The following is a 70953-nucleotide window of genomic DNA, read 5'->3' on the forward strand; positions in this document are numbered from 1 at the left end:
GCTACTTCGACGTGTATCGTCTACACGTCCTCCAGGGCTGGTGCCATCGACGTTCAATGTCGAAGTAGTGACGGGGAACATCGAAAGGAGCCGCCCCGGAAGGAAATGCGGAGTGTCCACACACACAAGTGCTCCCCCTCGAAATAAGGGGCCAGCAAAGCCCCAAGCTGCTCCCTTAAAGGGCCCCTCCCAGACACACTTGCCCTGCACAGCACCAGATCCACAGAGCCGACAATGGGTTGCAGACCCCGTGCATGCAGCATGGACCCCCAGCTGCAGCAGCAGCAGCCAGAAGCCCTGGGCTAAGGGCTGCTGTACGCAGTGACCATAGAGCCCCGCAGGGGCTGGGCAGAGCGTCTCTCAACCCTGTAGCTGATGGCTGCCATGGAGGACTGCACTATTTCGAAGTAGCAGGATGCGGATTGTCTACACATGCCCTACTTCGACGTTCAATGTCGAAGTAGGGTGCTATTCCTGATGGGAATAGTGATTTTGACGTCTCGCCGCTTAACGTCGATTTGAACGTCACAATAGCACATGATGCGTGTAGATGCGATGTGTGCTATTTTGACGTTGTGCCGGCTACTTCAAAGTAGCCGAGTAGTGTAGACGTAGCCTGAGTCTGTGCTGAGAGATCCAGCTGTGAGTAGATTTCTTTCCATGGCTAGTTGTCCATGGTTTTAGGACCTTACGTCTCAGTTCAGCTCGCCCTTAGTGGAAGGGCAGCAAGGCCCGCTTCTGGTTAATCAGGGAAGGTAGCGGCTTCACCATGTTCAGAAGGAAAAAATCTATCAAAAATGAGCCTTGAACATGCTGTTCTTCAGGAAAATGGTCAAGAAACCAACCAAATGAAATCCTACTAGGTCAGCATGGAGTTAAGATTGGTGGGAACTGTAAGTCCCTGACATCCCAAGACAGAAGTTGTCATTTTCACAAAGCTAGGACTAGGTGACATTTTTCAACAGAATATTTTTTCCCAGCGTTTGCACCAAAATAAAATATTTGGCCAAATCACTTGGATTTTAATAAAATTTTTGATTAAAACAAACACACAAAATCTTCATTTTGTTTTCTTTTGAGTGTACACTTTGTTTTTATTTCACTTTGAATATTTTTTGTCAACCCTCACATTTCCTTTGAAAATCTTGGGACTTCTGACAAAAAAAAAAAAAAAATTCAAAGTGAAATTCCATTTCTGTGAAAATGTTGAACAAAATATTTTATCTGAATTTTTTCACACAAGTACAACTGGATTTTTGGCCTGGGTCTTCTCACATTGTGGAAAGGCTGAATGTTCATTGTTAAGGCTTGACTTTAACGTCTTTGCACAGTGTAAATATGCAGTTTGAGAGCCCCACTTCTAAGCCAGTGAGCTAATGATGTCGCACATCCTACAAGGGCAGGGAAGTGGGGCCGACACTGGTCATATAGGAGGAGGAAGGAGGGAAGGAATGCGTGGGGAGAGGCAGCTACAGAGGAGCCCCACGGGTGCAGGTACAGGTGTCAGGCAGGGAACATCCACAGCTCGGGCTTTTCAAAAGCTGCTCCAAAACAAACAAATCAAAACCCCCCATAACAGGAGAGCTGAGCTCTGCTTGGACTCTGGAGCAGCAGCCGGACCTTCCGTAAGACAGAGGGAAGGAACCTTGAAAGGATATGAGATGGGAATAATCTCCTCCTACCTTTGGTCCCTTCGAGATGAAAGTGGAACCCAGGGAGACAGAGTCATTGGAGGCACGGCCACGTTTCCTTGTGGGCAGAGAGAGAGTGGGATGGAAAATGAATGACATGACCCAGCTCAGTGGTCTCTTCCACCTGCCAGACCTGCACCTTTCATCTCTCCCTGGGAGCGGTAAAGCCAAGTCTGACAACGTTATTTCTAGTCTCAGTGCATTTGTTGTCCTATGTAAAGCCCCAGGTTGAAAGTCACTGAGAATCTTGGTGTTTACTAATAAAAATTAATTTATAACCCTCACCCTGGGGGACACAAATCTAAAAAAATTGACCAGAAACCTCCCCAGGATCACAGTCCCCAGACCGATACAAAGACCCCACGCTGGTGATTTGCTGGAAATCCCATGAGTTTTAAGACAATCTCGATATGCCGGGGATGACTCAAGGCTTCGAAAGCTTGGGGCTGGAGGCTCTGTCTGAGGAAAGGCTGGCAGAGCAGAGTTGTATCCAGCACTCTATTTTCAGAGTTGTTAGATCTGGATTCAGGAAGGCTCTTACACACAGACACATGCTTAGGGGCTCTTCCTGACAAGGGGCTGCCTTCCTGATCTGCAGCCTTAGTGGTCTGTGTGTTGATCTTCCATCTGTACATGTGCCCTTGGCTGAGTCATGTTTGAGAGCTGAGGGGGGGAAGGGGGAGGGATGAACCGTCCCCTTCATTTGTGATCTGTGCAGCATGAGGCACACTTAAACCGTGATCCCGCTGGGGCTCCACATAACCATCTCTTTGATCTTCCTCCCAGCCAGCCTCCCAAAAATAAATTATGTCCTTGCTCATCGGTCTCCCCCATCCCAGGCACACTGCGGACAGGGGAGCTAAGGAGTTGTCTCTGCCACATGTCTGCATATTTGCTAACACAACTTGGCCTCACGCTCATACCCACCTTTCTTTCTCAGCAGATAAAGCACCACAGCCAGAACCAGTAGGGCAGGGATTGTAATTCCCAATGGGAGCGTTAGATCCGACCCTAGGAAAGATCCTCAGTAAGAATGGCCTCTCCAAGCAGCCACCAGCCAGTTCCCACTGACAGGAGCTGGCTGAATTCAAAGGTAACTGACTCCTCATAGAATCATAGGATCCTAGGGCTGGAAGGGACCTCAGGAGGTCATCTAGTCCAGCCCCCTGCCCAAAGCAGGATCAACCCCCACTAAGTCATCCCAGCCCGGACCTTAAAAACCTCTAGGGCTGGAGAAACCACCCACCTCTCCTGGCAACGCATTCGAGTGCTTCACCACCCTCCTGGTGAAGAAGTTTTTCCTCATATCCAACCTACTTCTCTCCCTCTGTAACTTCAGACCATTGCTCCTTGTTCTGCCATCTGTCACCACTGAGAACAATTTCTCGCCATCCTCTTTAGAGCTCCCCTTCAGGAAGTTGAAGGCTGCTATTAACTCACCCCTCAGTCTTCTCTTCCATAAACTAAATAAGCCCAAATTCCTCAGCCTCTCCTCATAGGTCACGTGCTCCCTATGAACATACCCAGGGAGAGCACCCTGGAGGTCTCTGCAGGGTGACATTAATGGATGCTCTTTGTAATTAAGTTGGTAGAAGTTTTTCCACAGGCTTTTGGCCCAACATTTTTTAAATCCCAAATCAGTTTAATTTTAATAAAATCTTTTCTCTGAAGATTTCCCGTGCAAAGCTATGCTTCATCTTTCTACAAAAATAATTTTAAAATGAATGACCGTATTTTGTTTAATGTTAAGTGAAATTTTTGTTTCATTTTGGTTTTCAAAATCCATTAATGGAAAGAAAATGGCCATTTCCAAGGAAATCAAGAAAAACTCTATGCTATTAACTGACAGTTTTGTCTCTTTTCCCTGTGAGAAAACAAAGGAAAATATCTGTTCAAGATGAGGCCAAATGTTTTTCAGCAAAACACAGAAAGTTCCCATAACAAGATTGAATGAAATAGTTTTGTTTACAATTTTTGTGGCAATAAACCTGGGTTCTCCACAGCTCATAGGTGCTGTCCTGGGTAGGGTTGGGCTAGAGCACATGTTCAGAGGTTTCCTGAGTTAGGGCCAAAGACCTGTTGGGATTCAGTGAAATTTTTCCGTCAGAAATGCTGTTTCCTTAAAACCAGAAGCTTGTCAGAAGGCTCTTTGTTTATGAACTGAAATGTTGCTGACTTTCTGTTCCGTGAAAAATCTGAAATGTTACCTTTGTCTCCTGACTGAGAATGAATTTAAAATGCAAAAGGTCAGAATGTATCATGGGACAGAAATGCTGTGTTCCCAGGAGCTCTTGAGGTGCGTACAACAGCAAAATCACTGTGGCAGGAGACACTAGATGGTGATGTTACACACAGTCTGACTCCATCTTTGTCTTGTCCTCCTTGTGCAGCTGCTTTGTGGGGAAGCTGGAGAAAACAACCAGATTTGGGGTCTGCTAAGATCCGTGCCTGGCACACGGTTGCTGCCTGGGAACCAGTGTTTCTCGCCTGAGATTCCTGAGAGGGGTTTTCCCATCTACTGTGTATGACACGTCTGTGCCAGGATTGGAGCACAGAGCACACATAATTTTTTACACGGAGACAGAACCTGTGAGCCCAGGTGTGGTGATGCATCTGGTGTTTCCTGCCAGAGCAACAACACACACAGTGAGTGCAGAGGGAGGAAACAATTCACTTACTGCCAGGTTAGCTGAGGGGCTAAGGAATCTCCAGATGAAAATTTTGCCCTTCAAAAGGGGTTACGATTCCAGCTTTGAAAGAGCCATTTGCCGGCCCTGCAAAGATGCAGCCTGGCTCAGCACTGCTGGGTAAAGCGTGGAAGAGCTGCAGGAAGGGACGTGCTGCAGTTATTGAACCTCTCACCCTGGGTGCATCTACACTCGCATTCCTCTTTCAAAAAAGGCATGCAAATGAGGTTAATCGGAAATGCAAATGAGTTATAAATTTGCATGCTTGGTACCTCATTTGCATATTCTAATTTCAAGAGAGCTTCTTTCGAAAGAAGAAAGCCAGTGTAGACGCTGCTCTTTCGAAAGTAAACCCCATCTTCGAAAGAATCCTTCTTCCCATTAAATAAAGGGAAGAAGGATTCTTTTGAAGCTGGGTTTACTTTCGAAAGAGCAGCGTCTACCCTGGCTTTCTTCTTTTGAAAGAAGCTCTTTCAAAATTAGAATATGCAAATGAGGTATCAAGCATGCAAATTTAACTCATTTGCATTTCCAATTAACCTCATTTGCATAGCTTTTTCGAAAGAGGAATGCAAGTGTAGACGCACCCCCTGTTATGTTTCCAGTGATCACACTTGCCTTTCATTGGGTAAAGTCCCACGAATAAAGAAATGCTTCAGAATACTGTATCAGCCCGATACTGCCATTGGTAGAGTAACTCCCTCGGCAATAAATGCATAAAAGAGACCACAGCCCCACTCCTGGTTCCATAAAGACAACGGAGAATAGTGGTTCTCCCTGTCCCCTGAAGGTAGGACAAGAAGCTATAGGCTTAATCTGCAGAATGGGAACATTGTGAGTTGTTGGGAATATCTTCTAGTGAGAAGGGTCATTAACCACTGGAACAGCTTCAAAGGGAGGCCATGGAATCCTTGTCTGGGGAGCTTATTGAGAGTTGGACAAACCCCTGTCAGGGGCAGTTTCGTTTTACTCCACCCTGCCTCTGTCCAGGTGGTTGGACATAATGAGGTCTGTTCCAGTGAGATCAATGATGTGCCCCACCTGCCTGGGTCTGGGCTATCTGAGCTGAGCCGGGTGGAAAATGCGGGGCGGAGGGTTCCCTGGGACAGATTCTGAACACAGACACTTTATTAGAAATGTTTCATTTCAGATTTTGAATACTGATGAATTTCAGCGCATGCGCACACACACACCCCTTACCAGTGACACTGAGGTGCTGGGCAGGGCTGAGCCGGGATCTGGTCACCCGGTTGTGGCTGTCCTTGATCTCGTACCCGCAGGAGTAGTTCCCAGAGCTGCTCCTGGACACCACGTGGTCATAATCATAGGTGACCTTCTCCTCCAAAGCCGTCTGGGATGAAATCTCTGCCTCATTCTTGTAGAAGATGATGCGAGTGGCCTGGGCCCAGGAGATCACAGAGCACTGGAGCTGTACTGAGTCTGCCAGGTGGGCTGATGTCTGACTCAAGCTGAGGATGGGGGCAGGGAGAGCAGCTGGGAAGAGAATGGGTCACAGCTATCAGTGTGATGTTGATGGCAGCTACTGATCTGGCTGGGAGTGGTTCAGCTGGGAGAGGCAGGCTTTCTGCAAGGCTGTTTGGGGCTCAGCCGACGTCTCGGCTGGCTCCCACAGTTCATGCAGTGAAGGACCGTCTTGCTGTCCCAGGGGACTCACCAGCTGACAGTCAGGGATCTGTGTCCAGTCCTTTGCCCTTCCAGGGTTTGCTCTCACATCCCCATCTCACAGGGGTAATTCCAAGGCCAGGCTAAGAGAAGGCCCTGGACCAGTGGCAGGTAGGGGATCCTCCTTTCCCAGGAATCACCAGGGTGATGGGACCCAGCTCTGATCTTGCAGGAAAATTTCTGCCTGTCACCCTCCCCACCTCGGGGTGCCCCTGCTGGTGCCTCTCCCAGCAGCATCCCCTCCCCTGGCTGCCCAGGCAGCCAACAAAGAAATGTGGCTGTGACCAAAAAGGCACGTCTCAGCGCCACCACCCCCTGTGGTGCTGGACACAGGGTTGCTGGGCATGGCTCCCTGGCCTGGGTCACATGGGAGCTCAGCCTGGGAGAGCTAACAGTCCCTTTTGGCTGTAGCCTCTTGAAACACCTCTTCTTTGCTCTGCTCTTCACCACCAGTCACCTTCCGGGGATGCTTGGCAGGGCTGAGCTGATATGGTTACCCACGCTGGCCTTACCAGAGATGCTGAGATGCTGGGCAGGGCTGAGCTGGGATCTCTTCACCTGTTTGTTGCTGTCCTCAGCCTCGTAGGCACAGGTGTAATTCCCAAAGCTGCGCCTGGACACCACATGGTCGTAGTCGTAGGTGACTGTCCCCACAGAGCCCTTCTGGGACGAAACCTGCTCCCCGTCCTTGCAGAAGATGACGCGAGTGGCTGGGGCCCGTGAGAACACAGAGCACTGGAGCAGCGCCGAGTCCCCCAGCTGGGTTGGCAGCCGTCTCAGGTAGAGGATGGGGGCCGGAAGAGCACCTGGGAAGGGGAATGGATCAGAGCTGTCAGTGGGGCGTAGGCGGTGCCTGCTGCTGTCAAGGGGGCAGGAGGTAAATGGCGGGTGGGGCTGTGCCGTGTCTCTGATGGAGGCTGGGCAGATGAGCTCCCTCCATGCCCAGGAGCTTCATTCTCTGGGATCTCTGGGTTTATGGAAGACCCTGAAGAGCTTGGTGCTGTGCATTGTCCTAGAACAAAGGGCCCTGGTGTGGGCACCCACTGACCCAGCTGTGGCACTACAGCCTGGAGGGAGGTGACCTCCACAGCCAGGATAGCCGCTGGCATCTGGGGGCTATCTGGGGCCTGGTCAACACCTTGAGCTCCCTGTGCAGCCCATGCAGTGAAGGGCAGTCGCTGCCCCAGGGAGCTCACCAGCTGCCAGTCCAGGAGCTGTGCCAGGCTCTAGGCCATCCGGCGTCTGCTCTAACCTTTTCCCTGTCCTTGTGTCCTTCCCGCTCCCCAACCCACAGTGGCACAGGGGTCGCTGGTGGCAATTCCAAGCCCAGGCTAAGGAAGGGCCTGGGGGGAGGGAGTGGACCCCCCTTTCATGGCTATCACCCGGGTGAAGGGACCCCAGGGTGAAGTTGTGGGGGAAACCATAGCTGCAGACACCACACTGAGCAGGGCACAGTCGGGCTGGAAGTGAAGGGGTAAAGTCCCTGGACAGATTGGGGATAGACAGGCAGACGGACTCACCGGGAGCTGAGCAGATCTCCTGGCTGCTGGGGCTCAGTGCTGGGAACAGAAAGGTGACGAGTGATCAGTGCTGGGCGGGAAGCTCCCTGACTGAGTGATGCCCTGAACAGCTGACGGGGTCTTTGCTCACCCCATGGCCCTGCTCTGTAGCTGACAGTGCAGACACAGCTGGGCTCGGGGTCTGTAATAGGCCCTATCACCCTCCCCAGCCCCCAAGCACTGAATGGGATCCCCACACCGGCGTGTGGGAGCCAGGGAGCTAGGGGCTCTCCCCCTTCAACAAAGAGGAGCATGAGGGTCCGGTTCCAGCTCCACCTGTCCCAGCAGGCCAGTGACTCCCCCGGGTGTGGCCTGGAGGGTTGCCGTGGCTCGGGACTCTGCCACCAGCCCGGCCACAGCTACATTCATCCCCGGCCCTGTCAGCTGAATTCAGCCCCTCAGTGCCCCAGTGGGCATGTGGCAGGGAACACGCTGCAGACAAACGGAGGGACAGGGTCCAGTTCTGTTGTGGACATTTGAAAGAGAAGCCCAGAGCAGAGCCTTCAATCCCATTTCCTTCACATTGGCAACAGGGAACCCTGGAGCTGAGCCCTGATAATTCCCCACCCTCCAATGGCAATGGCCCTCCCTGCTCTTGGCCTCCAGGCTGAGCTGACATCCCGTGAACTTCCCCCGAGCCCAGCCCGGCCTGACTCCATGGGCCTGGCACAGGGAGCCGGGCTCAGTGACACACCAGGGGTTTGAATCCAGCTTAACGTCAGCTCCCAGCAAGGAACGCCGGCTGTCCTGGGGCCTGGGCCAGCGCAGCAGGGACCTGGGGAAGGATATAGGGGCCATGTTGAGAAAGCAACTCAACCTGAGCTCCCAGAGCATGGTGGAGGCAACGGGGCGGATGAGTCCCTGGGCTGTGTAACGAAGGGAGCAGGAGCCTGGAGTGGATCCTGCTCCTGGTCGTGGGGCCCCCAGAGCGCTGGGATCTCCCTGCCAGCGGGTGCAGGGCAGAGCCAGAAAAGGCTGTGTGGGCTGGAGAAGAGACCTCACCGGGGAGGCTGGGGGAGCACCCTGTGTGGGGCTGGTCACCCAGCCGGGCTGGTTACAGTGTCTCAGCTCCTTCCTGGGAAGAACCCCCGGTGCTGACAGACCCGGCAGTGCAGCTGAGACAGGCAGAGCCCGGCCCCAGGTTGAGTCTGGGCAAATTCCAGTGAGAAAGGAGGCAGCAGTTTCTCCCCGTGCAGGGGTTAACCCCCGGCCCAGCTCCCCAGGGCAGTGAGGGAGTCACAGCCAGGCCAGAAGCCTTTCTGTGAGGCTTTAGCCACATGCAAGTGACTGGGCTCAGCGCAGGGGGCTGGCAGAAGGGGGTCAGACTGGACAGGCGAACGGTCCCTCCTCAAACTCTGTGAAGCTGTGACTGTTACCCAGCCTGGGCCAACTGAGTGCTGGCCCTGGGCTGGCTTGGCACAGTCTCACTCCCTCCAACAGCACCACAGCGCAGCCCTGTCTGCCCTTAGAAGGGATTTTCTGACTACCTGGGCCAGGGGCTGCTCTTGGTCTGTTTCCTCCCAACACCCTGCAAGTTAGCCCAGTGTCCCGCACACTCACCCAGCAGCAAGAGGAACAGAGACGGGAGCATCAGGGCTGTGGCAGGAACCGAGAAGGGTGGAAATAGCTCAGTGACATCTGCTTCTGACAGGGTTAGTAAGAGACAAGCTGCAGTCACTGTCTGCTCTCAGCTGCCCACTCTGGGCTCATGGCAGACAGACCCTCTCCCAGCTTGGGGAATCTGCCAGAGCCTCAGGGCTGGGCTGTGAACCCAGATACTGTCACTGCTCCGTGTCCCATCCAGGGCCCTATGGCTGAGCCAGCAGGAACGCCACGGCCACCTCAGTTCTGCCCCATCCTGTCCTTGTGTCTGATCATCATCTCTCATTATTTCCTGTCCCAGACTCACCCCCAGCCACCGTGTCTTTATTTAGAGCTGGACGCCTGTGCCTCAAACACGCATCGAATCTATTGATGAAAACCCCTCTCTTCGTTTAGAAACAGGACTCAACCAAGCCCATCCTGTCAGACACAGGCCTGAGTGTTTACTAGTAACCACAGCCAGCTCATCCACAGAGCTCAAAGTGCTTCACACAGGAGAGAAACCAGTGGGGAAACTGAGTCACAGGAAGGCAGGGACCTCAGTGGCCCCAGGTCACCCAGCAGGGCAAAGTCAGGGACACGTCTCCTGATTGCTTGGCTGATGCTCTGCCCAGTAGGCCGTGCTGCTACAGCTCATTGCATTGGGGCCAGGGTGACAAAGGTATTTAGGCACTTCGTGCTGTAGCCAGGTGCCTGGTGAGATTCACTCGAGCGCCAAAGCAAGCCGGGTGCCGGGCTCCTGTTGGCAGGCAATGAGATTTGGGCACACCCGTCAGCCACACGCGGTGCCCGTCTGCAGTGCCGGGCTCCTGTTGGCAGGCAATGAGATTTGGGCCCACCCGTCAGCCACACGCGGTGCCCGTCTGCAGTGCCGGACTCCTGTTGGCAGGCAATGAGATTTGGGCACACCCGTCAGCCACACGCGGTGCCCGTCTGCAGTGCTGGACTCCTGTTGGCAGGCAATGAGATCTGGGCCCACCCGTCAGCCACACGCGGTGCCCGTCTGCAGTGCCGGGCTCCTGTTGGCAGGCAATGAGATTTGGGCACACCCGTCAGCCACACGCGGTGCCCGTCTGCAGTGCCGGGCTCCTGTTGGCAGGCAATGAGATTTGGGCACACCCGTCAGCCACACGCGGTGCCCGTCTGCAGTGCCGGGCTCCTGTTGGCAGGCAATGAGATTTGGGCCCACCCGTCAGCCACACGCGGTGCCCGTCTGCAGTGCCGGGCTCCTGTTGGCAGGCAATGAGATTTGGGCACACCCGTCAGCCACACGCGGTGCCCGTCTGCAGTGCCGGGCTCCTGTTGGCAGGCAATGAGATCTGGGCACACCCGTCAGCCACACGCGGTGCCCGTCTGCAGTGCCGGGCTCCTGTTGGCAGGCAATGAGATTTGGGCACACCCATCAGCCACACGCGGTGCCCGTCTGCAGTGCCGGGCTCCTGTTGGCAGGCAATGAGATTTGGGCACACCCGTCAGCCACACGCGGTGCCCGTCTGCAGTGCCGGGCTCCTGTTGGCAGGCAATGAGATTTGGGCCCACCCGTCAGCCACACGCGGTGCCCGTCTGCAGTGCCGGGCTCCTGTTGGCAGGCAATGAGATTTGGGCACACCCATCAGCCACACGCGGTGCCCGTCTGCAGTGCCGGGCTCCTGTTGGCAGGCAATGAGATTTGGGCCCACCCGTCAGCCACACGCGGTGCCCATCTGTAGTGCCGGGCTCCTGTTGGCAGGCAATGAGATTTGGGCACACCCGTCAGCCACACGCGGTGCCCGTCTGCAGTGCCGGGCTCCTGTTGGCAGGCAATGAGATTTGGGCACACCCGTCAGCCACACGCGGTGCCCGTCTGCAGTGCCGGGCTCCTGAATCTGGTTCCAAGTGCTGAAGGGCTCAGAGCAGTTAGGGAATGGCAGCTCCTGCTCCATGCCTAGCACAGCCAGGCAACCCCATGTCCCTTACCCGGCTGTGTGATCCGGGCCCTGCCCAAGCGCTGGGTGGGCACAGCTGGGGCAGTGGCTGCGCGTCGCCCGAGGAGCTCTCAGCTGTCCCCTCGGGTCCATAGGCTGTTCATTCCAGGGGGGCAGCGCTGTCCAACCCCCGGGCATCAGGAGAGCTCCCTCCCTGTCTGCTGCTCTCTCCCAGAGGCACTTGATACAGCCAGTCCCCACCTGTAGAGCCCCCTCCCCAGGTGATGGGCGCTGAGCTCTAGCGCTAACAATGCTGCCTCAGAGCTTACAAAACACAAACTCTGTCACGGATGGTGATAGGGCTTGGTGTGAGAGACGACGACTGGACTTGATGACCTCTTGAGGTCCCTTCCAGTTCTAGGATATCATGTGAAGTCTCCAGTTCTGTGCCACCCTCCTACCCCAGTATAGAAAGGATATGGATGCATTGGAGAGGCTCCAGCACAGGGCAACAAAATGATTAGGGGACTGGAGCACACGACCTGGGAGGAGAGGCTGAGGGATTTGGGTTTATATAGTCTACAGAAGAGAAAAATGAGGGGGATTTGATAGCAGCCTTCAAATACCCGAAGGGGGGTTACAAAGAGGATGGAGAGAAACTCTTCTCAGTGGTGACAGATGGCAGAACAAGGAGCAATGGTTTGGAGTTACAGAGGGAGAGGTGTAGGTTGGATATCAGGAAAAACTACTTCCCCAGGAGGGTGGTGAAGCACTGGAAAGAGTTACCAAGAGAAGTGGTGGAATCTCTATCCCTGGAGGTTGTTAAGTTCTGGCTTGGCAAAGTCCTGGCTGGGATGGTTTAGTTAGGTTTGGTCCTGCTTTGGGCAGGGGGCTGGATGCGATGAGCTCCTGAGGTCCCTTCCAGCCATAGGATTCTCTGATGTGAACCATTTGATCCAGGTCACAGCAAAAGAGCTTCTAACAAGGGAGGAGAAGATATAAAAGCGTGAGAATGAACATCTGAGGGACAAGGACTGAATTGTGCGAAGTGAAGGTCCCAGTCTGGAAGTCTGCATATAAAAACCTGCTGAAGCCAAGGCAGCTTGAGCCAAAATTAACTGTTACCCATGAAGGAGAACTCAGATTCATTTGCAGTCCTCTGGAAGCCCTCAGCTTGCAGAGTATTGCAGATTTACAGAAATCCTTCTCACTGTACCTGTATCATCCTTAATTCATACTCCAGCTTTGGAAATTTTAAAAATGATCTCCAGTCACCCTTGGGACAGACACAACTGAATAATACGGCTGTTCTCAATGTGTATTAGAACTATACCAGGGAAAGAGATGTGAATAAGGTTGCTGTCTGACAGTCTCATCCAGAAAGTCACATCAGACACAATGTCTTTAAACTGGAATTTTACTGGAGACAGTTTATAGGTGATTGCAATCATTGAAATACACTGTAATTCATGGTAATGTAAGTATATCGTTAGTAACTATGGAATCACTATTGAAATGGTAAAGATACAATGATAGGTGCAGTCAATAACTAGAATATGAGAGAAGTGTACAAATGTGCTGAAAACAGCCTCCCCACCACTCTGGCCAAGTGCCCCCCTCTCGCCGATCACACAGTCCTTTCCAAAAGCACCTGTGGGCAAAACCAAGTCAGAGCCTAGAGCAAACAGTCTGTTCCTCCCTCAGTACTCCAGCCTCCTTAAGACAATTTCCAGCAGCGTCTGAACTTCCCCATGCCCTCCTCCCACAAGAAGCTTCTGCAGCTTCATTTCTGCTCCCTGTGACCCCTGCCAGCCCTGCACGAGTCCAGAGGAGGCTGGGCAAGGCAGCAGGTTCAGCCTGAGTGTGAGACTATCACAACCCAGTCTGACACACGGAGGGCCCAGTCCTGTCACCCTCTCACACGGCCTGAGGCTGGCAGGCACATTGTGTGCATGTCTGCAATGGGAGTGCTGCAGTGAGGTCTTTCCCCTCTGCATCCCCTGACCATTGTGTATGGAATTTCCTACACGTAACGGTCATGCTAATGCAGTTTCCTCCAGTCAGCATAGTCAACCATAAATGGAGTCTGGTCGAAGTGCAATCATGAATCGCTGGTGTTTTACTTCGGGTTCGAGGGGAGGAAACATCAGCTTGTTCCCCAAGTAGAAGCAGAGACATAACACAGAGCAGGAGCAGCCACAGCTGGACTCTCAAAAACGAGAAGTCCTGTGGCATCTTGTAGACTTGAAAAATTATCTGGAACTTGTCTCTCCTCCCACTCCCACAGACGGAAGAAGAAAAGCAAACACCAAAACCCAAGATCTGAAATACTGCCCATTGAATCCTCTTCCTTAAGGCAAAAAGAATCATGAGATGCTCAGAACTCGACTCCTGAGGGGCTTTTGGAGGCTGACTTGGGTTACAGGGATCCCAGGGCCAGGAAATACAATGAGGGAAACATTTCCCCACTTTCCCTGGGGGTCAAGGATCTTTGTGGGCACGGCATTTCAAGGGGGTCCAGAGGTGTCACTCTGAACACTTTGAACTGCTGCAGCAGCACTGCTGTGGCTGTGTGTCGGTTGGGGAGGAGCGGAGGAGATGTGGCACTGTGATCTGAACAGTGCTGTGAGCCAAGTGCTATAAGTTCAACTGCTTCCTCCCTAGGCTCCGCTCCTTCTAAAGTCTAGAGCCAGAACTTCTTCCCACCTTGCCCTATGGCCTGCAGCTCCTCTTGCTGCTGCTGGGTTCCCTCATTATATTTCCTGGCCCTGGGATCCCCATAACAAAAGTCAGCTCCAAAATCCCCTCGGGAGTCAAGTTCTGAGCGTTTTTCTCTCTACACGCGCCGGGCGCTATTTCGAAGTTAACTTCGACGTTAGGCGGCGAGACGTCGAAGTCGCTAACCCCATGAGGGGATCGGAATAGCGCCCTACTTCGACGTTCAACGTCGAAGTAGGGACCGTGTAGACGATCCGCGTCCCGCAACGTCGAAATTGTGGGGTCCGCCATGGCAGCCATCAGCTGGGGGGTTGAGAGACGCTGTCTCTCCAGCCCGTGCGGGGCTCTATGGTCACCGTGTGCAGGAGCCCTTAGCCCAGGGCTTCTGGCTGCTGCTGCTGCAGCTGGGGATTCATGCTGCATGCACAGGGTCTGCAACTCCTTGTCGGCTCTGTGTATCTTGTGCTGTTTAGTGCAAGTGTGTCTGGGAGGGGCCCTTTAAGGGAGCGGCTGGCTGTTGAGTCCGCCCTGTGACCCTGTCTGCAGCTGTGCCTGGCACCCTTATTTCGATGTGTGCTACTGTGGCGTGTAGATGTTCCCTTGCTGCGCCTATTTCGATGTGGTGCTGCGCAACGTCGATGTTGAACATCGACGTTGCCAGCCCTGGAGGACGTGTAGACGTTATTCATCGAAATAGCCTATTTCGATGTCGCCACATCGAAATAGGCTACTTCGATGTAGGCTTCACGTGTAGATGTAGCCAGGAGGTGCTGTGCTATTTCCTTTCGCTTCCTTGTCCCCTTGTATTGTTGTTTTCTGCCCTACACTAACAGTCCCACTCTTCATTAATTTCTGGGGGAAATCCCAGTCGCTGGGGGGACAGATGCTGAGGGGTTCCCCCTGAGCCCCTTCTGCAGCACGACCAGGGCAGAGGAATGGGAACAATCTCTCAGAATTTCCCACAGGAATCTCCAGGATAAGGGCCATGGAACCGACACTATAAAACAAGAGATTCCTCGCTTCTAGGTCCAGATACAGCCCAATCACTGTCGGCTTCACAGCCCAGCTCTGGATCACAGTGTCAGCTTCCCTAGGGTGATACTGCCCCTCAGATCTCCCCAGAGCCCAGCACCCCTGCTCAAGGGGTCTTGTCAGTCGATTATATTTCAGTTTGTCCCTCACAGTCTCACTCACTACCCCCAACTCCCAGTCTGGGCTGTGCCCCACCTCCACCTCCCAGTACCACCTGCACACCCCACCCTCCCCACCAGGATCCCTCCTGGCCACAAACCCCTCCCTCCCCACAGCGATCAGGAAGTCAGTGGGGGGATCTCGCCCCATGGAAGGAGGGTCATGCCAGACTCTTCTGCCAACCACACATACGGTGATTTCACGGTGTTTACAGTTCCGATCCAAGGTGACGCGAACTAGGGAGAGAAACCAGAACAGCCCCATTAGCTACAGGTCAGCCCAGGACCCCATGATCACACAAGAGCCTGTGGGAGGGCTCGGCTCATCCAGTCACTCCCTGCCATAAATGCTGCCTGGGCATCTTGGCACCGGCCCCTCATCTCTGCCCTGTTGTGTGATGTGTAGGGGTGGGGGTGGGGATTTGAGCTGCCCATGTCCTTGGCATATCCACCCAAATCCCAGTGCGGTGAGAAGGGCAGATGGCCGCCCAACTCAGCCCCGGGTGTCTGCACTGGCTGTGGGGGAGCTGGAGCAGGCATGAATTTGGCTGCCTGTGTCTCACTCCAGACACAGCCCTGTGTCCAGTTGCTCCTGAGTCCCCTGCTCTGTGGGGCTGTGACCCACAGGGCTGATCCCCTGGGGGCTGGAGGAGGCAGAAGTGTCAGCGCAGGATGGAGCGGCAGGCAGGTGGTGGCTGCTCAGGCCTGTGCCTTGGCAGGACCGGTCGGTAAATAGCTCGGGGTGTGGTGGGACTCCAGTGTTACACACTGCGGGGACTAATGAAACTGGCCCCAATGGCATAAATCTGGCCATGGGCTCCAAGGATCTCCAAGGTTGTGGCTGGTGCTGGAGCTGGTGGAGAGAGGGGAGGAGGTGGAGATGGGGACTGGGTTTGCAGCCTCTCATTGCTGCTGTTGAGGGTCTGATCCTGAGAGGTGTTCAGCTCCCAGTGTGGGTGCGTAGGGAGCTCAGGGGACTGAAGACTCTGCAGGCCTGAGTGGGGCCATTAGGGGAGCTGATGGGGTGGGGATGGGCCATTGCAGAAGGGCCAGTGGGAGATGGGGTAAGGGACCAGGACTCACGGAGGGATGGATTGTGAGGGAGTTCCTGGGGAAGAGACTTACAGCTCGGGACAGCCTGTCAGGGGCCATTTCTTACATTCAGCCCCACTGCTCTGCAGCCAACACCTGCCCTGCCCTGCCAGCCCCAGGGGGACCCTACACCTCTGACAGCTCAGCTACATACACCAATACCACTAATCCCACTGCGGTGTCTGCCCAGGCCCTCATGGCCCGACTCACCCATGTAGCTCCGAGCCCGCCTGAAAGCTGCAAGGGAAGAGAAATAAACGTGGTCAGAGCCAGCAAACATAACAGGGAACTTGTTCCCGCAGGCGCTGCCGTGCTGGGCGAGGGGGTGACTGGCAGCTAGAAAGGAACCGAACAACATGAAAAATGGCGTAAAAATCCATCCTCTTACCTAGCTGTTCAAATGCCTTGTCTGAAAAGGAAGGAGACAGAGTTATTCCCTGTTGTTTAGGCAGAGGGCTCAGGTCCGAGGGCTGCTCGGTGATTGTGTGATTTCTTTACCTAGAGTTCATGTGCTCACACTGCTGCAGAAGAAATGTCTTTCTTTCATGATGTGAGACACAGGCCCTTTCACCCCCGAGACTTGAAATCTCTCTTAATACAGGTTGATCCTCTCTTGGCCGGCACCCTCAGAACCTGACCAGTGCCGGATGAGAGAATTTGCCAGACCATGGGAGGTCAGTATCATCTATCAGCACAACCAACACTTCTGCTGCTTACTGGGCTCTTAGAAGGCATTTGGGGTAAATTACAGTTAAGGAACAGCACAGAACACTGAGAGCCAGGACTGGTGGCTGGAAACAAACTTTATGGGACCACAGGAAACTTGGCCACAGCCATGATAAGTGGTCACCCATCTAACTAAAATCATGCCGGATTATGGATGTTGCCAGATGAGAGAGTTCTGGATTAGAGAGGTTCAACCAGCTCTCAGGTATATCTTTATTCTCTCTGTTAGGATCAGGGACTGGAGGAAATGCTGCACTCAGTGATACTGTGACTCCACAATAACTTCATGTCCCTCACTAGGGCACATCTGGATTTACACAAGCATCACCCAGACTAGAATTCACCCCTGTGAGAAGCTGCTCTTTGGCTGTGATGGCTCCAAACAGATCGGGGAATTTCTGAAGGACACGGGTGGCGTACAAATCAGGCTGGGATTTGCAAAGCATCAAACCTTGATGGAAGATGTGTGACTAGATCCGTACAGCTCTGACATTCTCAACTCTTATGCCCAAACAGAATTACTAATCACCCTTCGGAGGATCAAAGTTACACACTCCTGCTGGAACCAGAGGATAGCTGGACCTGCAGATGATTGGAACTCAGAGCTGGGTTCTGGTTTTGACTTGGAAAAATGAGCCTGCATTTGTTCTCTTGCTCATCTCCATGTTCTAGGGAGTGGCCCAGCAGAGCCTGCAGTCGTCTATAGACTGTGGCAGGCTCCCTCCTGAGCATCAGAGCATTGTGAGTAGCACTGGATTGTCAAAGGCTGGGAGACGCCTGTCTGCCTAGCCAGTCATGAGAGCATGGAGCCCTGTGTCAGCAAAGAGATCATGGTGCTGCCATGGAATGGGGATGACTCTAATGTGACTCAGATTTTGGGCTGAACTGTTCACTCAGCTCTGCCCAGTGGTGTTGGTGCTTCTGGGTCCACACAGCACCCTGTGTGGCTGGGATTCACTATGGGAAGGTGAGAGTCTTACCACGGCTGTCGCGAAGATCCTGGGACGCTAGGGAGAGAGGAAAAAGAGACCATTGTGAATTCAGCATGGTTGTTCCAGACACAGAGACATGGGGCCCTTCTAAACTTTGTGCTCATCTGCTGTACAGGTGGGAATGAATTTCCCAGTTTGGGCAGGAAGATGAGCAATAGCTCTGCCCAAGTCTGTGCACTAAAAGTAGCGCTGGAGCCCACGGTAGAAGCACAGACTCCTATGGCTGGAAGAGACCTCAGGAGGTCACACTTGGAGTACTGTGTCCAGTTCTGGGCCCTCCAATAGAGAAAGGATGCGGACACATTGGAGAAGGTGCAGTGAAGGGCAACCAAGATGATTAGGAGGCTGAAGCGCATGACCTATGAGGAGAGGCTGAGGGATCTGGGCTTATTTAGTTTGCAGAAGAGAAGAGTGAGGGGCGATTTAATAGCAGCCTTCAACTTCCTGAAAGGGGCCTCTGAAGAGGAGAGGGAGACACTGTTTGCAGTAGTGACCCATGGCAGAACAAGGAGCAATGGTCTCAAGTTACAGTGTGGAGGTCCAGGTTGGATATTAGGAAAGATTATTTCACTGGGGGCGGTGAAGCACTGGAATGCATTCCCAAGAGAGGTGGAACCTCCATCCCTAGAGGTTTTTAAGTCCTGGCTTGACATAGTCCTGGCTGGGATGATTTAGTTGGGGTTGGTCCTGCTTTGAGCAGGGAGCTGTACTGGATGCCCTGCTGAGGTCCCTTCCAGCCCCAGGATTCTGTGGTTCCATGGTCCTGCCAGGCCATGCTGAAATGTGAGCTGCAAACGCTGCCAGGTATGTTTATTTCCAGGGCAGAGGGAGATGATGAATGTGACTACGTTCCACACAGCGCACGTACTGACTGTTCTATCTCGTTAGCACTGGCACACACTGACCAGGGCTTTAGCCAAGTACCTGTTTCCAAGACCTTCTTCTCATTCTCTGCAATGGGAAAGAGAAAAGCGTTAGGCCCCAGAGAGAGACACTGTGCGGTGCTGCACACTCCCTAACGACCGAGGTCACCCACAGCCCCGCGTGCAGGAAACAGCAGGTGTGTTAGGTGGTTAGTGACACGCACCAACTTTCAGGGGACCTGGGGAATTTCTCACTCAGCCCTTTTCTACATGCACACTCGCAGCAGTAGTGGCTGGAGCCCTGGGCTCTCTAAATGGCCTCTGGAGCACGGTGCGGCACGTTCTGAGCAGTTCTCACAGCTGGCTGGAGGGTGGTGGGTCCTGCATGGTGGGCTCCAGGCCAGTTATCCCCCGCTTCACCCTGTCCATCCGAGCCTCTGCCCCTTCTGGGAACATGAAGCGCCAGCACCACCTCTTCCCCCTGCCACTTTGCTCTGTGTCTGTCAGCTTTCCTGGTCCTGGGCATTCAACAGCCACAGGAACGGAGTCACTTCCCAGAGCGGCATTGACCTGGCCCTGTCATTTCCTTTCAGAAGAAAGAGCCACTGAGCAATGGCCCAGAGTTAGAGGCACCAAATCTGACCCAGAGCTGTCAATGCAAACCCATCTCCCCACCACACCCACCCGCAGGGAATCTCACAAGTCTGGAGCCTTTGGTAGCCACTGCAAAATACAGATTTGCCAACTTCCTATGATCAGGGTGTGCAAGAACACGGTGGAGGTGCGGAATTGCTAGGCAGAGACTTCCTGGCTCCATCCCCTTCACTCCAAGGGGCTCACAGGTAACACTGAGCAGTCACAGAGCTCACACATCTCAACAGACAGAGTAAGCAACACAACAGGAGACCTACCAAGTAAGCGCTGAGCTTCCTCTTTAGCGCGTTTCTTCTCAGAGGCCTTTCGCTTCGCTGTGGGGCAGAGAATCAGACCTTGCCGTGAGATAGGGAAGAAGAGGAACCACTGAGCAATTCACTAATACAGGCGCAGCCGGGAACACCAGCGTTTTTGTGTTTGTTCATTTCCTTAAGCAAGCCCGAGGGAAATATCCAATCAATAAGACACTCCCGTATCCCAGCCTCAGTGCCCGCTAGGACCAGGGTCTACACATGCCAATAACACAGTCCCATTACCTGTGTATCCAAGATACGCACAAGCCCCAGCAGCAACGAGAACCAGAGTGAACAACACCCAGAATGCAGCCAGCCAGCGAGACGCATGGGGGAAGACGTCACCTGGCAAACAGTGCAACGTGTATGGGTTGTGAGTTGTAATTGTTACACGTTCCTAACTTGGGATACAGAAACATTACACGCATACCAATTGGACAACCACATTCAGTAAATCATAACCAAGAGCATCCATGGAGGTTCTACAGCGGCACCACTGGCGGCAGCGACAACTTAGCCGCCTTGAAGCCAGACAGCCCTAATAACACGTCACACACAGGGGGCAGGAAGGGAACTCACTGGAGAGGTGAATGGCCGATTGTCGCTCGGTCTGCAGCAGGGCATTCCGCACTACACAGCTGATGTCTCTGTTGTCGTCTTCTGTGACTGTGATATGACTCACAACACTGTACAGTTTCTCTCTGTCCTGAGCCCTGTTGGTCACGCTCTTCATTTTCAGGTTCTGCCCATTCTTCCCAACCCACTGGAGCTGGGGTTCAGGGAACCAGCCTGAGGATCTACAGGTCAGACCGATCCCCTGTTCCCGGGGGCCCAGCACGTCAATGAACACTGGAGCTACAGCTGCAGGCAGAGACAGAGAGTAGGTGTGTCAGGGAATCGTGTCTTGGACAGCACCGTGTGATTGACTGGAAAGCTCCATTCTCTTGTGTGCAGCCTCCCTGGGATTCCACCAACTGGGGAAATTAAATAATACCATCTTGCATTGCCACAGACGGGAAGGACAGGGAATGCTCAGGGGAGGGGATGGACTAACATCCAGAGCCATGGGGCCCATGGATGAAGGCCTCTCCCTCCCTCCCTCCCTGCCTCCCACTGCCTCCTGCATATTGCAAAGCAGCTGTTCTCCAATGTGCAGAAGGTGCTGGGAGGAACGGGGAGAAGCAGGAGGTGGCACATTAAGGGGACAGGGTGGAAAGAGTTGGGGCAGGAAGGGACACTGAGGAAGGGCAGAATTATGAGGCAGGGTCTGCACCTGAGCAGGAAGGGGCTGGGGGGGTCTGCAAATATTTTAAACCCAAAAGGTGATCCTCGAGTCCCTAAGCTTAGAGAACTGCTGAGCTAGTGTGTCTGCAACTACAGAGCCAGGTGCTAGGACTGTGCCTTGCGGGTAAATGAGCCTGGCTAGGTGCCTTTGCCATGAAACCCTGCTTTGGTCTCTCTTTATGAGTACTGCTGAGGTCTGATGAATGAGCAGGCTGCACTGTCTCCTGGTAATGGTGACACTGGAGCTCCAAGAACAGAATCACTCGGCAGCTGGCACTGCCCCAGCAGCCTGGCCAGTTACTGAGTCAATGACATCCCAGCTTTGGATGCCTGTGAGCGCTGTGCCTCACCTGACACCCGTAGCTCAGTGGCGGCTTCCAGGCTCCACTCCAGGTTCCTCGCAAAGCACCGGTATTGCCCATCATCCACCACTCGGAGCTGTTTCAGCTTCAGGGAGACGTTCCCGCTGTGGAACTCCTGCGGGAACAGCTCTGTTCTGGTCTGGTAACCGTCCCCTGGCAGGTTCTGGGCACCCTCGTTCATGTACTCATGAACCACAATAAATTCTGGGTCTGTTTTCCTCCACTGCACGTCCATGCTGGGCAGCCCGGCCGGGGGCGAGAGCTGGCAGGGTAACACCACGTCCTGGCCAACAATCCCCACCACGGGGTCTGGAGAGCCAGAGAGTGAGAACGTCTCTGAGGGGGATAAAAACAAAAAGAGGAGCACCGTGAATGAGAGGAAAGGAGGGAGGTTGGTGCTGAGCCGGGGCCCAGCCGTTACATACGCACAGAGCAGGGCATTGCTGAGGGCAGCAAAATTCCCTCAGTCGTGCAGAGCAGAAGGTTCCCAAGCCTAAGTCATGCAGCTCAATTGAGTTACTCTCAGTGTGGGTACAGCCCTGTTCATCCTAATGGGAACTGCCCCCTGCCCTATCCCTCAGGAGGTGGGTGACTTGCTGTGAAATCTGACAGTCCTGCCAGCCAGAGCCTGGAAACATCCCAGTCACCTCATGTCATCCCCACCCCACAGACTCCTGGGCCTGGACTTTTTTCTCTGAAGAGCTGAAGAGGTCGGGGTTGCGGGGGTGTCACTGGACCTCAGATGCCCCTACCCCACCTCCGCAGGGGGCAGCGCACATGGGAACAGGGAGGGAAATAATTGGGATTCAAATGTTACCAGCGAGAGAACACGGCGCCAGGAGGAGGATCCCCAGGCTGCACACACAGAGCCACCATTGTATCGCCATGGGGACATCTCGAGCAGGGACCTGTAAGAAGAGAGCAGGGAGGGTTCACACCTCCTCAGACAGCATGAGGGGCTGGCACTGCAGGGAACGTGCCCCATCCATGCTCTGACCTGACCCAGTCTGCTCCCAGGCAGAGCGTCTCCTCAGAGGCAGGAGGGGATTTCACCCCTTCCAGGCTGCTCTGTCCCCCGCCTGGAGCTTACACCACTGGGCATGAATCCATCCTCCATTTTCTTCCCTTGAAAGTTCTCTCAAAGCTTCCGTTTCCCATAGCCATCTCCACCTCAGTTCAAGTGTGCACATTTTTAATATACAAGACAGCGCCTTCTCCCTGTTTACCTTGTCTATCCTTCCTGGATAAGCTGTACCCTTCTATTCCTGCAATGAGAATGGCAATACTGCAACCTCCGTACAATAACCTCGTGCCCCCCCCTAATCTGAAAGAAAACAAAGAGTTGGGCTTGTTTAGTTTAGAAAAGAGAAGACTTACAGGGGACACGATAGCGGTTTTCAAGTACCTAAGGAGGGAGAAAAATTGTTCTCCTTGGCCTCTGAGGACAGGACAAGGAGTAATGGGCTTTAAACTGCAGCAAGGAAGGTTTAGGTTGGACATTAGGAATAACTTCCTAATTGTCAGGGGGTTAAACACTGGAATAAATTGCCTAGGGAGGTTGTGGACTCTCCATCACTGGAGATATTCAGGAGCAGGTTAGATAGACACCTATCAGGGATGGTCTAGAAAGTACTTGGTCCTGCCGGGAGGGCAGGGGACTGGACTCGATGACCTGTCGAGGTCCCTTCCAGTTCTAGTGTTCTATGATTCTATGTCCTCTTTTGTGTCAGGGCCCCTCCAGTTACACCACCATGAAATTTCAGATTCACATAGCTGAGATTATGACATTTACAATTTTTAAAATGTGATGACCATGAAATTGATCATAATGGACTGTCGATTTGCTTAGGGTCCTGATTATTTCACTTTATCTTTTTCCTCCTCTGCCTCTATGGCTGCTCTGTACAATTCAAACCGGTGCTGGAATTTCTTGCAGTTCTCTGCGATATTAACAATGAAGACGACTATTAAAAAAATCCAGACATTTATCAATAACTGCCTCTGTAAACTCCTCCAGATCCACTGGCCACACACCACCAACAACCAAGGCCTGTGGCAACTGACTCACCAACTTCCCCTCGAAGAAGAAATCAGGAAGAGAAAATGGCGATGGATTGGACTTAACCTCAGAAAAGCAGCCACCACCATCACAAAACAAGACTTCAGTTGGAACGCACATGGGAAAAGGAAAAGAGGGAGCCCAAGAAACACCTGGTGTAGCAACCTGAAGGCAGACACTAAAAAGACAGAATACACCTGGTCAGAACTGTAAAAGATCGCCCACGATAGGGGATGCTGGTGCTCCATGATGCAGGAGTGGAAGAGGCTCTCTGCAATATTGCCTGACAGTCACAGATTGGATGACGATTACAACACATCCATGTTTGACTTTCTTCCCTTCCAAAACCAATGAGGCTACTATTGTGGTCATCACACATACAGAAAATCTGTTGTTTCTTCTCTGTTTGCTGCTCCACCTACTCCCCTTGCTGCTCTGCTTTCAGTTTCAAACACAGGAGTTAACCTCCAAGTGACTGCTGCAGTTTCTTCCTCAGTCTGCACATCTGGCATCATTGAACCACAAACCGGCGAATGTGAAAAGAATAAAAGCTTTACTAAAAACAGCCTGGAGAGCGTCCATGTGGAAGTGCTGGGCAGAGCTACACTGTGTTCTGCACTGTGGTGCCCAGGGGCTTGCCCAAAATTCTTGTAATTATACTAGCAAGAAGTCCTGTGGCACCTTAGAGACTAACAGAGATTTTGGAGCATCAGCTTTCGTGGGTAAAGACCCGCTTCAGCAGATGCGTGAGTCATGAGAGTCTCTGATATTTATAACACTGTCCCTCATGAGGGAGCCTCTCTAAATGATACGCTACAACAGGGATTCTCAGACTTCATGGCATAGTGATCCTCTTGACAACAAAAATCATTTCACAACCTCAGGAAGGGGGACCGAAGCCTACCTCCACCCAAGCCCCACTGCCCCTGGGGGCAAAGCTGAAGCTCAAGGACTTCACCCCAGGAATGGGGTCTTCAACCTGAGCCCTGGACACTGGAGCTCAGGCTACAGCCCCAGGTCCCAGCAAGTCTAAGCCAGCTCTGGTGACCCCATTCAAAGAGGGTCATGACTCACTTCACAGTCCTGACCCACAGTTTGAGAACCGCTGCTCTACAACCACAGCCCTGATGCTGCAGGAGGTAATAGATGCAAGGGGAGAAATCACTGTTGATGCCCCAAGCCTTCTGGAGGCAGAAGGGGCCCATGTGCTGGCCTGTCTCTCTGGAACTGGCCACTGTTACTGCTGTGGGGCAGGTCTTTGGGGGCTCCATAGGGACAGCCTAGAGCCCTGCACTGCATTAATCCATCCGCACCCTCGGCACAGCTCACAGCTCCTGTGGGCCAGGAAGGGATTGGAATCTGGAGCCAATCCAACTGTGCTCTGTCATCATTGCATCTCCTGCCCAGCCCCAGAGCAAAGGGTGAAGTTAGGTTTCTGGGCTGTTTTTGCTACCAGTACACCTATGTGCAAGGTAGGGGTATGACAGACAGAGCTCGGGCGTGGCAGGTGCTGGGCATTCCGGAAGGCTGGGGACAATGGGGATCTTTTGTCCGACCAATTTTCTTTTCATTCTAAAGTTTTCCTGAAACCTGCTAATATTTTTATACAATGACTTAAAATGGTTTAAACAAAGAATGGAAATTCATTTAAAGGCACGTGCAATCAATATGATTTTTTTTTTCAGTTCAGTTCTTAGTCTTTTTCTCCTTACATTCCAAACATTTTTTTTTCATTTTGATTTTCTTAGGCTGGAATCAAAATGAATTTTTTTTTTTTTTTTTTTTTTTGCTGTGAATCATTTTACTGAACATTTTTGGAGAAAATATCCATGTACTTTTTAAGCCAGGTTTTCATTACAAACACTAGTGACTAAACATTCCTAACCAGCTCTAACCACTAGCCTCTTTGCAGGGCTCTTGTTCAGTCCAGTAACACCGGGTAAAATACTAAAAGAGCTCTTAAGTCCCACTGCCTTTCAGTAGGAGTTAAAGGTCAGATCCACATCAGGACAGAGCAATTAAGCGTGAGCTGATGGCCTGATGCCCTACAAGGTCTGAAAGCTGACACATTATGGAATACTTCACACCCCTCTAGCCAGCACAGACCAGGCCAGTGCGTTCAGGGTGTGGTGCTGGGTGAACACATGTTCTAACACAATGTAATGTCCCCTGGAGATACAGCTTGAAAGGATCCGAGCTCAGCTGCACCTCATGCCAGACTGGGAGCTCTGTGGGGCAGACACAGTCTCTATGTGCAGCCCAGGCACAATGGGGCCCAGATCTCAGTCAGGATCTGTGCATCACCTGGCATAATTGGGGCCACAGCTTGGCTGGGGACTGTGCCGTATCTGGCACAATGGGAACCCAGATCTCAGCCGGGGCCTCAGGGTGCCACAGTACTACACATATCAGCAAGGGAGGCATCTTCCATTTAGAACTGTGAGTCAGTCCACCCCCCTGCCCCACACTTCTGGCCTGATGTAATGGAGTGGGGGGAGTGCATGTGTGAGTCAGGCTGGGTGTCTAAGGCAAGCAGCAGCTCCCAGTGGCTAAGGATGACCCTGGGGCTACAACTGGCAGGTAACACCTCTGACTGAACAAAGAGCAGGGAGGAGCTGAGCTGGGGTTTTGAATCAGGGGCGGCAGTTAGAGGCTAGGAAAAGGGAGAGCTGGAAGGCAGCCAGCCTGAGGAGGGGGAAAGCTACACCCCAGAGGGGCACCCCTCGGGGTCTTCTCCCCAGGACGGGTTGGAAGGACTGCCTCTGGCTGCTGTACTGTCGCTTCTGTGAGAAACTGGGCTTCTGTTGCCTAATAAACCTTCTGTTGTACCTGCTGAGTGAGAGTCACTCCTGCCAGCGGACGGGGTGCAGTGCAGGGGGACCCCTGAACCCCATCACACCTGGCAGCCCCTTCTCCAAGGGCATCAACAGGGTAGGCCTGTGAGGCCTTTTGAAGAGACAACACATCACCCTTGTGCTGCATCTTGCCCTCCAGGGAAAGGCCACAAGAAACCTCAGCTGGCCCCAGCATGCCGTGAGGGGCTAACAGGCTGAGCAGTGCCTCACGCCCACCATCAGGGTTTGCCCAGCACCAATGGGAGGTGGAAACAGGCCATAGGGAGTGAGGACAGGGACCCACGTGTCCGGAGCAGCCACCAAGAGCAAAGGAAAGTGAGTAATAAATAATAAGGGGCACCCTACCTTAAAGACTCAGCATGTGCCAGGAAACGCCATGTAGTGTGCCTAGGTCCAGGCCCTACACAGAGCACCTCTGGAGCTGAATGGAGGATCTGGAGTAGATGGAGAAATGGATCCTGGAGCTGTTTGTGAACTCTGACCAAGGGAAAGTGAAAGCACTAGTACCTGTTGCACATTAACCTGTCTTGCAGCAGAGGTGTAACCTGGCCAGGATTCAAGACGAGTGTTCAGTTACCTGAAGAGGCGCAGCCAGAGTGAGGTGTGTGTGCGCCAGTGGAGTTCCTGTTCACCTCCCGTCACTCGGATCAGCCCCCGTGATTTCTAAGGAGACAAGCAACAGGATTCTCCTGGGCACACGACATTGCATCTGTCAGAGTGCCTTTGCCCATGCAAGCTGATACTCCAAGATATCTGATAGTCTGTAAAGTACCACAGGACTTCTTGTTTGCATGGATACCAACTAACGCAGCTACCCCTCTGATACTTGTCAGGATTCAAACACTTGACCATCCAATGCCCAATTAAAGCCCATTTTAATCTAGGCCAGCTAGCGGAGGAGGACATGACAAGAGCCTTCTCACTGAGTTACTCAAGTATTCACTTGTCAGCAACAGGCTATTCATGATCAGGAATTGTGACTTTTTCCCGTAAATCTGGGAGAGGAATGCAGCTTATGGTGGTTAGAAGTAGGTGAACCCAAAGTAGGTTTGAAAGGCATCCTGACATACTAGCTGCTCTGACTGGGGTTTGTTATCTGAGAGACCAGGGTGTCCGTGTGCCTCTGTTTTTGCAATACCACATTTTTGTGAGTGCAGAGTTTCCCCTGATCACTAAAGAAGTTGAAAATTGTCCAACATTGCGGTGCAGCTGTGTCAAGGAGCTCGAAGTGCTGCATAAAAATGTTGCTCTGGATGGTTAAACACGCTAAAAGGTTAAAAGGCCTTGAACTAGCAACAAAAAACAAAGGGGCAAGAGAGAAAGAATGATTCCCAGATCCACCGATGCCCACAGCAGAATCCAGCAACACTGCGCAGGTGCAAAGGGCTTGTGTCCCTCATTTGAAAGTTGACTACACGGCCAAATTTCCCATACTTCGGCTCTCAGTTGGGCATTTAAGTGCAGGTGGTCTGTTTTCCAAAATACTCAGGTTCAAACCATCAATGTGCTCAAACACCAGTTTGTATCAGCTCCAGGGTGCTAGCACTTACAGAAATCTGACCCTCAGTCTAGAAGATATGCCAAAAGTCAGCTCAAACCCTTGCAACAGAGCAAGGTAATTGCTTCAAGCAGTGACTACTTCCCAGGGAGGCAAATACCGGCATGATGTTCTCTTGCATCCACATTCGCTGGATGAGGCTAACAAACAGCATCACAAAGACATAGCTTGTGACAAATACTTTTTGCTTGGCATTTCTATTTCATCACACCCCTACAAACCTGCATGACTGTAAACGGAAGTGGAAATTCAAAGGTGAATCTGGTGCAGTTCTTGTGATTTCCCAGCACCTCTCACATTATTTGCAGTTTTTCTTAAAGCCCAACTGCAGAGGGACTGGGATTATGTGAGAATTGTTTGGAGTTTGTTGAAATGAGTTAGCTTCTAGCCCTCCGGGTTGTGAAGAACAGGGGAAAAACCTGCCCCCAAACCATCAAGCACCAGCAATTAAATAAAAGGAAGCAAAATGTGTAACTTAAAAAAACAACCACCTTACCTAAGGCAATTTGGGGATTTTGGAGATGGGGCGCTACCTGATGATTCTCGTACTCTTTGGGCTGGCAATGGAATCTTGAAACAGAGCAAAGAGGACTTGGGAGCAGAGCGACGGATGTAGAGAGTCAGGAGGTAGGAATAACCACATGTGGGTATTTTCCTACTTTTATTCAGAAGAAACATTTTTACAGAAGGCAAATAGGCAGCATTTGTCTGAACAATATGCCAGAGTCCTACTGCACTTTAGGTGCTATGTGTTATCCTGCTGTGATCCCAGAGACGATCCCCCACTTCCACGCTGCATGTTCCCAACAGCTGCCTCTGAGTTTGCATTTCAGCAAGTGGCGCATTAATGGTATATGTCCCTCTGTGTAGCAATGGTTGCGTACGTTGGTGTCTCTTCTCTCTGGGGTCGTGGAGGCTTTAAGGAAAAACACAGTGATGTTACTGTCCTGCTCAGCCAGCCTGGAGCCGGACACATGAAGCTGGAGAATGCCGTTCTGACACCAACATGATACCCAGGGCATGTTCACCACCACAATGCTGCTGCTAGCGGTGTAAGTTTGTACTCGGCCCACTGACACCTACTTTGCTTGAAGACACACTGTGCAAATTTTTACCCCCTCCGAAGCCAATGGGAACTTCCTAGGATTTCATCCCTTGTCTGTTTTCCTTCCCCTTTTAGAAGGCCAGTGGTAGGGAGTTACCAGCAAGTGGTTCTGGGGCTTCACTAATAGGATCTGTCTCACTGGAGCCAAACCCCACGTGGGTAACATTCCAGAGGTTTGCACGCCCATCTGGGGGATTTGACCATCCAGTTCCCAGGAGTTTTAATGGAAACTTCGAAACCTGGAACGTCTCTGCCTTGGTTATTTGATCTCTGAGATTGATAGGGAAAGCCCCTCTATAGTTGGATATGTTTTCAGACTGTGGGGGATTCACCCTAGTGCTGTAGCGTGGAGTTTGGGTAGGATGTTTTTCCTGTCACATGGATGCAAGTCTTTGTGTCCGTGTGGGGCAAGGCCTGACTGGCCAGACTAACAGCAGGTGTAGGAGCGGCTACCAGCTCCTGGGAAGAGTTCTGGGACAGCAGTAATGAGAGCAGGGTAACAAACTCAGCCTGAGCCTGGGAATCCTGAATAAATCCATGTTCACCCCCTGGGTCCCTGCCAAGCTAGAACAGTCAAACCCATCACTTTTTGCTCTCACTTCACTTTGTTGTTTATAAATGCTGCGACTCACCCTGGTACTTCCCGGGAAACTCACTGCAGCATCTGGGGAGAGAAGGACAGTTACATGTTGTCATGGCGGGGTGTAAAGGCCCTCAAGGGAGAATTATGACCTGGCTCCTACTTCTCCTCTACCTTGGGCGGAGCTCCCCTGTGGGCACTGCTGAGTACAACGGAACCGCACTCTGAGCAGGGTCACTAGGTGAGACCAAAGCAGAAGGATTTCATACGTCTGAAGACGTTCAGTGGAAACCTTCTGTCTGGGTTTTGACAGAGCTCTTTTGTCCTAGACAGAGTCAGGTTTTGGCCAAACATTTCAAGATTTTGTTCAAAAAAGTAAATGCTCAAAAGATGAAATATTTGTGCCCAGTCCGGGAATATTCTGATTCAGAACACCAGCACTGGTGCCCCATGGGACCGGTAGTTCAGTTGGCTCATGCTCATATTCTCATCTACAATCTGGGCTGGCAGGCACCACATCATCTCCCATGATGCACTGTAATCAGGGACTCCCCTGGTGTACTACTTCCCGTCACCCAAAGGGGAGACTGTGGTGTATCATGGGAGATGCACAGAGCTAAAAGAAGAGACTAGAATCATGAGGCATGGGGACTGCAGCTCCCATGAGGCACTGCGGCACCCAGCTCGCAGCGAAGAGGGTGGGAAACATTCCAGTGGGAGCTTTCCTCTGGATGTGCCCTTTCCATGAAGGAAGGGAAGATATATCACCTTGCCTCAGCCCCCTAAACCTTGGCAGTGCACAGGTGGGGATCAGAGGCAATGGGTGGAACAAAGGAAACACAGGGACTCACAATACATGAGCTCTGGGACCCTGAGAACATTTTCTCCTCCTTCACTTTGATCACAGACAGTTTGTTATGACTCTTGGCCAGACAGTCTGATCTAGGATTTGGCCATCCCTCACAACTCACACATTTACTCCCAACCCCCCGCATTTCTCCCTGATGTGTAGGTGACCCCGGGAACCCCAATATTCTCCAAAAGCTCTTACATTGAATATGACCTTCAGGAGTGTGGTTGGTGTCATGCTGGACTTGTTCCCTGTGATGAGTAATAAGGAGAGGGAGTATCAGTAACACTGTGGGCTCTCTCTCCCTCACATTGGTGAGGATCTGTTCTCAGAGATCCAGCTATCAGAGGGGTAGCCATGCTAGTCTCTATCCACAAAAACAAGAAGGCCTGTGGCACCTTATAGACTCACAGATTTGCACACGCGTCTGACGAAGCGGGTCTTTGCCCACGAAAGCCAGTGCCCCGAAATATCTGTTAATCTATAAGGTGCCACAGGACTTCTTGTTTATTTTTTTGGAGTTACAGCTGTGAGGAGGTTCCTTCTTATGGCTGGTTCTCCTGCTAGGACCTTGCATTTTAATTCAGGTCAGTCTCGGTGGAAAGGCAGCAAGCCCTAGTTCTGGCTAATGCAGGGAGGTAGCCGCTTCACCATTTACGGAGGGAAGCGCTAATAAAGATGCGGCTTGAACATATTGTTCAACTTCAGCAGCCACCCAAAAACCCAGTTCCTCAGCACAGAGTTAAGATTGGAGGGAACTAAAAATCCAGAACGTTTTAGGACAGAGCTTGAAGAGAACATGGTCATTTTCACTAAGCTGAACCAAGTAGACATATTTCAACAGGATTTCCGCTCCCCCCCTTGTACAATATTCTTGCCAAAGTGAAATGTTGAACAAAGTTTGATTTTATGAATTTTTTTCATGAAAAATCTTATAAAAAGTTCATTTTGTTTTCTTTTGAATAGACATTTGGTTTGATTTTTTTGTCCATGCTCTCCGCTATTTCCTGTGAAGATTTTTGACCACAACCACATGGCTTTGCCATGGCATGGGGGTTAAAGAGTATGTTAGGGATGTTGCCTTTGGTAGGAGGGGTGGGACTGAGGCTGGTCTCCCCAAATGGTAGCTCACATCCTGCCCATGCAGCTGCAGCCAATGGAGCTAAGGTCAGGTGTGACCCACCCCAGCACCACTGTCCTTCCCAGAAAGAGCAGACCCTGTTCTAGAGATCTGTCTAGGTCAGCTGGTGCTGCTTTGTGACCAACCAGCCCCAACACCCCGAGTATAAAACAGAGTCACTTCCATTCCTTCACATACTCAGGGCTGATTTTCTGCTGCTGCTGAGTCTGATGGGAACACGTCACTGTGACAAACCCCTTCCTTAAAAGGTCTCCTCATAACCCCCAGACCCGACTCTGACCAAGAAGTTCATTCTGCTCTGCACAGGCGATGGGGCATAAGGGGTCACGTGACCTCTTCTGTTTTAATTGCTGACATTGGGTGCCCTCCCTCTTTGCCCTCCCACCCTTCCCTCCGTTCCATTGCAGGGATCACCTTTGCTACCCTGCCCTTTTCAAAAACTCCTCCAGGACAAACAGACAAACCCCTGCTCACAGGAGAGCTGAGCGCTGCTCGGACTCTGGAGCAACTGCCAGCCCTTATTGGAGGAAGACAGAAGGGACTCAGAAAGGAAACGATCTTCTCCTACCTGCAATCCCTTCGTAGAGACACAACTGGAGGTAGAGAGACAGAGTGATCAGAGATGTGGACACAATTCCTCGTTGGCAGAGAGACAGAAACTGAGAGATATGGCCCCAGTTCATCACCACATTGACAGAGACCCCTTTCCCCATAGCCCAGCCCAGCACTGCCCGTTACCCCTCCTGACTGCCCCTGAGAGTGGCATGGTTAAATCTGACAACTTTAGATTCAGTCCCATGGCATTTCATGTTCTCCATAAAGCCCCAGCTCAGAGAGTCAGGGGATCCAGGGAGAATCAACTTTCATTAAAAAAAGAAGAAGTTTATAACCCTTCTGTTTGGGGAATAATCTCCCCAAAATTGAGACGCAAAGGCCACTAAAGATCAAATCTCACAGGGAAACACAAAGACCCCACCCTGGTGACTTGTTGGGAATCCCATTAATTTTAAACTAACATCAAGAGGACTGAGGTGATGTAGGCTGTGAAAGCTTGGGGCTGGGGACCCTGCCTGAGGAAATCTGGCAGAGCAGAACTGTGTTTTCAGAATTGTTACACCTTGATTCGGGACAGCTCTCACGCACAGGCACAGACATAAGGCCTCTTCCTGACAAGGGGATGCCTGCCCGGCCTGCAGCCTTCATTATCAGGGAATTGCTATTCCATCCAGACACACACCCCTGACTAAGCTCTAGGCTGTGACCATCAGTGAGGGAGGGACTGTTTTCTTCATTACTGCTCTGTGCAGCCCTAGACACAGAGGCATCCTCATTCCTGATGGGGATTACAGGCCAATTGAGTAATATACCTAATCAACAATGTACAGCACCTAGCACAGCTCCAGGGCTCAACTGCAATACAAATTATGCACCATCAGGATAATCCTTCGCCTTGTCACTTTGACCTTTGCCCCTAACCAGACTCCCACAAATGTGGTCAATTTCAGTGACTTTGCTCATCTTTCTCCTCCCATCCCAGGCACGCTGGAGACTGGGGCTCCAAGGGTTTGCCGCGGTCACATCTGGTTGTACTTTTGCTCACACAGCTTGGCCTCATTCTCATACCCACCTTTCTTTCCCAGCACATAAAGCACCACAGCCAGAACCAGGAGGGCAGGGATTGTAATTCCCAGTGGGAGCGTTAGATCCAGCCCTAGGAAAGAACATCACTGTGAATGGCTTCTGCAAGCCGCCACCAGCAAGTGCTGCCTGGCTGAGTCCTGGGGTAAGTGACTCCAATGTCCTTATGACCATGCCTAGGGAGCCCCAGCCCCGGTATAGGCAACTCACAGCCACACTGATCCCCCGTACAGCAAGGTACCCCCAGGTCTTTGTGGAGGGGGTCACACCTTTCCCTTTGGCTGGAGGGAATGGGCTGCACCCACCTCTGTCTGGGCTGGTTGGTCAGTCTCTTCCCACTAGCCACAGCCCAGGCTTTCAGTGTCCCCCAGGAATGGGAGCCCAGGCATATTTGCATCCAGCTACTCCCCTCCCTCTGCTGCCTTTTGTAAACACTGGGCTCCTTATCTAGCTTATCGCTTCTCTCAATCTCCCTACACCACCCACATCTCACACTGCCCCAAGGTTCCCCTTGCTGGGGCAGCTTTTAACAGCTCTGTCAATTTACCAGCCCTGAGATCAGCTGGCTCTCATTACTTAATTGCAGACCCTCTCTGTTGCTTTCACCTGCCTGCTTAAACAGCGGTTTCCCTTCATTCTCTAGCCCAGGCTGCGTTCTGAGCTGCCTTTCTCCCTTCCTGACAGGGCCTGCTGGCCTGACCCTGTTACACCCTGCCAATATTTTCATTGCTAAATTGGGTGTTCCCTCATGCCCCTCCCTGTTCCTTCTTGTACCCTGTCCCCTGCACCTCCTTCCCCATAGAGGAGCCAGTAATCAATGACCCAGTTTGAGCCTTGGCCTGCTAAACTCAGGGTTGTGAGTTTGGCTCTTGAGGGGGCTGTTTAGGGATCTGGGGCAAATAGATTAAAAAAAAGGGGGGGGATGGTGATTCATGCTGCTAACAGGGCAAGAGCTGAACTCAATGGCCTCCTGAGGTCCTTTCCAGTTCTGTGTGATATAATCCCACCTTTATGTGCACAATGATGTTATTGGTGGTTCTTTGTGAGTAAAGGTTGTTGAAGTTTTTCCACAATTTTTTGTCAATTTTTGCTTTTTTTTTTAAAATATCCAAACAGTTTAACTGAAATCAAAATCTTCTCAAACAATTCCCATGCAGGGGCCTTCTTAGACTCTCTACAAACATACGTCTGAAATGCAAGGCACCACTTTCTTTTGGCTTTGAATTGGCAGTTTCATGTCCTTTTCATTTTCACACTCCAGAAATACAAGGAAAACATCCATTTACTCTGAAGCTAAATACAGTGAAACTCTCTGGCGAGGGCTACCCCATAGCTATAAATTAAAATAAGTGAGTGCAATCTGTGCAACACAAACTGTGTAATCTATTTTGAGTTCACTTATTTGGAACCTGGTGCCATCTACACAGCACCAAAGTCTGAAATAAGCAGTGATTTCAAAGTTTGCGGTCCCCATCGTATGATGAGGGGAAGTGGAACCGGAATGCTGTGCTTGACATAGCGCTGCTATGCATAGTGTTTAGCTACTGAGTTGCTTGTTCAGGATACTTTTGCTCCCTGGGAACTAAACACTGGTTCTGGCCTGAGATTCCTGAAAGGGGGGTTGCCCTCATGCTGTGTGCGACACCGCTGTGCCAGGCCTGGAGTGCAGCTAAGTAGCTAATTACACCGAGGCTACCTCTACATGAGCCCACATCTTCAAAATGGCCATGCAAATGGCCCTTTAGAAGATTACTAATGAGGCACTGACATACATATTCAGCGCCTCTTTAGCACGTCGTCGGCGTCGGCTCTCTGAAGTTGCTGCAGCTCACTTCCGCGCGGCTCGTCCAGACGGGACTCCTTTTTGGAAGGACCCCACCAACTTCGAAATCCCCTTAGCAGACAGGAATAAGGGGATTTTGAAGCTCCCGGGGTCCTTTCAGAAAGGAGCCCTGTCTGGACGAGCCGCGCGGAAGTGAGCTGTGGCAACTTCACAGATCCGTGGCCAGCGGCATGCTAAAGAGGCGCTGAATATGCATTTCAGTGCCTCATTAGTAAACTTCAAAATGGCCATTTGCATGGCCATTTCGAAGATTTGGGCTCATGTAGACACGGCCTAAGAGACGGAACCCGTGAGTCCAAGAGTGATGCTGTGTCTGGTGCCTCCTGCCAAAGCAGCTCTGTACACGGTGAGTGAAGAGGGAGGAGATAATTCACTGACTGCTGGGTAAGCAGAGGGACTCAGGGAACTGCTGAGGACACTTGCCCATCAGAAGGGGCTGGGATACCCCCTTTGAACAAGCCACGTTTCTGCTCTGCAAAGATGTTGCCCAGCTCAGCACTGCTGGGTAGAGCCTGGGAGAGGTGCATGGAGAGCTAACATCACATTGGATAAACCCATCCCATTGTGTCATTGTGTGTTTCCTTTACATCTGTCATCACAGCGACCACACTCAGATGGGCGGCTGCCCAGCCCAGAATCCACCCTTCCTTAAACAGAGATCCCAGAATGAAGAAATGCTTCAGGAGCATTTTACCTTTTCCAGAGGAAGAAGTTTCAACACCACTGCTGGACTTACCACCTGGGCAATAAATACACAAGCGCCATCATCATGGTGATCATGGTCAGACAGGGGTTGTCCAGCCCTGGACCCACTTTTGCTTAAATAGAGTCCCCAGTACAGAGAAACACGTCAGAAGCATTTACCTGCAGGTGAGAAACTCCCAGCACCGCTGCTGCTGGAGTCATCACCTAGGCAATAAATACACAAATACAGAGCCGGCCCTGGCCCCAGCCCCACTCCCAGCCCTTACACTGCCCAAGAGTGACTAATCCCGGGCAATAACTGGCTGAGGGCTGTGCTGCTGAAAGGGACCAGGGCTCCGAGTGGATCTCAAACTGAATGTGAGTCAGCAGTGTAAAGCAGATGTATGTAAGATACAGGAACTCATTAGCCTGCTCCGCTCAGCACTGATAGAATCATAGAATACTAGGACTGGAAGGGACCTCGCGAGGTCATTGAGTCCAGCCCCCTGCCCTCATGGCAGGACCAAGTACTGTCTAGATGTTCCCTGATGGACATTTATCTAACCTGTTCTTAAATATCTCCAGAGATGGAGATTCCACAACCTCCCTGGGCAATTTATTCCAGTGTTTGACCACCCTGACAGTTAGGAACTTTTTCCTAATGTCCAACCTAAACCTCCCTTGCTGCAGTTTAAGCCCATTGCTCAGAGGCCAAGAAGAACAAGTTTTCTCCCTCCTCCTTATGACACTCTTTTAGATTCCTGAAGGAGGAGGGAAAAAACTTGTTCTTCTTGGCCTTTGAGCAACGGGCTTAATCTGCAGCAAGGGAGCATTAGGTTAGACAGTGGGTAGTTTTCTAACTATAGGACTCATGAAGCTCTGGAAAAGGCTTCCAAGGGAGGCTGTGGAAGCCCTGTTATCGGTGACTTTTCAAAATCGCTGGGACAGATTCCCATCAAGGATGGTCCTGGTTTGCTTGGTCCTGCCTCCACGCAGGAGTATGGAATTGAGGACATCATGAAGACCCTTTGAGCCTGGCGTTTCTATGATGTCCCCATTCCCAACCTGTCTTAGGCCATCTGAACCGACGGGGGTGAAAATGGGGAGGGAAGGGTCCCTGTGACAATTTTCAACACAGCTATTTATTAGGATTTTTTTTTTTACAGATCTTGATGAATTTTAACATTTGTATTTTCAGTGGTTTATTCTTTAATTGTTCTTGTGGTGGCATTCACCCCTTCCCCTGTTTTATGTCATGCTGAGTTGCCGGGCAGAGCTGAGCTGACACACACATACCCTCATGCACTCTGACCTTACCGGTGATGCTGAGGCTCTGGCCAGGGCTGAGCTGGGATCTGGTCACTTGCTTGTTCCTTTCTTTGTTCTCGTACCCACAGGAGTAATTCCCAGAGTTGATTTCAGACACCACGAAGTCATAGTCATAGGTGGTCTTCCCCTTCAACCTCTTTTGGGAGAAAACCTCCTTCCCATCCTTGCAGAAGACAATGCGGGTGGCCAAGAACTGGGAGAACATGGAGCACTGGAGCTGCACAGATTCCCCCGGCCGGGCGGACGTCTGGCTCAGGTACAGTGTGGGGGCAGGGAGAGCACCTGGGAAAGAGAACGGGTCAGAGCTCTACATGGGGCATTGGTGGTGCCCAGCGCTGTTGATGGAGCGGGAGGTAAGTGGTGGGTGGGTTTGTGCCACATCTCAGATGGAGGCTCTGATCCCAGCCCAACTGGGCAAATGAGGAGACAGACTTTCTCTGGTGAGCGGAAGCTTTGGCCCATGGAATGATTCAGGTTATGATAGGAGCCTGGAGGCTCAGACTGGCTGGGCTCCTCTTGCCTGGTGCACTGTCCTAGAGCAGGGGCCCCTGGTGCAGGCACCTGGCTGAGCCAGCTGGAACAGTTCAGATGGGAAAGATGTGACCCCTTAGCATGGCTGACCCATGGTGATTGAAGGCTGCCTAAAGAAAGACCAACACCTGAGCCTGCCACTGCAGCGCATGCAGTGAAGGCCTGTTGCAGCCCCAGAAGCTCACCAGCTGACAGCCAAAGACTGTGTCCGGTTCCCTACACCTTCTGCATCAGCTCTCACAACCCCACTGCCCCGTCCCCCCTACTCCACCTGCTGGAACAGGGGAAACAGGGGAAATTCCAGGACCGTTCTGAGGGAATGCCCAGGAGCACTGGCATGGAGCAAATCTCCTTTTCCCAAGAATCCCCAGGGCTATGGGACTCAGCTCTGAACTTGCAGGGAAATTGCTGCTGCCACTAGGTAGGACAATATCTACCTGTCACCTTCTCTTGGCCGACAGCTTCCCCTGCCCCGGCTGCACATGCAGCCAACAAAGAACCATGCCCATGGCCCAAAGCCACATCCCGGCTACATCTGTCCTTGTAGGGCTGGAGGCCGGGTTGCTGGGCTCTGCTCCCTGGCCCAGGTTATACAAAAGCTCAGCCTGACTTATAAGAACAGTCCCGTCCAGCTGTACCCTCTCCAAGAACTTCTGCACCCCCAGGGCTGACTATTAACAGTGCTGCTGATATTGAAGAACGGGGTGCAGGCTGAGCCCCTGTGGCAACAAGGGGCTCTGAGCTGGGGCTGTGAGAAGCTTAATCCCTGTGGGTCAGTGATGTGGCATTCTCTGCTTCTCAGGGCTGGTGCCCTGGGGCTGAGATGGGCTGTGGACATGGTGCTCCCACCCTATTGTCACACTGGCCCAGGTCAGAGCATGCTGAGAGGTAGCAGGACAAAGAGGGGTCAACTGGGAGACCTGCTCAACCTGCTCAGACCCCACCAAGCCCCATTTGCCTGCCCGTACCATTGCTTCTGGCTCGACACTTAGAAGAGAGCAATGCAAGGTGTCATGACCGGATGCCCTAGAGAGGGCAATGAGTAGATCGGGGCAGATAGACAGACAAGACAGACTCACCTGGAGCCGAGCACATCTGCTGGCTGCTGGAGCTCAGCTCTGGGAACAGAAAGGTGCCGTGTGGTTAGTGCGGGAGATAAAATTTCTCCTTTTTCTGATGTCCTCCCAAGGGACACAAACTGCTTTTAATAGGTTGGATGAAACAACCCCGATTCCTGTTTTGGTGAATAAGCAAACGAAGCCGGACATTAGACCTGAGCAGGGCAGAGTTTTCATGCACGTGGACTTTGGCAGAGCTGGAGTTGCCTTCAGCTCTCCGCAGGGCCATATTCTCAGCTGCTTTAAACTGGCATCTACTACAATGCAGCTGTACTGATTTACCCCAGGTGGGGACCTGGCCCAGTAACTCTCCCACTCAGTGTTTACACTCACCCTCATTTCTCTCCCATTGAAGAAGATTTTCTGACAGTTTGGACCCAGGGCTCCACTCGGCTCTGTTTCCTTCCAGCCTGCTATGACTTGGCCCAGAATTCCTGCATACTCACCAGAAAGCAAGAGGCACAGAGACAGGAGCATCAAGGCAATGGTGGGGATCAATCCGGATGGAAACAGCCCAGTGACGTCTGCTGCCAACAATGTCAGGGGACACTCCACAGCCGCTCCTTCCTCTGTCCTGCCCCTCTGCCCTACCTGAGCTGAGCTGAAGGGAACCTGCAGCCTGTTTCTCTGATCTGATTTGCTCACACCTGGTCTTAATGGTCGGATGCTCCAGCCAGCCCCTCTCCCTTCTCCTGGGGACACTGGGGTCTGCAGGGTTCAGACAGCAGAGGAACAGCAGACTCTCTCTGATGTACTCTGTCTCTTGCTTGGGTCTGATAGTCGTCATCACTCCCTGTTTCCTCCCCCACGCCGCCCCCTTCCCTGCCCCGACTGCATCATCTCTATTTAGGGCTGCGAGACTGAGAACCAAAGGGGGCTGGTTTGCTTGTTTGAGTCTAACCATACCACTGAAGAACCCCTCCACCCCCCACAACACCCGTCCCATCTCACTGCTGAGACTGGTGAGACTCTGGGGAGCATGGGGGGACCCTGAGGCAGTGGACTCAGGTCAGGAGGACACTACCAGTCAAGATATGGGGGATGGTTCATAACAGGGCAGCTTTCTGATAGTGCCTGCCCCTTCTAGCCTTTGTCGTGGGGCCAGGGAACTTGCCTGCGAAGTGGGAGAACCACATGCGTCACCCCACTTTGGGGAGGGTCTTGAACTCAGCATGAGCATCCTAATCCCCAGGACACAGGCCAGTCTGGGGCAGGCTGCTCTCCTGCATAGGCTGTTCCACTTTGCAAAGCTAGTTAGCAATTGACCACAGAGCAAGCAGGAAGGGTTCTAAAAGTTAGGGCCTGAGCAGCTCTAGGTTCAAATCCCTACTTACTCTGAATGGAGTAGATTTAATTGGGGTCTCCTACCTCCTGTGGCAGTGGTGTGCCTCCATCCCCAGGTTGGAAACTCACTGCCCTGCTTGGGAGCCCAAGGAATAGCAAATTGTTAGCTGGTGTTTGGGGATCAGACGCACACCACTGAGGCAGCCTGAAGGCTTTGAAAACTTTTGCCAAACTAATAAAACGGGTGAGAGTAAATTTGTGACTAGTTTTGGGTCACCCAGAACTGCAGTTTTTGGCAAGTGGACTATTGGGCCAGAAATTTTCAGCTAGCTCTGCTTGTGACAACAGACGCTGCTTTGTCGAGGGATTACGTGTGAGTGCCGGGACGGTGCACAAAGGGGTTAGTTTGAAGGCCTGTGATGCCGGGGGTTGCATTTTGATTTCTTTTCGTAGCTGCATCCGTGAGCACTGGGACACTTTCCAAGCAAGATTGTTTTTAGGGTTCATGGTAAGCACTGAGGTGAGACATAAGCCTAGGCTACATACATTCTGGTGTGTTATCATAGCGTCTGCTTATGAGTGCTGAGGCCACTCCTGCTGCTTTATTTTCATAGTGTTGTGTGTGAGTGTGGGGGTTGTGATCACACTGGATTGTTGTTGTAGAGCTACACGTGAATGCTGGGTGTTGTGTTCACAACAACAGTGAAGCGGAATGAGAATCCACCATTGCTTCCGTGTGCAAACTGCTGCCTTGCTCAGAGTGAAAGCTGGTGAAGTGAGGCTATTCTGTGGAGAGGTGATGTCACTGTGGTGGGGAGACCTTCCTGTAATTCTGTTCTGTTTCCCCAACTCTGCCCTAGAGCAGAAACTAATTGTCTCCCTCAGATTCATCCCTGGGGGTGAGGGGTTTGGTATTCTATAAATCCAACTGCTGGGTTTGGGCCTTGGCCCCCAAGGAGCCTCCCTGTTTCTCTTAGGCAAGAGACAGTGAGAAGCTGAAGCCGCCTTTAGTGTGGGGGAAGAGGGGAGCAACCTTACGGTGTACCCCTCATGTCAGGACCCCCACTGTGAAGCAGCAGGGACAGTCACAGCAGAGGACACATCCTGAATGTGCTGCGGGACAAATGGAGGACATGACTCATCACAGTGTCTGTGTCCTGTGCAGACCCCTGGGCCCTTGAACTTGAGATGTCGGGGGTGGAGGCCCAGACCCTCAAGGATGCAGGAAGCAGGAGTAGAGGCAGTGAGGTGACCACACTCGATTCCAAAATAATTTTTCTATTGTTTTTTCACCTCAGGTGCTTTTGGCAATGTCAGTGCTGGTTTACAATGATGTTGCTTCTTCTCCACGGGGGCTCGTTTGTGCGGTGGAGGTCTTTTCAATGGGGGGGCGGGCTGCACACACTGCATTGCCATTGTAGGGTCAGACACTGGCTGTGCTCACAGGATGGTTTATTTTAATTTGCATATCTGCTTTCGTGACCCACATGCTTATGGGTGTGGTTCACTGGCCCATGTAGTAGCAACTACCCCACTTACATAGCAAAGGAACCAATCTTGTCTACTGCCTTAGGTGAGAGGCTGCTGGCTTCTACCTTGAACTGTAGAGGCTCACCCACTATGCTCCCAAGGTGCCAGGGTCTAGTCCGCCTGTGGTTGGTTACACTTTCAGCTTTACCGTGGACCCTGAGGCTAGGACAAGGAGCAATGGACTTTAACTGCAGCAAGGGCAGTTTAGGTTGGACATTAAGGAAAAACTTCCCAACTGTCAGGGTGGCCAAACACTGGAATAAATTGCACAGGGAAGTTGTGGAATCTCCTTCATGGGAGACATTTCAGAGCAGGTTAGAGAGATGGCTGTCAGGGATGGTCTAGAAAGTGCTTGGTCCTGCTGTGAGGGCAGGACCTGGACTTGATGACCTCTCTAAGTCCCTTCTAGTTCTAGCATTCTGTGGTTATTAACACCAGTATGAAACATACACACCAGCTGCATCATGAGCAGGGGCTGCAGTGCTGGGGAGAGGGGGCAGTTTCCCCTTCAAATTGTCACTTTTCCTGTTGAGGGACCAGCCCTTTCCTATTGCTGAATGTCAGCAGAAGCCATTGAGGGGGTGTTATATGGGTGCTACTTGCAAGAAGGCATCTGCTCGACTGTCTGGCTGTTACAGCCGGCGTCCCAAGGCTGGAGAAGTTCCTGGAACTTGTAGAGACAAAAACAGTGACAAATTTGCACAGACTTGCAACCCAAACCTTGGCCAGGAGAGGGAGCCAATAACGTGTGACTAGAAGAAACAGACGGCGAAGACAGGAGAGGGGATATCTTTTATTGCACTTCAAAGACCAACAAAATCATTGATTAGGTGATGAGTTTCATGGGACAGGCCCACTTCTTCCGATCTGGAAAATTCTGATAAAAGTAAACTGACATAATGAAAAGTTGACAGAAAATAATGAAATGAAATGAAAACTGACATATCAGCTACTTTCTCTTTTATGTCGCAGCCGCAGCCTCCCCAGGGCGCACTGCCTGGCCCGCGCTCCTACCGATGAATCCCACCCCAAACCCAGCAGAGCGGCCAGCTCTAGCACTGGGTGGCCAGAGCAGCCCCAGGGGGCACACTGAAGTCCCCAGCTTGCCTGCCCTCGCCTCTGGCCAGAGGGAGCCCTAGAGCATAGCATGGGTGGGGCCTTCTTGGGCAGTTTGGGAAGGGAATGTCTTCCTGTGCCTATGATACCTGCCACCCAGGACAGAATTTTACTGCGCTAGCTAAACAACTACAACTGTCCCAGGATAACTCCTGGTGTATTGGGAGCTTTGTCTAGTTTACCTCATGGTGAAAATGGAGTAAGCTAGCCCTGACCAAGGCGCTCTAATTCTGGAATAAGGGAGCCCCCATAGGGAGTTATCCCGTGATAATGGCAGTGATTACATACAGTGCAGTTCTGTAGGTCAGTTTCCTTTGGCAGACAAATTCTGAGGGAAAAGCAGCTGCCAGACGGAAGAGTTCACCATCTAAGGGAGAACTTTCACAATCACTGAAGAGATTTGGGAGCACCAGGCAGTGGGCATAGAGCAGAGTCACACATTGTGCTCCTAAATCCCTTAGAGGTTTTGGAAAGTATCCCCTGAGACAAGACAGAATAATTGGCCCCATTTCACAGACGGGAACTGAGGCTGAGGGAGAGGAAGTGACAGGCCCAAGGACTCTGTAGCAGAGCTGGGAATTGAAGCCCGATCTCCTAGAGATGCTCCCTTAAGGCTCTTACTATGAGCCTCCTCCTGCTCTAAACTTACAGGCCCTCAGCAGAAGGGATTATTTGTGCAGAAGGAAGGCGCTGGTCTGGGCTGTCTGGCTGGGCCAGTTCACGGATGGGCTAAGATCTGACAGAGCCTGGTGTGGCCCTGGACTGGTTGGGAGAGAGCAGAGGGCTGCAGGCCTCAGGGCAGGGCGTTGCCAAGGCAAGGTGCCCAGTTTTCATCTGGAATGGCCAGTCAAAAAGGGGACCTAGCAGTATCCAGTCATGTGTACTGACAGGACCCTGAAGGTCGTTATCAGTCCATGCCAGTCCTGCTTAGCTGGGGCTCCCTCCTGCCTGCAGGCAGGTTCTGCACCAGGTTGTAGCAGCTGCTGTCCCAGCTCCAGAGCAGAGGGAGCCTGGGGGGTTGGCAGCAGGATATGATTCAGAGGCATGTCAGCGAGGGTGATGGAGGGAGTGGAGGGGCAGGAGATGAGCAAGTCAGGGGTAGGGCCTTGGGGGTCTGATTTTCCACCAATAGAAATTTGGCAGCACTAGTCAGCGGCTGACAACTTCCCAGATGGGGGAAGGGAGGAGGGACTGAAGGAGGTTGCTGGAATTACCTGGGCAAAGACAGTTACCTAGGGGCCTATTGTGCTGCACTGACCAACGGCATTTCCCCAACACCCTGCTCAGAGCTGGGCACTGATCTTTCCTCAGACACCTCCTCACCCTGTCTCCTGATCACAGCTGATCATTGGGGTCCCCTGTTGTCTCCCCATAAGTCTTGTCCAGCTCCAGAGGCCGGGGCACGCCCTGTTTCTCCAGCAGGAAGGTGAAGATGGGCGCAGACACCAGGAGCAGCAGGACCAGGACGCAGTGGGCGGCCCAGCTGGCTGGGGACATGGCCGGTCCTGCAGCATGGAAACGGAGACGATCACATGTGCAAAGCAGCACGAGGTGCTGAGGGGCCAGCACTCGCCGCATGCCCCCGCTGTGTAACCTGTGTGAACTCCCAGAGTTCTGCACTTCGGAGGTGGCAGTGAAGCCTCTTATACTGGGATGCTGCTGCTCTTCTGCCCAGGCTCCTCACAACCAGGGATGGTGTGGAAAATACACAGCTTGTATCACTTACTCCTCTGCCCCCTCCCTTCACCAGCTGGGAGTGAGAGGACCGCACGCAAGCTGTGTACTTTCCCCTCGCTCCCTGAGTACAAGGGGAAGGGGAAGACAATCAAGCAGCATCCCAGTACAAGAGGCTTCAGCCCCCTCGGCCTCCCAAAGCTGGTGCCCTTGCTGGAGGCCTAGATTAAAGGGGGGATCATGCTGCAGAGGGGCACGTTCCCCTGGTGGGAGGCCTAAGGGATGGAGGCTGTCATGGAGGTGCCTCACTTTGCTCAGCACAGCCCTGAGGGGTCGGAGGAGCAGGGACAGCCCAGGGTTGCTCAGGCTGCACCAAGATTCTATGCAAAGGCTTCACAGGAGCTAGCGACAGACCCAGCAGCCCAGGCCCTATGGCCCCTCTGCAGTGTGGCTGGCAGTTCACAGCAGGGGTGACCCCGCCCTGGGCAGAGAGCAGCATGAAGCCTTGGCAGTACTGTGAGCTCAGGAGAAGGTGGGTTGGCTCTCTGCTGAGGCACATGCTTTGCATGGAGCTGAGACAAACACCCACGTAGGGGTTCAGCTAAGGTCAGCTCCAGGGCACAGTGGCTCACTGGGGCACAGGTGCTGGGCTGAGATTCCTGAATGAGGGCTTTGCCCACACACTGTGTGTGACACCACTGGGCCAGGCCTGGAGCACAGAGCGTAACTAGCTAATTACATGGAGAAATGGATCTGTGAGCCCAGCAGTGATGATGCGCCTAGTACCTCCTGCCAGAGCGACCCCCCATACAGTGAGTACAGAGGGAGGAAACAATCACTGACTGCTGGTTTCAAAGAGGGGGTCAGGGACCTGCAGAGGAAACTTGCCCATCAGAAGGGGTTGAGAGTCTCCCTTTGACAGAGCCATAGTCCAGCCCTGCAAAGATGTTGCCTGGCTCAGCAATGTTGGTTAAAGGCTGTGAGGGCTGCAGGGAAATTATTCCACATCGGAAAAGCCCAGCACCCTCTTGCCTGATGGAGCGTTTCCTCTACATTCATTTTCACAGCGATCATACTGAGACTGAGGGCTGAGCCAGCCCGAGACCCAGTTTTCTCTAGAGTCGCTGGAATAAACAAACACTTTAGAAGCGTTTACCTTGGGAGAAGAAACCCCCAGTAGCACTGCTGGCAATAAATACACAAGAGCCATTGTCACGGTGACCACACTCAGGCTGGAGATTGCCCATCCCAGGACCCAACTTTCCCTAAATGCCCTTTCTAGAGTGAAGAAGCACTTCAGAAGCATTTACCTGGGGATGAGGAACTCCCAGCCCTGCTGCTGCTGGAGTCATCACCTAGGCAATAAATACACAAGAGATCAGAGCAGGCCATGGCTCTGCTCCAGGCCCATACATTGCTGCATGACAACTAACCCACAGGCCATAATTGGCTGGGGGCCACGCTTCTGAAAGCTGCATGTGGAAGGAAAGGTTAAAAACACTGGGGATGTTTAGCATTGACCCAAAAAAAAAAAAAAGCCAGAAGATGGACTCAGATGACAGTTTCTAAATATGCCCAAGGCCATTATAAATTGATGATGATCAATTGTTCTTGGCCTGAACGGAAGGTAAGACAAGAAGTAATGGGCTTAATCTGCAGCGAGAGAACATTAGGTCCTGTGAGATAGCAGAAAAAGTTTTCTCACTGTAAGTTGTGTAATCTCTATCAGTGGAGATGTGTAAGACAAAGACCTGTCAGGAACAAGCTAGATAATACTTAGTCCTGCCACTAGTGCAGGGGACTGACCCGATGACCAGCTGAGGACCCTCACAGCCCTAGGATTCTATGGCGCTAGTGAAGGTCTGGACTAGGTTTCCGAGACAGGTTGTGGAATCTCTGTCATTGGTGGTTTTTCAAACCAGGTTGGACAAACTCCTGTGAGGGATGTTCCAGATTTACTGGGTCATGCCTCAGTGGAAGGGATGGACTTGAGGACATCTTGAGGTCCCTTTCGGCCTGAAGTTTCTATTGATATCCACGATCCCACCTACCGGGGCTGAGCCATCTGAGTGACAATTGAGAGGGTTCCCTAGGTCAAATTTTGAACAAAGCTGTTTGGTTAGAAATTTTTCTTCTAAGATTTTAATGAATTTCAGCATTTGGATTTTCAGGGGCTTGCTATTTATTTGTTGTTCTCACTCTCTGTTTGCCTCCATCCATTCCCAATCCATGCGAAGTTGAACTACTGGGCAGGGCTGAGCTGGGATACAGACACACACATCCCTTACCAATGACGCTGAGGTGCTGAGGAGGGCTCAGCTGGGATCTGTTCACTCGGTTGTTACTGTCCTTGATCTCGTATCCACAGGTATAATTCCCAGAGCTGAGTCCAGACACCAGGTGGTCATAGTCATAAGTGGCCTTCTTCTCCAAGCCTTCCTGGGAGAAAACCTCCTTCCCATCCTTGCAGAGGACAATGTGGGTGGCTGGGGCCCAGGAGAACATGGAGCCCTGGAACAGCACAGAAATCCCTGGCTGGGCAGATGTCTGGCTCAGGTAGAGGGTGGGGGCAGGGAGAGTGCCTGAGAAGTAGAATGGATCAGCGCTACTACTGGGGCAGGAGGTAAACAGTGGGTGGGTCTGTGCCATGTCTCAGATGGAGGTTCTGATCCCAGCCCAGCTGGGCCAACAGGAGGTGGAGGGTTGGAGGTGGAAGAGATCTCTCTGGTGACTTAAAGCTTTATTAAATGGGATTATTTGGGTTGTTGAAGAGTCAGAGGTTCAGCCAGGCTGGGCTCCCATTATCTGGTGCTGGACACAATCCTAGAATAAGGGGCTGTGGCATGGGCACCCTGCTGACCCAGCTGGGGCAGTACAGCTGGGAGAGAGGTGACCACTCAGTGAGGGCAGCCCCTGGCCATTGGCAGCTGTCTAGGATGCAGCCGACACCTGGGCCTCCTCCTGCAGCCTGTGCATTGAAGGCCAGTTGTTGCTGGGAGGGGTAAATGCCCTGGCCGATTGGGGACAGGTGAATGGAGGGACTCACCTGGAGCTGAGCAGATCTCCTGGCTGCTGGGACTCAGCACTGTGAACAGAAAAGTGACGTGTGGTTAGTGCTGGAAATAAAATCTCCCTTTCTTCTGAGGTCTCTTCTCGAGGGACAAAAACTGCCTTTAATGGACAGGGAAATAAATTCCTGATCCCACTTTTGGTGAAGAAGCAAACGCAGCAGGACATTAGATCTGGGGCAGGGCAGAGTGCAGGCACACACCAGCCTTAGCCGAGCTGGTGCTGCCTTTCGCTTTAGCTCTCTAGAGGGCCTGATGCTCAGCAGGTATAAACCATCATGGACTCCAGTGGCACCACGCTGATTTACATCAGCTGGGGATCTGGCCCAGCCACTCTCACACTCAGTATTTATGCTGGCTCCCGTTTCTCTCTCAATGACGAGGATTTGAGCCTGTCCAACAGGCTGGGCCAAGGACTGTGCTTGGTTCTATTTCCTCCCAACCTGCTACAGATTAAGACAGAGGTCCTGGATACTCACCAGGCATCAAGAGGCACAGAGACAGCAGCGTCAGGATGGTGGTGGGAACAGATCAGGATGAAAGCAGCCCAATGGCTTCTTTTCCTGAACGGGGTCACTCTCTGCTCTGATCTGTCCCCACTGTCCTGTCTGACTTCAGCAGTGGCTTTAGCTCTGGTCTCTTTCTCTGCACAGATCTGTCCCTACCTGTTCCCCAGGCTTGGATGCTCCAGCCAGCCCCCAATCTCACTGGGGTGGGCAGGGCTCAGGCAGCACGGATACTGCAGCCTCTCTCTGACCTGCTCTGTGCCCTCTTCAGGTCTGATCTTCATGACCGCTCCCTGTTTCCTGCCCCACGTCACACTCCTTCCCCACCCTGGCCACAGTGTCTCTATTTAAGGCTGGAAGATTGAGAAGCGGATTTGCTTGTTTTTAATCTAAACATGTCACAGAGCAAGCATGCTCCTCCCATCCCATCTCACTGCCTGGGGACCCGGACCACCCCTGGCTAAAGGCCAGGGTGAAAGGTCCCCCAGGATGTTGGATGAGCCTGGACCTTTTGCCTCTACCCTGATCTGTAGGCCCTGGTAAGAAGGACCCAGCTCCACCAGGGATTAATTCACTCTCTGGGCTTAAGAGGGACATAAGTGCAGTCTGGGTCTTGTCTTGGTTCACAGGGGTGAATTCCCCACCCAGAGAGTATCTACCACTGGACTGAACCTGCTTAGTTTCCATTTGTCTGGTCCTCCATATCCAGCCAGTTCTGCACGTCCTTCTCTGACTGCCACCTCACCCCATTCTGAGCTGATGAGGAGTCTGCTGACCCTGCTGAGAGATGGGTACAGGGGCACTGCTGGATGGGGACGAACATAAGGCAACTGAGAATGAATATCCACAAGTGACCTCTGAGCAGCTGGGGATCTGGAATCGGAATGGCTTGGTCTACACTAGGCAGGTAAGTCGATTGCAGATACACAATTCTAGCTATGGCAATTGCATAGATAGAATCAACTTATCTGCAATTGACTTGCCTGGCTTTCTTCACAGAGGGAGGTTGATGGGAGAAACTCGGGGTATCAAGGAATACAGGGGTCAACTGCTAAGATCAGCTAGTTCAATTTTGTGCGTGTCTACCAGGTGTGTGAAACTGCATCGCTCCTGACTGGGTTGATTTTCTGTGTAGTCTAGACATACCCTTAGAAAGTGGAAGAACCAGGTTAAATATCCATGAAATATAGGGGAAAGGAAAGAAAGTCTTGTGAACACGCGTTATCACCTTGCAGGAAGCCACGCAATATAAGCCCCTAAGGGAAACGTACCAGGAGGACAAAGCAGAGTGGTTTTGCGGAGTACTTGATGCAGAAGCGAATTATACTGAGATGGATGTTGGGTACATTCCATTGCTGGAGATGGAGTAAACTCTGAAGAGCTGCTGGGGAGGGGTGTTTGGATGAGCTCAGGTGCCTGGATGAGGGACAGGAGAGAACTGTCTGAGAGTGCCTGTTGTAAGTAGTGCCCAGAAGGTAAGAGAGCAACAAAGGGTAGTGATGTGCTGCAATTTATAAAAAGTTGCTCAAAAACCTTATGTGAAAAACATTGTGTCTCTATATATTCCCTCTTCTTGGTGGCCAAACAGTAAAAAGGTAGGAGGGGAAATCAAACGCTAAAATTTTTAAAAAATTCTCTCAAAGTGTGTGTGTGGGGGGCATTTAAAAGAACATTTTCCATTTTTCTTTCAATTTCCCAGGTTTGTTCGAACAAATCCCCCCAAAACGGTTGCAATATTTTCCTTTGTAAAATGGAAATGTTGGAAATAATGAAAATGTTCGATGAAACTTGTCACATTGAAAAAAATCTGTCCTTTTTAGGGCATAACATTGTGGTGCCTTTAGCCCAGAGTGATCCAGGGGCCTTGGCATCTCTGGTGTGTGCTGCAGAGAGTCAGACATGATGATCACAGTGGGCCCTTTTGGCTTTAGGATTAGGACTACCCCTGACCAAAGCCCTGATTGCACAATAAAAAGTGTCCCCATGGGAGTTGCACCAGCAAAATTATGGGGGTTTAATTACACTGGTAAATTTCCCTGTGTATAGAGAAGCCCTGTGATAAACAGCTCTTCCCATCCATGCTCTCCCTCTGCTTGTACATCCCCCATCAGTGGAGTATCTGAACCTCTCGCGGTCATTAATGGGGTTTATGCCATACTCTCCTGAAGGGTAAGGCAATTCATCCTCATTCCAGGTGGGGAGACTGAGGCACAGATAAGGGGACTAAGTGATGGAGGCCAGAGCACATGGGAATCTACAGCTGAGTCAAGGACTGAACTCTGGGGTGTTGAGCACCAATCCGCTGCCCTGCCCACTAGATTTTCCTTCCTCCATTCAACTGCACTCTCCTAAATCCTGGATGACAATATGAATCATTGTACCTGCCTGAAAGGCAAATGGCCCTAGGCTATTTCAGCCAGAGAGGGGAACAGCTGGATGGGCCGGGCTTAAGACTAATGGAAAATGGAAGAGACACAAGCTAGGAAAGCTGCCACAGAGGATTTATCGCACAGGCCACTTCTTACTTCTTCTGGGCTAGATCTGGGCAAGTGTCTGCACACACAGTCCAGCCATGCAGGGAGGGAACCACAGGAGGAGCCGGCAGCGCCCCGAACATCTGCAGAGTCTCCTGTGCAGACATGTCTTTCCCCCAGCCAGCAGTGAGGTCTCCCCAGCCTGACCAGAGCACCAAGCCTAGCAGGGCAGGGGTGTGACACGTGCTGTGATGTGGGATTGAATAACCCGCTCTCACAATGCTATTTCTGTTCTCACACAATTATAAGCCTCATTCTCGCTCTCAGTGCTCTCATGAGGTTTTCAGCGCAGTTTATTTTCATAGTCGTTCATTTAAAGGCCAGAAGGAGACCAAAGGGGCATCTAGTCAGAGCCGCTGCACAGCCCAGGCCAGAGAGCCTCCCCCAGGGACCTCTGCATTGAGCTGCTCATTCTGGCTGAGCTAAAGCAAGTTGTGCAGGAGAAATGTTGCTTTTGATTTAAAGACTTCACGGCAGCTCACATTTCTAAATGCCACAGTCACTGATTGGTGCAAGAGGGGACTGAAGGATGGGAGACGTGGGGCTGGGGCAGAACAACTGGAGATGGGCCCTGGGGTTTAGCTCCAGCTATGACTCCTAGTCTTCACATCTACCAAATTTGGGGGTGTAGACATAGGATGATGGTTTTGGTTTTTTATAAAGGCAGCCTCAGGCTGCACATCGAGATCTAAATTCCCGCAAGGTCTGTGTGCAGGACTCTGACCAAAAGCCCAAATGCGGTTTTACCATATTTGAACTCATTGCATTAGTGTGTCTAGTATATATGGTACATTTACGTGTTACAGTATTTCTAGTACATTAATACAACGTGGGGTGGTAAACACTGATACAGATACACTCCTTCTCAGGGGTGTTCTCTGTTTTGGAAGTTCATTTATGGTAACCCTAACAAAAGGTACCCAAGACAATGATCCAGAGTCTGACGATTATCTGAGCCACCTAACAGTGAATGAGTAAGAGGGACAAGATGGAGCTGTTGGTCCTGGCAGAGATTTCAAGAACCTCTGTGTGAGTACTGAAGACTAACTGAGCAGCTAGGCCAGGCTACAGACACATCCAGATCTTCAGAAAGGCTGCTGAGAGGGTCTAACACTTCAGTTCAGAGAAGAAACGATGGCAGGTGGTGAGGAAACAGACTGTGCTATATAAGATATTTGAAAGTGAACCACTGTCCAAACCAATGGCAATAAAGAAACAACGTTATCATAATGACAATCGCACTAAGGTTGGCTAAGAAATTTTTTTTGAGTCATTTTCCATAGAAAGCTAGGTTTGTGACTAAATACAGGTTGAACCTCTCTTCTGGCACCCTCAGGACCTGACCAGCGCTGGACAAGAGAATTTGCTGGATCGTAGGAGGTCAATATTGTCTAGCAGCATTACCAATACTTCCACTGCTTACTGGGCTCATAGAAAACATTTAGGCTATGTCTACACTAGAAGCATCTGTCGACAGAAGTTACTGTCAGAAAAGATGTTCCAACAAAACTTCTGTTGACAGATCTTGCCGCTACACATAAAAGCAGATCTATCTTTTGGTCTACTTTGTTGACAAAAGGGCTCTCTGGTGCATCTGCACGGCTTTTCTGTCAAAAGTTTCTGTTCACAAAACAGATTTTGTGTGTAGATGCTCTGCAAGTTTTGTTGACAAAACCTTCTAGTGTAGACGTAGCCTTAGGGGTAGTAGTAGTAGGCATCCTTCAGTCTGCATAGACTATGGATCTCTGACATATGCTTGTTGGGAGCCACCTAATCTCCAGCATAACAATATTATAATAAGTGAAAAAAACTTCATGCATCACCATTAACAAGATGGGTAACTAAAATACGAAATCACGTGGGGAAAAAAATGACAGTGCCTGCAGTACAAAAGAATCTGTATAGCAGCTAATTTGTCAAGGGAGAACCCAGCACTACCACAACGGGGTGGCTGGCATGGAAAGAAGAAGGGCTTTTCTTGCTAAGCTTGCATGTGTCAGGGCAAAGCCCAGCTGTCCTGTGCTATGTAGGGGGCAGAAATGGACCAGACCAGAGCTGGGGAAGGGGAAATCTGAGTTGCCTGCCTCAGTGGGTTTATCTAGGAAGTGAAACCTGTGATATCTTCCAGCCGAGATGCCCATTAGAATTAGTTCTGATTGTACATCCAGCAATCCAGTCAGATGGACATTTTTGTGGCTTCATTTTTCTGGTGTCAGACTTGCTGAGCAGAAAAGTAACAATTTCACGTTTTGTCTGAAAGGCTCCACCACCCCAGACGGAAGAGACCTCAACCTACGCAGACATCGCTGTGCAGTGGGACGGGGGTCACTAATGCTCCAGGTGCTGAAGTGCTCTTCAACATCCAGTTGCATCACAGAGCTTCCAAATCAAAAACAACAAGAAGACCTGGGGCACCTTATAGACTGACAAATGTTTTGGAGCATCAGTTCCCGTGGCCGAAGACCTGATGTATCTGACCAAGCGGGTCTTTGCCCTCAAAAGCTGATGCTCCCAGTATCTGTGAGTCTATAAGGTGCCACAGGACTTCGTGTCATTTTTAAAGATACAGACCAAATAAAAATGTGCAAAGAATGCAGACTCCACAAATAAATAAAATAAACAAAACGCTTAGTCAAATACTTAGATGTGTATTGTAAAGAACCGTAATGTAGAAGTCTCAGCTGGCGCTGGGACAGCGATCGCTGTGGGTATGTTGTGTTGTCACTGCCATTGGTACATCTGGTGCTGTGCAGTCAGGGCATGTGTTCCTGCCCGGACATCCTGCCACGGTCACTCGTGACTAGAGTATGACACCTTCTGACATATTTTGAAAAAAATCTACCCTGGGTTAGTCTGTGGTCTGGTCCAGCTGCTCAGTCAGTCTGGCAATGTCACGTCTTGAGGATGCAGCAGCGGTAGGCTCTCCATTCACCTTCCTGTAACTGCTGACAAAAGCCAATGGCTCCACCTCATGCCTCTTCCCCGTTAGGTGAAGCCACTCCAGCCTGAGCATCTATTTTCTCCTTAGTCAGACTGTGACTCATCAACTCTGGTGTCCATCGTGCTTCCGGTCTCAGAGGGAAAGGCTCTACACTGAGACCTTCTGGCTGTTTGGACCCTAAATGTGTGGGACTGTTTCTATCATAGACCCAAACCAGAACCTCAGGTCCACACCTCCAGCTCTGGGAATGTTCTCATTAAGATCCACAGCTCGAGCTAATCCTTAGGACCCATCTCCAGATGCTCTGTCCCAGTCCAGCATCTCCCTTCTCCCAGTCTTCTTTTTCACTGATCAGCTGCAGTTACCTCAGTGTTTAGAGAGGTGAGCTAGTGTGAAGCCTTAAAACTGAGAGGGGGCATCTCTTTCTACCAGACAGGCTGTAGCTCAGCCAGAAGTTAGCAGCTCAATGCAAGGACCACTCTATGGCCAGGGCTGTGAAGATGTTAAGACATCCCATTCGTCCCTTCTAGCCTTTAAGCGTACGACTATGAAAATAAACTGCCCTGGAAACCTCATGAGCACAGAGTAAATGAGCGAGAGAGTGAGAATGAGGCAGGTTAACATATGAGGATAAAAATAACATTGTGAGAATGGGTAATTCAAGCCCACATCAGAGCATGTGACACCCCAGCACACTGTGGGGCTGCGTGCTCAGGCACAGGCTGCTGGTTAGGGGAAGAGGTGTCTGCACAGGAGACTGCAGATGCTCAAGGCACCGTCAGGTCATCCTGCGGATCCCTCCCTGCACGGAGCAGCTGGGTTGTGCGCACAGAGAGCCGCTGAGCAGGGGCGAATGCTCACTTGACAAAGCCCTGGCTGGGATGACTCAGTTGGGACTGATCCTGCTTTGGGCAGGGGGCTGGACTCGATGACCTCCTGAGGTTCCTTCCAGCCCGACAAGTGGGGGAGCCTCGTGAACTGGGACACGAGTGTGGAGGCATGGAGGGGCAAAGGGGACAGCAGCAGCCAGGGGTTAGGAGGCTCAGGCAGCACGGGGCATCATCCCTTATGGCTTATGCTGCCTTGTGTGGGGGTGGCGCCTCAGCAACCGTAACAGGGTGGGTGGGCGTGGAGGGTGAAGCAGGAGGAGGGAGCAGATCAATGGTGGGTGAGGGGGCATGGGCCTAAGTGGGAGGGGCCTATTTGGTTTTAGGAAGAAGGGGTTTCAAAGTCCAGGGCAACCTTTCAAAAGACCTGTGTCTACATGGGCGGCATGCGTTCCAAAAGCAGTACTTTCAAATCATGTGCAGCTGCCATTAGCAGCATCTTCTGAACTCTCTCATTACCACGCCCTTTCCAAAAGGAAGGGGCTATTGCAGATGTAGCTTTTGTGTGTAGACACGCTATTTTGAAATAAACTATGCTGGAAAACCTCTTCCAGAAGAGCTTATTCTGAAATAATGCTGCTGTGTAGACATAGCTCAAGTGCACAGATTACAGGGAAAGCTGCTGGTGACCTGGGGAAATACCCCACATGGGCCAGGTCTGATTTGAACCCCTGTTCATGGATCCTTTGGTGAGAGCCATCTATATTAAGCTTTTCTTAGTGGTTTTTTTTATTTGTGTATAGCAGTGTTCATCATTTCTATATTTAATACTAATGAATTAGTTAATTAGCTAAAATGTAATTTTGCAGTTCAGTGAAGGAGAAAACGCTGATCATGAATTTCTTGTTAAAAGCAAAAGAAGAATATTTTTACTGTGCTTTTCACTCAGCAAATCAGACAAAGTGATTTAACGAAGACTCTTGGTAAAACACAGGTAACTGCACTCTCAGATATGTCTCACTGTGAAAACCATCTGGTTTAAATTTAATTTTTATTCATATTTATATACATTGTTACTAAAATAATGTGTCAGTTATGAAGTAGTCTTGTAACGTAGTAAAAAATGGGCTATTCTATGTATCATAAAGTCTCTGAAGCTGAGCTGAGCTGTCGATACAGAGTCAGAGGCCAGGAACACAGATTTCGGGTATTTTCCCTGATATTTTTGAGAACATACATTTTTCCTGCACCACATTGGGTGCTATGCATTGTCCAGCTGTGGCCCCAGACAAGCTCTCCCACCTCCTCACTGCACAGCCCCTCCGATGGCCTCTGATTTGGGGAGGCTCTGTGTTGTGGCTGCACACTGAGGAGCGCAGTATTTCATCCCCTGGGGCGTTACCGACATCTGTCTTGCTTCCGTGGAACGTTCCCATAAATCGGCATCTCTTTTGTCTGGGGCCGTGGGTGCTTTAAGGTAGAACACAGAGATGTTACTTTTCTGGCCAGCCAGCCTGGAGCCAGAGACATGAAGCCAGCAATGCCCATCTGACAGCACTGCTGTACGTACAACAGGAGCAGTTCTAATGAGCATTGAGGCTGGGAAATACCAGCCACTCCACTTCCTACATCAGCCCCTCTAAGGCACGCAGCTCAGATTTCCCCCTCCCCAGCCTTGGTCTGGCCATTCTCTGGCCCTCCAGTTAGGACAGTCGGGCTTTGCCCTGACCCCTGCCAGCTGGGCAGAAGAGCCCCTCTCCTCTCCATGCCAGCTGCCCTATTCAGGTACTGCCCTGTTCTCCCTACAATGGCTATTCTTCTGTGTTACAGGCTGTATCATTTTCCCATCTAGTTTCATATTTTAATCACCAACATTAATGGTGATATTTACATAAGGTTATTTGCACTTATTTATAATGTTATGACACAGATCAGGCGGCTCCCAACAAGCGTGTCTCTAATGCATGGGCAGTTGCCATACATTACTGAAGCTGGTGGCTGTGATAAGCATCTACCATTAAGGCGAAATACTGGAACTCTTAAAGGCTCCCTTAGTTTAATTTCTGATAAACCGATGGGCAACCACCACCCAAGGGCTGGACCACATGCAAGACTGGGTATGGCCGAGCCACAGTTCTTAGAGTCTGCTAACAACTGCAGGACAAGGGTTGATTTGGTTGCAGCTCTGACTCTGGGGGTGTGACACGAGCAACAGAAACATCTCAGAAGCAACAAGAAAACCACATGCAGCCAGAGGAACATTTGCAGCAGGACCCTGAGGAAAAGCAGAGACAGAGCTTTCAGGCAGAGAGCTGGGATCAAAGACACTCTTCCTGTTTGTTTCCTGTTATGTTTCTGGAAACAGCACTTTGTAGTGTCACTGTAATAAATGGGGTTGAACCAACCCCCAGATCCAACTCTGCCATCACTGTTTCCTCTGGATAAAGCAGCCCCAAAATGTGCAATATTGGCTAACGGCTTGCATTAAAACAGAGAATGGTGTGTGTAATTTTTATAACAGTTAACCAACTTGTGAATTCACATGAGCCATAAATAGCTGTCTGTGCTGTCCCAGAGAAAAGTATGAAAAGCCCTAAGGGATAAACCCAGGTTTGTTAACATGAGAACAGCTAGAGTGACACTTGAGGAATCTCTTGACATTGAATGAGGCTCTATCACAGAGATCATTTACATTCGTTGTCCCTGGCTTTTAGGACAAAATTTATCCCAGGGTAACAGCAGTGGGGGAAACAGACAACCTGAAGCCCAAGAACCATCAATAAACCTATGTTCCTCATGCACACGTCACTGCTGAGCTGGAAAAGACAAACCCATCAGTCTTTGCTATCACTTCACTTTGTCCTGAATAAAAGCTGCAACTCACCTTGGCCCTTCGCAGCCAAACCATAGAGGCATCTGGGAAGAAAATGGACAGTTATGAGTTTCACGTGGGTGTGAATGCCTTTATTTAGGGAATGGCACCTCCTTGAGCATAAACTATAACCACAGGGCCTGTCTCTTCCCCAGGCAGGGCTGAGGTCTCACGTGGGCAGCACTGAGCGCCATAGAGCCTGATTCTGAGCAAGCTTGCTAGGTGGTACCATAACAGAAGGATTTAAGATGGCCAGTGGAAACCATCTGTCAGGGTTTCTGATGAAGCCATTGTGTCACAAAGGCAGTTGACTTTAAGCAGAAAACATCAACGTTTTGTTAAAAAAATGCCCCAAAGCTGAAATATTTTGGCCCAAACCAGAAATATTCTGATTCTCATACCACCCTGGAGCCCTGGGACTGGTAGTTTAGTGACCTCGTGTTAATAGACTCCTCTATAAGATGGACTAGCTGCACTTCATCTCCCACGATCCACTACAATGGGGGACACCTTTGATATACCACTTCCCATCACCAAGAGGGGAGTAAGTGGTGCATCATGGGAGAGTCAGAGAACCCAGCTCAAAAAAGGGACCAGGAACATGAGGCACCCAGCTCCAAGTGAAGATGGTGGAACAGTTTCCAGTGGGAGCTTTCCCTGGGATGTGACCTTTCCATTAAGGGAGGGGAGTGGGTAACACTTTGGCTCAGTCCCCTAAGCCATGGCAATGCCAGATGCGGGTGGAGGGTTACAAAAGGTGAGACAAAGGAGCCTCAGGACTCAGATGCATGAGCCCTGGGATCCCCGAAATCTTTCTCCTCCTTCACTGCGATCACAGGCAGTTTGTTGTGGTTACCCTTGGCCAAGACAGTCTGATCTGGGATCTGTTCATCCCCTACCCATTAACACATTACTCCCAGCCCTCACATTTCTCCCTTGTGTGTAGGTGGCCCTGGGAACCCCAACGCCCTCCAAAAGTTCTTACAGGGAAAATGATCTTCAGGACTGTTGCTGGAGTCTTTCTGGCGTCGTCTCCTGTGGGGTTTAATAAAGACAGGGGCGTCTGTGATGCTGTGTGCTTTCTCTCAGACTGATGACCCTGAGCCTGTTCTCAGAGATCCAGCTGTGAGTAGATTTCTTCCCACGGCTGGTTCTCTTTCTAGGACTGCAGCTCAAGATTCAGCTTGTGCTCTGTGGAAAGGTGGCAAGTCCTAGTTCTGGAGAGCAGGGAACATGGCAGCGTCACCATTTATGGAAGGAAGGTCTAATGAAACTTGAACATCATGTTCTGCTTCAGCAAAATGGCCCAACAACCAACCACACAAGACCCCACTCAGCAGTATGGAGTTAAGAATGGGCAGAATGGAAAAATCCCTGACAGAGGAAAAATCAAAGAAAAAAGTCATTTTTCACAACTGGGTGACTACCTAGTACCCTGCCCCAGAACAGGCTCAGTTCTAGGCAACTGGCTGGCTCAGTCGGTGCTGCTTTCTGGCTGATCAGCCCCGACAACCTCAGAGTGTACAGCAGAGTTTGTCATTCTTTCAAATCCCTGTGGAAATTTTCAAACCCACTCACTCTGCTGCAAGCAAATGCAATGGGAACATGCAACTTTAGCCAAAAAGTTTATCCCACACTAGGCTTTTCAAACACTCCCTCAGAACAGACAGACTGAAACCTCACCCCAGCAGGAGAGCTGAGCTCCACTGAGAGGCTGCACCAGCTGCCAGAGAAGGGACCCAGAAAGGAAAACAAGATGGGAAAGGAAATAATCTCCTCCTACCTTTGATCCCTTAGTAGAAACACAGCTGGAAGCAGAGAGAATAGTCAGAGACATGGACAAGTTTCCTCATAAGCAGACAAAAACTGAGTGACACCCCACTCAGTGCCCCATCCCCACAACCCAGCCTAGCATTCACCTGCACCAGTCCCACTGAGTGGAAGTCCTGCAGCCACATTTCATAATTTAACTACCAGTCTCCCAGCATTTCATGTTCCCAAGGCTGAGGGTCAAGGGTTCAGCAGGACTCTTGGTTTATAAAAACAAATCCATTTGTAACCCTCATTTGGGGGAGAAAAGCCTGAAAATGGGGCCCTAGAGACCCCTCCAAGACCACATGCCCCAGGAATATACGAAAGCCCCACTCATGACTTGTTGGGAATCCCATGAGTTTTAAGCCAATCTCAAGACGGTTGGGGTGACTCAAAGCAGTGAAAGCCTGGGGCTGGGGACATTGTGTGAGGAAAGGTGGCAGGGCAGAGCTGTGCCCATAGCTCTGTTTTCAGAGTTATTAGAACCTGAATCAGGAACACTCTTAGGCACAGGCATAAGGCCCTGACTAGGGGATGCCTTAGTTGTCCATGTGTTGCTATTCCATCTGGGCACGCATCCCTGGCTGAGTCCCAGATTGTGACCATCAATGTGCACAGCTGGACACAGGAGGGTCCTAGTCCCTGGCTAGGGAACCAGGGGCCTGAAGTAATAATAAAAAATATACAGTCCCTAGCACTTTGAGGCTCTGATCCCCATCTGGAGCTCCAGGATGCTTCTGCAATACACAACCCCTTTCCTCATCTCTTTGGTCTTTGCCACCCACCCACCCAGAAATGACCGATCAGTTCCACAGTGATCTGCTCAGCTCTCCCTGCTACCTCCCAGACCCACTGGGGACAGGTGATCTAAGCAGTTGCTTCTGCCATGTCTATCTGTACATTTGCTCACATGGCTTGGCCTCACTCTCACACCCACCTTTCTTTCCTAGCAGATAAAGCACCACAGCCAGAACCAGGAGGACAGGGACCGTAATTCCTAATAGGAGTATTAGATCCGGCCCTAGGAAAGAAAGTCACTGTGAATGGCCTCTCCAAGCAGCCACCAGCAAGTCCCCACTGTCTGGAGCTGGGGGAGTCTAATAGAAAGTGACTCCCACAGTCTCCATTAACATACCTGGAACCCACCCCTCAGTCTCCTACAGGGTGATGTTATTGACTGTTCTGTGTAAGTAAAGTTCATTGAAGTTTTTCCAACCAATTTTTTGTCAGACTTGTTTTTCTTTTTTAAATCCAAATACAGTTTAACTGAAATAAATAAAAACGCGCCCCCCCAACAGTTCACGCACAAGGACCTTCTTCATCTTTCCACGTGATTCTGAAATGAAAGACGCCATTTGTTTTTGTCTTACACTGACAGTTTGTTTTTCAAATGCAGAAATAGAAGGAAAATGTCTCTTTGAAAAAATTGTGTTTCTAACGGAAATTCTCTTTTGTTCTGAGAAGGGAAACTATGAAGTCAAAATAAGACCAAAGGAAAATGTCTGCAGCCCTTCATAAATATTTTCCGTTGACCTTTTTCCTAACAAGTATTGAATGAAATAATTTTGTTCTCCATTTTCTCTAGAAATAAAGCTGGATTTCCCCACAGCTCTAAGGGTAAGCTTCACGCAGCAGGCAACATCCCTGTCTAACTGCCCCACTTCCAGGAAGCAGCGCCCCAGTACAAACTTAACTTCAAACAACCATTTTAGTTCCAGCCACGGGACTTCTGCATCTTAAAGTTAAGCACATGAATAGGTGTTGTCCTGGATATGACTGGACTGGAGCACATGATGAGAGCTTTCCTAAGTCAGGGCCAGAGACCTGGGCACATGTAGAGATGTGTGCAGGGCTGGTCTATGCATAACCAGTGGAACCGTTTTCTGCAGAAAATGCTGTTTATTCAAAATAAAAGCTGTGCAGAAAATTCATCTGGCAGAAAAGAGCCACTAGGTAGCACTATTACAAAAGCCTAACTCCACCTTTCCCTTGCAGTGCAACAGCTACAGCACCTTTGCAGATATAGGACACAGGTGTTGGGATTCAGATGCTTGGAGGCACAGGGGTGGGGAGGGGGGGGAGAAAAGCTGGGCAAAAAGCCCTGCTGGACTTGGCTTAGGTTGGTTTGTGGGGCTCAGCTGCTCCCTGGGATTCAGGCACAGAAGGAAGATTCCCAAATATGGAATTTTCCCCACATGCTGGTTTTCTGACACCTCTGTGCCAGGACTGGAGCACGGAGAGCTTCAATAAGTAATTACAGCAACAGAAAGAACCTGAGAGCCGGGGAGATGAGGTGTCTAGTACCTCCTTCCACAGGAGCAGCATACATAGTGAAAGCAACTAATTAACCAACTGCTGGGTTAGTGAAGCGGCTCAGGTGAATTCACCTACCAGAAGGATTTGGTTTTTCCCTTTTGAAAGGGCCATCTTTCCTCCCCTGCAAAGATGCACCCTGGCTCAGCACTGCTGGGTAAAGCCTGGGAGAGGGGCGTAGAGAACGTTCTGCATTGGACAAACCCATCATCCTGTGGCGTTTCCCCTTATATCTATCACCACACTGATAACACTCAGGTGAGGTTGTCCTGTCCAGGACACACTGTCCCCTAAATAGAGACACCAGACTAAAAAAAACACTTCAGAAGCATTTACCTGGGGATGAGGAACTCTCAGCACCACTGCCGCTGGAGTCATCACCTAGGCAATAAATACACAAGCAATCAGAGCAGGCCATGGCTCTGCCCCAGGCCCATACACTGCCCCAGCACAACCAGCCATGGACCATAACGAGCTAGGGACCATGCTGCAGAAGTGGACCAGGGTTTAGAATGGCACCTCCTGCTGGTTGCCTCAGGAATTAGCTCTCTCAGCCCTGGCAGGTCCCTGTACAACAGGGTCTCAACTCTTAGTTGCCTGCCTTCTGCACTACCTCCAGCTCAGTGGCCCTTCCAGCCCACAGTGCCCTTTTCTCATGGTACTGTCCTGGGGCAGTGTCCCCTCTAGGGTCCTCTGCTGCCAGGGAATCCCTACCCCCTAGGCTCAGAGACCCCCTGCCAGTCATCACCTAGCCCCTATTCAGAGGCAGACTACAGCCAATAGCCACAAACCATTGGCAAGAGGGTACAAAGCTACTGTCTTAGCTGCCCTCCCCAGTACCCTTTCAGGTCCCTACCTCAGGCCCTGCACCCTAAGAGCTGGATAAGACCTCAGCTCCATACATCTTTTCCCTAGCACTGTAGGCTCTGTAATGTCACAGTCCACAAACCCCCACCTGTTCCCTAACCACAACAAAAGTAAACCAGTCCAAACTTTGCAAGAGCCTTTTACAGGGCTCAGCCCGGCCCTGATTGGTTGATTTATCACCTTCCCTAATTGGTCAGGATTGCATAAACCTCCTCTGGCTTAGATATAACCCTCTCCCTGCTGGAATGGGCTACTGCACCACCACCACCACCTGAATCTGAGTCAGCAATATGTTTGTAGGTAGACAAGGGAGGTTGCCGCTCCGCTCCGCTCTGCAGCCTCAACTGCAGTACAGGCAATGGTTCTGAGTTTGACACTTCAGCAAAGTTACGGACAATCTGGAGAGAATCTAAAGAACAGCAGCAAAATCATCAAAGGTTTAGACAATCTGGTCTAGGTAGAAAGGTTAAAAACACTAGGCCTGGTTAGTGTTGAGGGGAAAATAAAGCCAGAAGGGTGGAAAATTTGATAAGTCTCGGAATATGCTCAGGGCTGTTACAAAAAGGACAGTGATCAGTTGTGCTGAGGGTTTATGGAAGATAGGAATGGAATTAATGGGGGCTAATCTGCAGTAAGGGAGGGTCAGATTATGTAAGCAGGATGCAAAGGATTACTTCCATTACAGCTATCTGGGATGGCCGAGAAACCATGGGTGTGTCTATGTAACTACGGTTTGCTCCTGTTTTGCTAAATCTGCTAGCTATTCAGATGGTGGAGTGATGCTTTGCCCCTTGTAATCAGTCTGGCTGGTGCTGGTCACAAGTGTGTTAATACTAACTGTAATGGCTGTAATTATTGTGGGAATACAAAAAAAAAGGGGGGACTCTGCTTAACCTGGCTCAAAAGAGGAAAATGCTCTGTTTAAAGAATGAGACTCTAATACCGTTTGCTCCTGTGTGGCAGATCTGCCAGATATCCCACTGATACAGTGGTGGTTTGCCTATTGTATTCATTTTGGGGCCACAAATTATGCTAAAGTGAAATGTGCTCAACAATGCTAGCAGTTATTGTGGGGAATATAGACCAGACAGGCTGTGCTTAATACAATTCAAAAGGAGAGAGGCACTCTCAGTTAAAGGAACCTTGGATGGATAAGGGATCACTGCCAGACTTCTCTGAAAAAGGCTGGGTGAGAGCAGAGCTTTGAGTCCATAAGCTCTATAGCTTCCAGGTGTGACCTGTATGACTGGCTCAACGTGTTTCTCCCCAGCCTTTCAATGATAGAACTAAAATCGGTTCATGAAGTGTCTCTTTTATTAGAGGGTGTGCTGAAATTTCCTGTGGCTGGATTATGCTTTGGGCTAAAACCACCTTGGGCTGGAGGGAGCAATGGCCAGCATAGGAGAGCTGGAGAGTGACTGGTGGAGTCAGGAAAATGCTGCTTTAACTCCCCTGCTAAGGAGTGGAGGGGGCAGGGTGAACCCTGCAGATGTACCGCTGACTATTGGGTCTGCCCTGACCAAGGGCAGCAACTGAGGGTGGGACGCAGAGGGAAGCTGGTCACGTGAAAGGAACATTTGGGTTGCTGGACTTAAGAACCTGAGGGGAAGAAGACGGTGCACAAACTGCTTTTGACTGGACTTTTGATCATGGTTTTATTTAGGTACTTTGTAGTGTTTTCACAAATTAATGTCAAATTACTTTCCTCCCAATTTATTAAGTTTCTTTTCTACATGCAGACTCTGTGGTTGTGAGTGGCAAAGCACTGCCTCTCAGAAGTGCACAGGGGTGCTGTGCGAATTTCCCAGGTTATTCGACATGGCTTGTGCCAGGTTTCTGTTGGATGGGTCAAGAGGAACCCCTAGATACTGGACCAGAACCTGGCTGCTGCTGGCTTTGCCTGGCAAAAGGGTTACAGTTAGGTATGAGGAGAACTTTCCAAAGATAAGAGAAATTAAGCCTAGAATAGGTTTCCAAGGCAGGTTCTGGAATCCTTGTCCTTGGAGGTTAACGGGGTGGACATGCTCCCCATCAGGGATGATCTAAGATTTCTTCTGTCCTGCATCAGTGCAGGGGGTTGGACTTGATGACATCTTGAGGTCCCTTCCAGCCTGACACTCTTATGATGATCCCATCACCCAGCTGCCAGGGCTGGGCTGCCTGAGCTGAGATGGGTGAAACATGGGGTGGGGGCTGAGGTGGAGGCTCCCTGTGACGAACTGTGAAGAAAGATGCACTATTACAAATTTTGGATGTCAGAACTTGAAAATTGATGAACTTCAGTGTTTGGATTTTTAGGGGAGTTCACTCGTTCTAACAGGCACACGCACACACAGGCTTCACGCCTTACCACTGATGCTGATGCTCTGGACAGGACTGAGCTGGGATCTGTTCACCTGGTTGTTGCTGTCTGTGATCTCGTACCCACAGGTGTAATTCCCAGAGCTGTTCCTGGACACCATATGGTCATAGTCGTAGGTAGCCTTCTCCTCCAAGCCTGAGTGGGACAAAACCTCCTCCCCATCCTTGCAGAACACAATGCGGGTGGCCGAGAGCTGGGAGAACACGAAGCACTTAAGCCGCACAGAGTCCCCTGGCTGGGTGGATGTCTGGCTCAGGTAGAGGGTGGGGGCAGGGAGATTGCCTGGGAAGAGAAGTGGGTCACAGCTGTCAGTGGGGTGTTGCTACTGCCCAGCACTGTCAGTAGAGGCAGGAGGTAAATGATGGGTGGGCCTGTGCCATGCTCGGATGGAAGCTCAGCTCCCAGCCCAGCTGGGCAGATCTGGGGCGGGAGGAGGGATGAGCTCTCTCTGGTGACTGGAAGCTTTGCTACATGGGATGATGGGCTGTGTAAGAGCCTCCAGGCTTGGGCAGGCTGGGTGCCTAGTGTCAGGTGCTGTGTGTTGCCCTAGAACAAGGGGCCCTGTTGCAAGCACCTGACTGATGCAGCTGGGGCAGTATGGATGGGAGAGAGACAAAGGGCTGGGAACTGTAGCTGTGGGAAGGTAAATCCCTTGGGGTCAGAGCTGTGGCTTTTTCTTCCCAAGGGCAGTGCCCCAGGCCCGGAACAGGCCAAGGACATTGCAGCCGAGCTCCAAGGCAGCAGGGCAAGGAGAGGTCAGTTGAGAGAAAGTGGTGAGCTCTGCCAAATCCCACACGATCCTGCCCCCCGGCTTCCTGTGTATGCTGCAAGCACTGAGCTGAGCAGAACATGCCCTAAGATGGGGGGGGGGGTACTGGGGAGGGGAGAGGGGTAAAGGGACTGGGCAGACTGGGGACAAACAAAGACCGGCTTACCTGGAGCTGAGCAGATCTCCTGGGTGCTGGGGCTCAGCGCTGGGAACAGAAAGGTGCTGTGTGATCAGTGCTGGGCTGGAATCTCCCCTGCTGTGCGACGTCTTGGATATCTGAGGGCATCTCGCTCGGCCCATGAGCACAGACCCCAGCTCCTGCTCGTCCCATCCCCCAGGGGCACCCCACCACTTCCACAAGGCTTTGCCAGGCTGTGTGCACGCCCCGCTCCCCTCCTGAAAACACCTGAGGTTTGACGCAAGCTGTGTGACTTGGGCCTGGCCTTAAAACAAGTGTGACCCTGAGTGCCAGACCCAGAAACCCTGAATTTGGGGCAAATCCAGAACCAGAGCCCAGCCTGGGCTCTCAGGCCCATGCATAACAGGGAGGCCTGGGACTGGACACCAAAGGCCCTCCAATGGTAATGGCTCTCCCTTCTCTGCCTCCGGGCCGAGCTATAGCCTCATGAGCTTTCTCTCCTGAGCCCAACCTCCAGATTCCATGGGCCTGGTATGGGGAGCTGGGCCTGTGACACAGCAGGGGGTTGAATCCAGCCAAGTGCCAGGTCACAGCTCCCAGCAAGGAATGCCGGCTGCCCTGGGGCCTGGGCCAGCGCAGCAGGGACCTGGGAAAGGATATAGGGGCCATGTTGAGAAAGCAACTCAACCTGAGCTCCCAGAGCATGGTGGAGGCAATGGTGCTGATGAGTCCCTGGACTGTGTAACAAAGGCAGCAGGAGCCTGGAGTGGATATTCCCCAGCCTGAGGCCAACACTGGATCCTGCTCCTGGTTGTGGGGCCCCCAGAGCGCTGGGATCTCCCTGCCAGCGGGTGCAGGGCAGAGCCAGAAAACGCTGTGCGGGCTGGAGAAGAGACCTCGCCGGGGAGGCTGGGGGAGCACCCTGTGTGGGGCTGGTCACGGTATCTCAGCTCCTTCCTGGGAAGAACCCCTGGTGCTGACAGACCCATCAGCGCAGCAGAGACAGGCAGAGCCCAGCCCACGGGCTGCAGGCTGAGTCTGGGCAAACTCCAGTGAGAAAGGAGGCAGCAGTTTCTCCGTTTGCAGGGGTTAACCCCCGGCCCAGCTCCCCAGTGCAGTGGGGGAGTCACAGCCAGGCCAGAAGCCTTTCTGGGGGTGTTCTAGTCAAGCACAAGTGACTGGGCTCAGCGCAGGGGCCTGGGGGATGTTCTGAGCCATACAGGGGGTGAGACCGGACAGCCAAATGGTCCTTCCTGGCCTTAAACTCTGTGAAGCTGCGACTGTAACCCCAGACGCAGTCAACTGCTGGCCCCAGCCCAGCTCCAGGCTTGAGTGCTGGTCCTGTGCTGGTTTGGGACACTCTGACTCTCTCCGAAGCTGCCACAGTGCAGCCCTGTATGCTGCCAGAGGGGCTTAGCAGACTCCCTGAGTCAGGGGCTACTCTTGGTTCAGTTTCCTCCCAATCCCCCACGAGTCAGTTCAGGGCCCCCAGATACTCACCGAGCAGCAAGAGGAACAGAGGCGGGAGCATGAGGGCCATTACGGGAACCAAGAGGGCTGGAAATGGCCCAGTGATGTCTGCTTCTGACAGGGCCAGTTGGGGGACAAGCTGCAGACACTGTCTGCTCCAACTTGCTCCCTCTGGGCTCACAGCAGAAAGACCTTCTCCCTGCTTGGGGTTCTCCACCTGGGCTGTGAACCCCGTTACAGTCGCAGCTCTGAGTCCTCGTCAGGGCCCTACGGCTGAGGCAGAAGGGACGCCGCGGGCCCCTTCTGCCCCATCCTATTGTTGCGTCTGATCATCACAGCTTTTCGTTTCCTGTCCCATACACCCCCCCAGCCACAGTATCTTTATTTAGTGCCATGAGCCTGCAACTCACGCACATGTCTCCAGGCTGGGTTGAGTTCAGAGACCTGCCTGTTCTTCGCTGTGTCAGAGTCGAGGAGCAGCTCTCGGTTATGGTTCCTTCTGTGCCTGGGGTACTCTGGGTTTTGGGTTCCTTTGCTGTGAGGCTGGTTAACCCCCACACAGCCTGTGACTCCCCCTACACCTACCAGGCCCAGAGGCTGTGGAGGTGGAGTGAAGTAGCAGGGACGTAGACAAACCCTAGTCTCTGTTCTCCAGCCAGTCATCCTGTGTCTGTCCTGACTGCAGCCTCAGCACTGAGTGGACTTGGGAGCTGAGCTGTTGGTACAAAGAGTCAGAGGGTGGGAACATAGAGTTTGGCCATTTTCCCCAATTTTATTGAGTACATGCGTTTTTCCTGCCCCGCTTGGGATGCTGTGTATTGTCCAGATGTGGCCCCAGACAAGCTCCCCACTTCCTTCCTGCACAGCCTCTGCGGTTTCCCTTGACTTTGGGAGGTTCCGTGATGTGGCTGCACACTGATGAGCCCGGCGTTTCAGCAACTGGAATATTAACGTTATCTGTCCAGCTCCAGAGTGACATTCGCATACGTCACCGTCTCTTCTCCCTGCGGGCCACTGATGCGTTAAGGTAAAACACAGTAATGTTCCCTGTCTGCTCGGCCAGCCTAAGGCCAGAGAAATGAAGACAGAAAATACCCTTTGACAGCACTGCTGTACGTACAACAGGAGCAGTTCTCTGAGCATCTAGTCTGGGAAACACCAACAGCCCCACTTCCTACCGTGACCCCTGGAAGGCAGCGTAGATTCCCCCCTCCCTGAGCCTTGGTCTGGCCCTTTCTTGCTCCATAGTTAGGAGAACTGGGCTTAGCCCTGATACCTGTCAGTTTTGCAGAGCCCTTCATCCTCTTTCTGAGCCAGCTGCCCCATGAACGTAGTGCTGGGGTCTCCCAGCCATGGATATTGTTATCTGAAGTGAGGATTCTTCTGTGCTGCAAGCAGTGTCATTTTCCCATCTAGTTCCATGTTTTAATCACTACCGTTAAAAGTGACATCTATAAAGGTTTATTTGCACTTATTTATAATCTTGTTATGATGGAGATTTAGCAGGTCCCAACCAGTGTGTCTCTGATCTATGGGCAGTCGGGGCACATTACTAAATTTGGTGGCTGTGGTAAGCACCTGCCAGTCAAGCTAAATAAGGGACCCTTTAAATGCCCCTTTGTTTAATTTCTGCAAAACCAATGGGCAGCCACCACCCATGGGCTGGACCGCAGGCAAACCTTGGCATGCCAGGGCCATGTTTGTCAGGGTCTGCTAACAAATGCAGGGCAGGAGTCGGTTTGATGGCAGCTCCGTGTCTGCAGGTGTGACATGAGCAATAGAAACAACCACAGAAAGCTTCAGGAAAGCCAGACACAGCCAAAGCAGCACATGGAACTGGACCTTAAGAAAAAGCTGAGGGAGAGCTTTTGGGCAGCGTGTTGGCTGGGAAGAGGTGTGGAGGTGGAATCAAAGATACTGCCCCCTGTTTGGTTCCTGTTGTGTTCTGCGAAACAGCCCTTTGTAACGTCACTGCAATAAATGGGGTTGCTTTGACACACCTACCCCTCTCTGGCACCGCTATTTCTTCTTGATAGAGCAGCCCTGAAACTCCAAGTATTGGCTAACTGCTGGCATCTAAAGGAGAGCTGTAGGTTTAATTTTAATAGCATTTAACCCACGTGTGAATTCACATGAGCCACGGATACCTCTGTCTGTCCTATCCTGTTCCGGGGAAATGGATGAAAAGCCTTACTATGTCTATGTCTACACTAGAGTTTTATAGACAAAATTGAGGTTTGGTTGATAAAACTGAGAGCATCTACACATAAAATGTGTCCTGTTGACCAAAGAGCTGCGTAGACACTCTGGAGGGCCCTTTTGTCAACTGAGCTGACCAAAAGATTCATCTGGTTTTATGTGTAGACACTATTTGTCAACTGAAGTTTTGTCAGAACATCTTTCCCAACAGTAACTTCCGTAGACAGATGCTTCTAGTGTAGACATAGACCTATATAAGAGTAGCTAGAGCAACACTTGGGCAATCTCTTCAAATCGAACAAGACTCCATCTCTCTGAGATCATTTATGTTCTTTGTTCCAGGCATTTGACATGGCAATGGAATGTCCATATTCACTGGATCACTCTGGTTGTGTGTGTGCATCCATGAGAAACAGGGCCATGTTAGCAGCAGCTGTGGGAGGCAGCTGTCAGCTTGTGGGTGGAGATCTGGGGCAGCAGCTGAGAGACCAGATAACAGACACGATCTGAAGCCTGGGAACGCTGAGTAAATCCGTGTTCCAAGCCCAGAGTTCTCCATTGTGCTGGAACAGGCAAACCCATCATTTTTTGCTACCACTTCACTTTGTCCTGAATAAAAAAGCTGTGACTCACCTCGGACCTTTCCAGGCAATCCACTGAGGAACCTGGAGACAGAATGACAGTTAAGGTTTGTCACTTGGGTGTGAATGTCTTTAGGGGAAGGTACCTTCTTGAGCATAAATTATAACCACAGAGCCTGTGTCTACCCCCAGGCAGGGCCAGGGTCCTCTCTGGGCAGCACTGAGCACCATGGAGCCTGATCCTGAGCAGAAGCGCAAGGCAGTATCATAACAGAAGGTGTTAAGATGGCCATTGAAGACATGCAGTGGAAATGGTCTGTCTGGCTTTTTGATGGAGCCATTTTGTCACAACAGCAGCTCTTTCAGCAGAAAACTTCAGCAAATCAGCCAGGTGGCACATGACTCTTTTCTGAGTGGCCACAAAAGCCTTCATCTTACAAGGGTCACTGCCTGGGACCCCAGGAACATTTTCACATAATTTACTTTGATCACAAGCAATTTGTTTTTGTAACTCTTGGCCAAACAGTCTGATCTGTGATCTGTCCATCCCATACCAATTAATTCATTTGCCTTCGACCCCCACATTTCTCCCTCATGTGCAGATGACCCCAGTTAACTCCAAAAGCTCTTACACTGAAAACAATCTTCAGGAACATTGCTAATATCATGCCGGACTTGTTTCCTGTGGGAAGTAATAAGGACAGAGTGTCAGTGGTGCTGTGTGCTCTCTCTTACATGGGTGACCTGTTCTCAGAGATCCAGCTCTGTGTGGATTTCTTCCCAGCACTGGTTCTCCAGCTAGGACTGTACCTCAAGATTCAGCTCATGCTCTCTGGAAAGGCAGCCAGCCCTCGTTCTGGGGGGCAGGGAACATGGTGGCTTCCCCATTTATAGAAGTAAGGTCCATAAAGGTGAGACTTAAACATCCTGTTCTGCTTCAGCAAAATAGCCCAACAACCAACCACACAAAACTCCACTAGGTCAGCACGGAGCTAAGATTGGGAGGACGCGATCCCTGACAGCTTGAGAGAAGCTGAAGAGAACATGGTCATTGTTCACAACTGGGTGGCATTTTTTCAATAGCGTTTTTTTTTTTCATAAACATACTTTAACCAAAATTAAATGTTCAGGCAGAAAACTGATTGACAGGGTGGGGGGCAGACAGGGTGCCAGCAGCACTTTGTAAATCACTACAGGCTTCCCTTTAAGCTCTGCTCTCCCGAGCAGAGTAGGCGAGAGCACTGTGGCCACTCTTCACACAGACCTGCACTGACATCATGGCTGCTTTGAGGGAACCCACTGTGGGTGTTTCAGGGCAAGTCCATGTTTGAACACCCCAAGCCTGGCACTACAGCAGCTGGGCGTTACCTACCACAGCCAGCCCTGCCCCAGAACAGACCTGGCTCTAGGGAACTGGCTGGGACAGCCAGTGCCGCTTTGTGTTTGGCCAACCTGGACACCCTCTGAGGGTAAAGCAGGATCACGGTTATTTTTTCAG

At 51.3% G+C, this 70953-nt stretch overlaps 1 protein-coding gene and 1 long non-coding RNA gene across 2 annotated transcripts; both read right to left on the reverse strand.

Moving 5' to 3' along the window:
• Window positions 1-14588: 14588 nt before the first annotated feature.
• LOC142025282 (butyrophilin subfamily 1 member A1-like) lies at window positions 14589-22204 on the reverse strand. Its single transcript, XM_075017907.1, has 10 exons — window positions 22118-22204; window positions 21289-21636; window positions 20234-20515; window positions 19898-19999; window positions 19619-19675; window positions 18769-18795; window positions 17833-17859; window positions 16515-16535; window positions 16337-16363; window positions 14589-15271 (listed from the first exon to the last, which is right to left on the reverse strand). Exons 1-10 carry the CDS (start codon window positions 22185-22187, stop codon window positions 14589-14591), a joined length of 1644 nt encoding a protein of 547 aa, XP_074874008.1. The 5' UTR covers window positions 22188-22204.
• A 6237-nt stretch (window positions 22205-28441) lies between these two features.
• LOC142025253 (uncharacterized) lies at window positions 28442-30665 on the reverse strand. The gene is made up of 3 exons (XR_012648621.1): window positions 30509-30665; window positions 29510-29541; window positions 28442-28688 (listed from the first exon to the last, which is right to left on the reverse strand). It is a non-coding gene; the product is annotated as an uncharacterized LOC142025253 (long non-coding RNA).
• Window positions 30666-70953: the final 40288 nt, after the last annotated feature.

This window comes from Carettochelys insculpta, chromosome 22 (assembly GCF_033958435.1).
Source record: "Carettochelys insculpta isolate YL-2023 chromosome 22, ASM3395843v1, whole genome shotgun sequence".
Lineage (NCBI taxonomy): Eukaryota > Metazoa > Chordata > Testudines > Carettochelyidae > Carettochelys > Carettochelys insculpta.

Coding starts and splice junctions, on each gene's coding strand:
- LOC142025282 (XM_075017907.1), bottom strand. CDS start 22,187: ATGGCGATACAATGGTGGCTCTGTGTGTGCAGCCTGGGGATCCTCCTC. Junction 18,796..19,618: donor GGAAGCTCAGCGCTTACTTG/GTAGGTCTCCTG, acceptor TTCCCATTGCAG/AGAATGAGAAGAAGGTCTTG. Junction 16,536..17,832: donor GGATCTTCGCGACAGCCGTG/GTAAGACTCTCA, acceptor CTTCCTTTTCAG/ACAAGGCATTTGAACAGCTA.